A 72,089-nucleotide genomic window follows, 5' to 3' on the forward strand; every position below is an offset into this window, starting at 1 on the left:
GATGAAGCAGTTCATGACGGATCTTGGAGTGGTGCCAAGCGCACTTAATCCAATAACCTTGTTCTGTGACAACACGAGTGCCATTGCCTTAGCAAAGGAACCACGGTTTCACAAGAAGACCAGACACATCAAACGACGCTTCAACCTCATCCGCGACTACGTCGAAGGGGAGGACGTAAATATATGAAAAGTGCACACGGATCTGAATGTAGCAGAGCCGCTGACTAAACCTCTTCCACGAGCAAAGCATGATCAACACCAGAACTGTATGGGTGTTAGATTAATTACAATGTAATTCGCATGGTGATGTGAGGGCTAGATTATTGACTCTAGTGCAAGTGGGAGACTGTTGGAATTATGCCCTAGAGGCAATGATAAATAAGTTATTATCATAATTCCTGTGTCAAGATAATCGTTTATTATCCATGCTATAATTGTATTGAATGAAGACTTAGATACATGTGTGGATACATAGACAAAACACTGTCCCTAGCAAGCCTCTAGTTGGCTAGCTAGTTGATCAAGGATAGTTAGGGTCTTCTGACTATGTACAAGGTGTTGTTGCTTGATAACTGGATCACATCATTGGGAGAATCATGTGATGGACTAGACCCAAACTAATAGATGTAGCATGTTTATCGTGTCATTTTGTTGCTACTGTTTTCTGCGTGACAAGTATTTATTCCTATGACCATGAGATCATATAACTCACTGACACCGGAGGAATGCTTTGTGTGTATCAAACGTCACAACGTAACTGGGTGGCTATAAAGATGCTCTACAGGTATCTCCGAAGGTGTCCGTTGAGTTAGTATGGATCAAGACTGGGATTTGTCACTCCGTGTGATGGAGAGGTATCTCGGGGCCCACTCGGTAATACAACATCACACACAAGCCTTGCAAGCAATGTGACTTAGTGTAAGTTGCGGGATATTGTATTACGGAACGAGTAAAGAGACTTGCAAGTAAACGAGATTGAAATAGGTATGCGGATACTGACGATCGAATCTCGGGCAAGTAACATACCGAAGGACAAAGGGAATGACATATGGGATTATATGAATCCTTGGCAGTGAGGTTCAAATGATAAGATCTTCGTAGAATATGTAGGATCAAATATGGGCATCCAGGTCCCGCTATTGGATATTGACCGAGGAGTCCCTCGGGTCATGTCTACATAGTTCTCGAACCCGCAGGGTCTGCACACTTAAGGTTCGACGTTGTTTTGTGCGTATTTGAGTTATATGGTTGGTTACCGAATGTTGTTCGGAGTCCCGAATGATATCACGGACATCACGAGGGTTTCCGGAATGGTCCGGAGACGAATATTGATATATAGGATGACCTCATATGATTACCGGAAGGTTTTCGAAATTACCGGGAATGACGAATGGGTTCCGGATGTTCACCGGGGGGGGCAGCCCACCCCAGGGAAGCCCATAGGCCTTAGGGGTGCCACACCAGCCCTTAGTGGGCTTGTGGGCAAGCCCAGAGAGGCCCCTGCGCAGGGATATAGAAAATCAAAGGAGAAAGAAAAAAAAGGGAAGTGGGAAGGAAGGGAAGGACTCCACCTTCCAATCCTAGTTGGACTAGGATTGGAGGAGGACTCCTCCTCCCCCCCATCGGCCAAACCCCTTGGGGCTCCTTGAGCCCCAAGGCAAAGCCCCTCCCCTCCCCCCTATATATACGGAGGTTTTAGGGCTGATTTGAGACAACTTTTCCACGGCAGCCCGACCACATACCTCCACGGTTTTTCCTCTAGATCGCGTTTCTGCGGAGCTCGGGTGGAGCCCTGCTGAGACTAGATCACCACCAACCTCCGGAGCACCGTCACGCTGCCGGAGAACTCATCTACCTCTCCGTCTCTCTTGCTGGATCAAGAAGGCCGAGATCATCGTCGAGCTGTACGTGTGCTGAACGCGGAGGTGCCGTCCGTTCGGCACTAGATCGGAGCGGATCGTGGGACGGATCGCGGGACGGTTCGTGGGACGGTTCGCGGGGCCGATCGAGGGACGTGAGGACGTTCCACTACATCAACCGCGTTTATTAATGCTTCTCCTGTGCGATCTACAAGGGTACGTAGATCTGAAATCCCCCTCGTAGATGAACATCACCATGATAGGTTTTCGTGCGCGTAGGAAATTTTTTGTTTCCCATGCGATGTTCCCCAACACATAATTCTTTCAACAGCACGCCAATGAACATCGCCCGAGCTTGCAACAAACGGGCTAAGTTTGCTCACAACAAACACGATGTCAGGTCTCATTGCGCTAGCTAGGTACATAAGCGAACCGATAATTTGAGAGAATCTCAATCGATCTATAGTTGTGCCTTTGAACTTTTGAATCAACACACTAGGATCATATGGTGTTTGAGAAATTTTGCAGTCTGAATATTCAAAGCGACTCAAAATCTTCTCAACATAGTGGGATTGCAGAAGTGTAATCCCACCCTCATCATCTCTGAAGAGCTTGATGTTCAAGATAACATCAGCCATTCCAAGGTCCTTCATCTCAAAGGTTTGAGACAGAAAGGACTTAACCTCCTCAATCACCTTGAGGTTGGTTACAAATATCGGTATGTCACCAACATACAAGCACAATATAACTCCTTCGCCCCCACCATGGCGATAGCATACACATTTGTCAGCTTCATTAACAGCGAAGCCGACAGATGTCAGAGTTGTATTGAACTTATCATGCAATTGCTTAGGTGCTTGCTTCAGGCCATACAAAGATTTCAACAACTTACACACTCTTCCTTCCTGACCATCTATCACAAAGCCATCTGGTTGTTGCATATAGATTTCCTCGTCTAGCTCTCCATTCAGGAAAGCCTTCTTAACGTCCATTTGATGAACAAGAAGACCATGCGTAGCTGCCAACGAGAGTAGTACTCGAATGGTGGTCAGTCTAGCCACACGTGAGTAAGTATCAAAGAAATCTTCTTCTTCTTTCCGGGCATAGCCCTTGGCCACAAGCCTAGCCTTCTACTTTTCAATCGTACCATTGGCCCTAAGCTTCCTTTTGAACACCCACTTGCATCCCAATGGTTTGCAACCATAGGGACAATCAGTAATTTCCCATGTCCCATTAGCCATGAAGGAATCCATCTCGCTACGAACCGCAGCTTTCGAGTAATCAACATCTGGAGAAGCACACGCTTCTGAAATAGAAGTGGGATTATCATCCACGAGGTATACGAATAAATCATCACCAAAGGTCTCTGCAGTCCTTTGTCTCTTGTACCTACCAAGGATTTCCTCATCATCCTCCTTAGGATTATCATCATGTGTTTGTTCATAATATTCCATAGGAATGGCATGCTGAGGTGTTTCCTCAGATTCATGTCTAGAAGTGCTTTGCATATCTCTCATGGGAAAAATATCCTCAAAGAATGTAGCATCCCTCGACTCCATTATTGTACCGACCTTCACGTCAGGTACCTCAGATTTCACTACTAGAAATCTATAGCCTACGCTATTCTTAGCGTATCCCAAATTAACGCAATCCACAGTCTTTGGTCCAAGCTTACGCTTCTTGGGGATCGGCACATTGACTTTCGCCAAGCAGCCCCAAGTACGTAAGTACGAGAGCGTCGTCCTTCTCTTCGACCACTCCTCATAGGGAGTGACTTCATTATCTTTTGTAGGAACCTTATTCAAGACATGACACACATTCAATATAGCCTCCCCCACCATGCCTTGGATAAACCCGATGTATCTAACATGGCATTAACCAAATCAGTTAGAGTACGGTTTTTCGCTCGGCAACCCCGTTTGACTGGGTGAATAGGGAGGCATCCTCTCATGAATAATGCTATGTTCTGCACAAAAAGAATCAAACACGTTTGAGAAGTACTCTCCACCACGATCCGAGCGGACTCGTTTAATTTTCTTTTCAAGTTGATTCTCAACTTCCGTCTTATAGATTTTAAAGTAGTGTAGAGCCTCATCTTTAGTATTTAACAGATACACATAGCAATATCTAGTGGAATCATCTATCAATGTCATGAAATATTTCTTTCCACCTTTAGTCAACACACCATTCATCTCACAAAGATCAGAATGCATGAGTTCTAATGGTGCCAAGTGTCTCTCCTCTGCAGCCTTGTGAGGCTTGCGAGGTTGCTTTGCTTGCACACACGAATGGCACTTAGAACCTTTGGCTAAAGTGGAAGTCGGGATTAAATTCAGTTTTGCTAGCCGTGACATAACACCAAAACTTATGCGACAAAGACGTGAACGCCAAACTTCAGATTCATTAACACTCGAATGAATATTGTTCATGACTTTATTACAAAAATCTGCAAAGGAAAGTCAGAGACCTCCGCATTCATAACCTTTACCAACAAAAAGTCCATATTTCCTAACAATTACTTTATTAGACTCGAATACCAACTTAAACCATTCTCTACACAGAAGGGAGCCACTAACGAGGTTCTTCTTGATGACGGGGACATGTTGCACGTTCTTCAGCTGCACGATCCTTCCCGAAGTAAACTTCACATCGATCGTGCCAACATCAAGAACAGAAGCCCTCGCGCCATTTCCCGTCAATACGGACCCGCGACCTGTGGCCTGATAAGAAGAGAACAATGAGATGTCAGCACACACATGAATATTTGCACCCGTGTCCACCCACCAATCGGTGGACTAACAAACTAAAAATACAGTAAATAAATTACCGTAAATAGATGCACCACTTTCATTGTTGCCCACAATCATATTGGCAGACCTGGAGTCCTGCGCCGGCTTCTTGTACTTGTTTGGGCACTTGTTCGCCAAATGTTCATCCGAACCACAAGTAAAGCAGCCCTCTCCCTCCTTATTCTTCTTGAAGGTCTTCTTTCTCTTCTTCTTGAAGTCGGTATTCTGTTGAACATAATTATTTCCCTTGGGCTTGTGGGAATTGAAGTTCCTGTGATGTACCATATTGGCAACAGAAGAGCTTTCGACCGCTTTTCCATTGGAGTCCTTTGCTCTCGAGTTCTGCTCAACACTCAGATGGCCGATGATGTCCTCTACTGAGAACTCACGCCTCTGATGTTTCAGAGTAGTAGCAAAGTTCCTCCAGGAATTAGGGAGCTTAGCAAGTATACAACCAACGACAAACTTCCCGACAAATTGCACTTAAGAACCTCAAGTTCTTTAGCTATGCATATTATCTCATGAGCCTGTTCCAATACAGAACGGTTGTCAACCATTTTGTAATCGCGGAACTGCTCCATAACATACATATCACTCCCAGCATCAGTGGCCCCGAATTTAGATTCGAGCGCCTCCCACAGCTCTTTGATAACATGCATATGTAAATACGCTTCAACCAGCTTATCTTCGATCACGCTTATAACTGCTCCAAGGAATAGGACGATGGCTTCCGTGAACATCTTCTCTTGTTCAGAAGAGATCGTTCTCGTGGGAGTGACACCGGCTACCCAGAACACGTTCATAGCCGTGAGCCATAAGGCGGTTTTCGTTTGCCAACGCTTGAAATAAGTACCGGTAAACTTATTTGGTTTCAGTGCAGCACCAAAACCATTACTCGAAAAATTCCTACACAAATTAGGTTTTTGGATTGTTGAGTAAATAGGCAATTTTCCGAGTAAATTAATCCACGAGATAATCACTAGCATGTCATTGACTAGACTAATGACATACCGATCATGAACTAATCTAGCACATACTACGCGTATAGTTGATACATCTATGCATGCAAGTAGTACTGCTAGGATTGAAACAAAAAGGAGTGGGATAAACAGATTATACCCTCCGGTCGGCCACTTGGCCGTAGCAGCAGCGTTGGCGGCGACAACATCCTCTGCCGCCTTCTTGTCGGCTTCAAGGGCGAGACGATCGGCCTTGGATGGTTCAACCATGGCGATGACGAGGACGACGTGGACGTAGACGAAGCAGACGGACGGAGGTGAGCAGTTGCGTGATCGCTCCCCAAAAACCTAATCGCCCCTGTCCCGTACAGGAACCGGAGAGGCGGGGTTTCGGAGGCCTGCTCTCCCGTCGATCGTGTACGCGGTGAACGGGACAGAGTCGCCGGCGCCAGCAGCAGCAAAGGAACGAGCGCATGAGACAGAGGCGATCTGATCTCGTGACGGCTATGTTGGAATTATGCCCTAGAGGCAATAATAAATGTATAGTTATTATTATAATTCCTGTATCAAGATAATAGTTTATTATCCATGCTATAATTGTATTGAATGAAGACTCATTTACATGTGTGGATACATAGACAAAACACCGTCCCTAGCATGCCTCTAGTTGGCTAGCCAGTTGATCGATGATAATCAGTGTCTTCTGATTATAAACAAGGTGTTGTTGCTTGATAACTGGATCACGTCATTAGGAGAATCACGTGATGGACTAGACCCAAACTAATAGACGTAGCATGTTGATCGTGTCATTTTGTTGCTACTGTTTTCTGCGTGTCAAGTATTTATTCCTATGACCATGAGATCATATAACTCACTGACACCGGAGGAATGCTTTGTGTGTATCAAACGTCGCAACGTAACTGGGTGACTATAAAGATGCTCTACAGGTATCTCCGAAGGTGTTAGTTGAGTTAGTATGGATCAAGACTGGGATTTGTCACTCCGTGTGACGGAGAGGTATCTCGGGGCCCACTCGGTAATACAACATCACACACAAGCCTTGCAAGCAATGTAACTTAGTGTAAGTTACGGGATCTTGTATTACGGAACGAGTAAAGAGACTTGCCGGTAAACGAGATTGAAATAGGTATGCGGATACTGACGATCGAATCTCGGGCAAGTAACATACCGAAGGACAAAGGGAATGACATACGGGATTGTACGAATCCTTGGCACTGAGGTTCAAACGATAAGATCTTCGTAGAATATGTAGGATCCAATATGGGCATCCAGGTCCCGCTATTGGATATTGACCGAGGAGTCTCTCGGGTCATGTCTGCATAGTTCTCGAACCCGCAGGGTCTGCACACTTAAGGTTCGACGTTGTTTTATGCGTATTTGAGTTATATGGTTGGTTACCGAATGTTGTTCGGAGTCCCGGATGAGATCACGGACGTCACGAGGGTTTCTGGAATGGTCCGGAAACGAAGATTGATATATAGGATGACCTCATTTGATTACCGGAAGGTTTTCGGAGTTACCGGGAATGTACCGGGAATGACGAATTGGTTCCGGGAGTTCACCGGAGGGGGGCAACCCACTCCGGGGAAGCCCATAGGCATTTGGGGGGGTCACACCAGCCCTTAGTGGTCTGGTGGGACAGCCCACCAATCCCCTATGCGCCAAGAGAGAAAAAATCAAAGGAAAGGAAAAAAAAAGGAGAAGTGGGAAGGGGGAAGGACTCCCTCCCACCAAACCAAGTAGGACTCGGTTTGGGGGGAGAGTCCTCCCCCCTGGCTCGGCCGACCCCTTGGGGATCCCTTGGACCCCAAGGCAAGGTTCCCCTCCCTCCTCCTATATATATGGGGCTTTTAGGGCAGATTTGAGACGACTTTCTCACGGCTGCCCGACCACATACCTCCATAGTTTTTCCTCTAGATCGCGTTTCTGCGGAGCTCGGGCGGAGCCCTGCTGAGACGAGATCATCACCAACCTCCGGAGCGCCGTCATGCTGCCGGAGAACTCTTCTACCTCTCCGTATCTCTTGCTGGATCAAGAAGGCCGAGATCATCGTCGAGCTGTACGTGTGCTGAACGCGGAGGTGTCGTCCGTTCGGTACTAGATCGTGGGACTGATCGCGGGATTGTTCGCGGGGCGGATCGAGGGACGTGAGGACGTTCCACTACATCAACCGCGTTCTCTAACGCTTATGTTGTACGATCTACAAGGGTACGTAGATCACTCATCCCCTCTCGTAGATGGACATCACCATGATAGGTCTTCGTGCGCGTAGGAAAATTTTTGTTTCCCATGCGACGTTCCCCAACAGTGGCATCATGAGCTAGGTTCATGCGTAGATGACTTCTCGAGTAGAACACAAAAGGTTTTGTGGGCGGTGATGTGCGTTTTGCTGCCCTCCTTAGTATTTTCTTGATTCCGCGGTATTGTTGGATTGAAGCGGCTTGGACCGACATTATTCGTACGCTTACGAGAGACTGGTTTCATCGTTACGAGTAACCCCCTTTGCTCAAAGATGACCGGCAAGTGACGGTTTCTCCAACTTTAGTTGAATCGGATTTGACCGAGGAGGTCCTTGGATGAGGTTAAATAGCAACGCATATATCTCCGTTGTGGTGTTTGCGTAAGTAAGATGCGATCCTACTAGATACCCTTGGTCACCACGTAAAACTTGCAACAACAAAATTAGAGGACGTCTAACTTGTTTTTGCAGGGTATGATTGTGATGTGATATGGCCAATGATGTGATGTGATATATTGGATGTATGAGATGATCATGTTGTAATAGAAATATCGACTTGCACGTCGATGGTACGGCAACCGGCAGGAGCCATAGGGTTGTCTTTATACTAACATATTTGTGCTTGAAGATGCGTTTACTATTTTGCTAGGATGTAGCTTTAGTAGAAATAGCATAAGTAGCACGACAACCCCGATGGCAACACGTTGATGGATGATCATGGTGTGGCGCCGGTGACAACAAGATCGTGCCGGTGCTTTGGTGATGGAGATCAAGAAGCACGTGATAATGGCCATATCATGTCACTTATGAATTGCATGTGATGTTAATCCTTTTATGCACCTTATTTTGCTTAGAACGACGGTAGCATTATGAGGTGATCTCTCACTAAAATTTCAAGATGAAATTGTGTTCTTCCCGACTGTGCACCGTTGCTACAGTTCGTCGTTTCGAGACACCACGTGATGATCGGGTGTGATAGACTCAACGTTCACATACAACGGGTGCAAAACAGTTGCGCACGTGGAACACTCGGGTTAAGCTTGACGAGCCTAGCATGTGCAGACATGGCCTCGGAACACATGAGACCGAAAGGTCGATCATGAATCATATAGCTGATATGATTAGCATAGGGATGCTTACCACTGAAACTACTCTCGACTCACGTGATGATCGGACTTGGGATAGTGTAAGTGGATCATGAACCACTCAAATGACTAGAGAGATGTACTTTTTGAGTGGGAGTTTAGCATATAATTTGATTAAGTTGAACTCTAATTATCTTGAACATAGTCTAAGTCCACTTTGAATATATTTGTGTTGTAGATCATGGCTCACGCAAGTGTCATCCTCAATTTTAATACGTTCCTAGAGAAAGCTAAGTTGAAAGATGATGGAAGCAACTTTGTAGACTGGGCTCGTAATATTAAGCTAATCTTACAAGCTGGAAAGAAGGATTATGTCCTTAATGCTGCGCTAGGAGATGAACCACCTGCTACGGCTGATCAGGATGTTAAGAACGCTTGGTTAGCACGTAAGGAGGACTACTCAATAGTTCAATGTGCAGTCTTGTATGGCTTAGAACCGGGACTTCAACGTCGCTTTGAGCGTCATGGAGCATTTGAGATGTTCCAGGAGTTGAAGTTTATCTTTCAGAAGAACGCCCGGATCGAGAGATATGAGACCTCCGATAAATTCTATGCTTGCAAGATGGAGGAAAACTCGTCTGTCAGTGAACATGTGCTCAAAATGTCTGGGTACTCAAACCGTCTAGTTGAACTGGGGATTGAACTCCCGCAAGAAGCTATCACTGACAGAATCCTTCAATCACTGCCGCCAAGCTATAAAGGCTTTGTGTTGAACTACAACATGCAAGGGATGAACAAGTCTCCCGGCGAGTTGTTTGCGATGCTGAAAGTCGCAGAGTCTGAACTCCGTAAAGAGCATCAAGTGTTGATGGTGAGCAAGACCACTAGTTTCAAGAGAAACGGCAAAGGCAAGAAGGGAAATTCCAAGAAGAGTGGCAAGCCTGTTGCCAATCCACCGAAGAAGCCCAAGGCTGGACCTAAGCCTGAAACTGTTGGGGAACGTCGCATGGGAAACAAAAATTTTCCTACGCGCACGAAGACCTATCATGGTGATGTCCATCTACGAGAGGGGATGAGTGATCTACGTAACCTTGTAGATCGTACAGCAGAAGCGTTAGTGAATGCAGTTGATGTAGTGGAACGTCCTCACGTCCCTCGATCCGCCCCGCGAACTATCCCGCGAACAGTCCCACGATCTAGTGCCGAACGGACGGCACCTCCGCGTTCAGCACACGTACAGCTCGACGATGATCTCGGCCTTCTTGATCCAGCAAGAGAGACGGAGAGGTAGAAGAGTTCTCCGGCAGTGTGACGGCGCTCCGGAGGTTGGTGATGATCTTGTCTCAGCAGGGCTCCGCCCGAGCTCCGCAGAAACATGATCTAGAGGAAAAACTATGGAGGTATGTGGTCGGGCAGCCGTGAGAAAGTCGTCTCAAATCAGCCCTAAAACCTCCGTATATATAGGTGGGAGGGAGGGGAGGAGGCAGCCTCAAAACCTAAAGGTTTGGCCGAAATTGGAGGTGGAGGAGTCCTACTCCAATCCTACTTGGAGTAGGATTCCACCTTCCCACTTGGAAACTCTTTCCACCTTGTGTTTTTTCCTTCTCAAACCTTATGGGCCTAAGTGGGAACTTATTCCAGCCCACTAGGGGCTGGTTTATCTCTTCCCATAGCCCATGAGACCCCTTGGGGCGTGACACCCCTCTCGATGGTCCCCGGCACCCCTCCCGGCACTCCCGGTACACTACCGATGAGCCCGAAACTTTTCCGGTAATGCACGAAAACCTTCCGGTAACCAAATGAGGTCATCCTATATATCAATCTTCGTTTCCGGACCATTCCGGAAACCCTCGTGACGTCCGTGATCTCATCCGGGACTCCGAACAACATTCGGTAACCAACCATATAACTCAAATACGCATAAAACAACGTCGAACCTTAAGTGTGCAGACCCTGCGGGTTCGAGAACTATGTAGACATGACCCGAGAGACTCCTCGGTCAATATCCAATAGCGGGACCTGGATGCCCATATTGGATCCTACATATTCTACGAAGATCTTATCATTTGAACCTCAGTGCCAAGGATTCATATAATCCCGTATGTCATTCCCTTTGTCCTTTGGTATGTTACTTGCCCGAGATTCGATCGTTAGTATCCGCATACCTATTTCAATCTCGTTTACCGGCAAGTCTCTTTACTCGTTCCGTAATACAAGATCCCGCAACTTACACTAAGTCACATTGCTTGCAAGGCTTGTGTGTGATGTTGTATTACCGAGTGGGCCCCGAGATACCTCTCCGTCACACGGAGTGACAAATCCCAGTCTTGATCCATACTAACTCAACTAACACCTTCGGAGATACCTGTAGAGCATCTTTATAGTCACCCAGTTACGTTGCGACGTTTGATACACACAAAGCATTCCTCCGGTGTCAGTGAGTTATATGATCTCATGGTCATAGGAATAAATACTTGACACGCAGAAAACAGTAGCAACAAAATGACACGATCAACATGCTACGTCTATTAGTTTGGGTCTAGTCCATCACATGATTCTCCTAATGATGTGATCCCGTTATCAAGTGACAACACTTGCCTATGGCCAGGAAACCTTGACCATCTTTGATCAACGAGCCAGTCAACTAGAGGCTTACTAGGGACAGTGTTTTGTCTATGTATCCACACAAGTATTGTGTTTCCAATCAATACAATTATAGCATGGATAATAAACGATTATCATGAACAAAGAAATATAATAATAACTAATTTATTATTGCCTCTAGGGCATATTTCCAACAGTCTCCCACTTGCACTAGAGTCAATAATCTAGTTCACATCACCATGTGATTCCAACGAATCCAACACCCATATTGTTATGGGGTCTGATCACATCTTGCTCTTGAGAGAGGTTTTAGTCAACGGTTCTGAAACTTTCAGATCCGTGTGTTCTTTACAAATCTTTATGTCATCTTATAGATGCTGCTACTATGCGCTATTCGGAAATACTCCAAATATCTACTCTACTATACGAATCCGTTTCACTACTCATAGTTATTCGGATTAGTGTTAAAGCTTGCATCGACGTAACCCTTTACGACGAACTCTTTAAGCACCTCCATAATCGAGAAAAATTCCTTAGTCCATTAGTTACTAAGGATAAATTTTGACCGCTGCTAGTGATTCAATCATGGATCACTCTCTGTACCTCTCAACAAATTTTGAGTCAAGGCACACATCAGGTGCGGTACACAGCATGGCATACTTTAGATTCTACCGCTAAGGCATAGAAGACGACCTTCGTCTATTCTCTTTATTCTGCCATGGTCGGGTTTTGAGTCTTACTCAAATTCACACCTCACAACGCAACCAAGAACTCCTTCTTTGCTGATCTATTTTTGAACTCTTTCAAAAACTTGTCAAGGCATGCATCTTGTTGAAACTTCTATTAAGCGATTTTGATCTATCTCCATAGATCTTTGATGCTCAACGTTCAAGTAGCTCAATCCAGGTATTCCTTTGAAAACTCCTTTCAAACAACCTTGTATGCTTTACGGAAATTCTACATTACTTCTGATCCACAATATGTCAACCACATATACCTATCAGAAATTCTATAGTGCTCCCACTCACTTCTTTGGAAATACAAGTTTCTCATAAACCTTGTACAAACCCAAAATCTTTGATCATCTCATCAAAGTGTATATTCCAACTCCGAGATGCTTGCACCAGTCCATTGAAGGATCACTGGAGCTTGCATACTTGCTAGTATCTTTAGGATCGACAAAACCTTCTGGTTGTATCACATACAATGTTTGCTCAAGGAAACCGTCGAGAAAACAATGTTTTGACATCCTATGTGCAATATTTCATAAATAATGCATCAACAACTAATCAAAATTCTAACAGACCTTTAGCATCGCTACGAGTGAGAAAGACTCATCATAGTCAACAGTTTGATCTTGTCGAAAACATCTTTGCGACAAGTCGAGCTTTTCTTAATAGTGATTTATCACCATCATCGTCTGTCTTTCTTTTAAAGACCCATCTTTACTCAATAGTCCTCTGACCATCAAGTAGTTCTTCCAAAGTCTACACTTTGTTTTCATACATGGATCCTCTCTCGGATTTCATGGCTTCCAGCCATTTGTCGGAATCTGGGCCCACCATCGCTTTCTCCATAACTCGTAGGTTCACTGTTGCTCAACAACATGACCTCCAAGACATGGTTACCGTACCACTCTGTAGTAGTACGCGACCTTGTCAACCTACGAGGCTTGTAGTAACTTGATCCGATGCTTGATGATCACCATCATTAGCTTCCACTTCAATTGGTGTAGGTGCCACAGGAACAACTTCCTGCGCCCTGCTACACACTGGTTGAAGTTATGGTTCAATAACCTCATCAAGTTCTACCACTCTCCCACTCAATTCTTTTGAGAGAAACCTTTCCTCGAGAAAGGATCCGTTTCTAGAAACAAACACTTTGCTTTCGGATCTGAGATAGGAGATGTACCCAACTGTTTTGGATATCCTATGAAGATGCATTTATCCGCTTTGGGTTCGAGCTTATCAGACTGAAATTTTTCACATAAGTGTCGAAGCCCCAAACTTTCAAGAAACGACAGTTTAGATTTCTCTAAACCTCAGTCTATACTGTGTCATCTCAACGGAAATACGCGGTGCCCTATTTAAAGTGAGTGCGGTTGTCTCTAATGCATAACCCACAAACGATAGTGGTAATTCGATAAGAGACATCATAGTATGCACCATACCAAATAGTGCGTGGCTATGACGTTCAGACACATCATCACACTATGATGTTCCAGGTGGCATGAACTGCGAAACAATTTCCACATTGTCTTAACTGTGTACAAAAACTCGTAACTCAGATATTCATTTCTATGATCATATCGTAGACAGTTTATCCTCTTGTTACGACGAACTTCACTCCGAAACAGAATTGAACTTTTCAATATTTCAGACTTGTGATTCATTAAGTAAATACTCTAGTATCTACTCAAATCGTCAGTGAAGTAAGAACATAATGATATCCACTGCGTGCCTCAGCACCCATTGGACTGCATACATCAAAATGTATCACTTCCAACAAGTTACTATCTTATTTCATCTCAGTGAAAACAAGGCCTTGCTCATGTGGTATGATTTGCATGTCACTAGTGATTCGAAATCAGGTGAGTACAAAGATCCATCAGCATGGAGCCTCTCCATGCAATTTATACTAACATGACTCAAGCGGCAATGCCACAAGTAAGTGGTACTATCATCATCAACTCGTATCTTTTGGCACCAATATCATGAACATGTGTAACACTACGATCGAGATTCAATAAACCATTGAAGGTGATTATTCAAGAAAACAGAGTAACCATTATTCTCTTTAAATGAATAATCGTATTGCAATAAACACGATCCAATCATGTTCATGCTTAACGCAAGCACCAAATAACAATTATTTAGGTTTAATACCAATCCCGATGGTAGAGGGAGCGTGCGACGTTTGATCATATCAACCTTGGAAACACTTCCAACACGTATCGTCACCTCGCCTTTAGCTAGTCTCCGTTTATGCCGTAGCTTTCATTTCGTGTTACTAATCACTTAGCAACCAAACCGGTATCCAATACCCACATGCTACTAGGAGTACTAGTAAAGTACACATCAACATCATGTATATAAAATACACTTCTTTCGACTTTTGCCAGCCTTCTTATCTACCAAGTATCTAGAGTTGCTCCGCCTCAGTGACTGTTCCCCTCATTACAGAAGCACTTAGTCTCGGATTTGGGTTTAATCTTGGGTCTCTTCATTAGTGCAGCAACTGTTTTGCCGTTTCACGAAGTATCCCTTCTAGCCCTTGCCTTTCTTGAAACTTAGTGGTTTTACAAACCATCAACTATTGACGCTCCTTCTTGATTTCTACTTTCGCAGTGTCAAACATCACGAATCGCTCAAGGATCATTGTATCTATCCTTGATATGTTATAGTTCATCACGAAGCTCTCACAGCTTGGTGGCAGTGACTTTGGAGAACCATCACTATTTCATTTGGAAGATTAACTCCCACTTGATTCAAGTGATTGTCGTACTCATACAATCTGAGCACATGCTCAACGATTGAGCTTTTCTCCTTTACTTTGTGGACAAAGAATCTTGTTGGAGGTCTCGTACCTCTTAACAAGGGCACAAGCATGAAATCACAATTTCATCTCTTTAGAACATCACTTATGTTCCGTGACGTTTTAAAACGTTTTCGGCGCCTTGCTTCTAAGCCATTTAAGTATTTTGCACTGAACTATCGTGTAGTCATCAGAAACGTGTATGTCGGATGTTCACAGCATCCACAGACGACGCTCGAGGTGCAGCACACCGAGTGTTGCATTAAGGACATAAGCCTTCTGCGCAGCAATGAGGACAATCCTCGGTTTTACAGACTCAGTCTGCAAAGTTTGCTACTATCAACTTTCAACTAAATTTTCTCTAGGAACATATAAAAACAGTAGAGCTATAGCGCAAGCTACATCGTAATTCGCAAAGACCATTAGACTATGTTCATGACAATTAGTTCAATTAATCATATTACTTAAGAACTCCCACTCAAAAAGTACATCTCTCTAGTCATTTGAGTGGTACATGATCCAAATCCACTATCTCAAGTCCGATCATCACGTGAGTCGAGAATAGTTTCAGTGGTAAGCATCTCTATGCTAATCATATCAACTATACGATTCATGCTCGACCTTTCGGTCTCATGTGTTCCGAGGCCATGTCTGCACATGCTAGGCTCGTCAAGCTTAACCCGAGTGTTCCGCGTGCGCAACTGTTTTGCACCCGTTGTATGTGAACGTTGAGTCTATCACACCCGATCATCACGTGGTGTCTCGAAACGACGAACTGTAGCAACGGTGCACAGTCGGGGAGAACACAATTTCGTCTGGAAATTTTAGTGAGAGATCACCTCATAATGCTACCGTCATTCTAAGCAAAATAAGGTGCATAAAAGGATTAACATCACATGCAATTTATGAGTGACATGATATGGCCATCATCACGTGCTTCTTGATCTCCATCACCAAAGCACCGGCACGATCTTCTTGTCACCGGCGTCACACCATGATCTCCATCAACGTGTCGCCATCGGGGTTGTCGTGCTACTCATGCTATTACTACAAAAGCTACGTCCTAGAAAAATTGTAAACGCATCCGCAAGCACAAACGTTAGTTATAAAGACAACCCTATGGCTCCTGCCGGTTGCCGTACCATCGACGTGCAAGTCGATATTTCTATTACAACATGATCATCTCATACATCCAATATATCACATCACATCGTTGGCCATATCACATCACAATCATACCCTGCAAAAACAAGTTAGACGTCCTCTAATTTTGTTGTTGCATGTTTTACGTGGTGACCATGGGTATCTAGTAGGATCGCATCTTACTTACGCAAACACCACAACGGAGATATATGAGTTGCTATTTAACCTCATCCAAGGACCTCCTCGGTCAAATCCGATTCAACTAAAGTTGGAGAAACCGTCACTTGCCAGTCATCTTTGAGCAAAGGGGGTTACTCGTAACGATGAAACCAGTCTCTCGTAAGCGTACGAGTAATGTCGGTCCAAGCCGCTTCAATCCAACAATACCGCGGAATCAAGAAAAGACTAAGGAGGGCAGCAAAACGCACATCACCGCCTACAAAACCTTTTGTGTTCTACTCGAGAAGACATCTACGCATGAACCTAGCTCATGATGCCACTGTTGGGGAACGTCGCATGGGAAACAAAAATTTTCCTACGCGCACGAAGACCTATCATGGTGATGTCCATCAACGAGAGGGGATGAGTGATCTACGTACCCTTGTAGATCGTACAGCAGAAGCGTTAGTGAACGCGGTTGATGTAGTGGAACGTCCTCACGTCCCTCGATCCGCCCCGCGAACTATCCCGCGAACAGTCCCACGATCTAGTGCCGAACGGACGGCACCTCCGCGTTCAGCACACGTACAGCTCGACGATGATCTCGGCCTTCTTGATCCAGCAAGAGAGACGGAGAGGTAGAAGAGTTCTCCGGCAGCGTGACGGCGCTCCGGAGGTTGGTGATGATCTTGTCTCAGCAGGGCTCCGCCCGAGCTCCGCAGAAACACGATCTAGAGGAAAAACTATGGAGGTATGTGGTCGGGCAGCCGTGAGAAAGTCGTCTCAAATCAGCCCTAAAACCTCCGTATATATAGGTGGGAGGGAGGGGAGGAGGCAGCCTCAAAACCTAAAGGTTTGGCCGAAATTGGAGGTGGAGGAGTCCTACTCCAATCCTACTTGGAGTAGGATTCCACCTTCCCACTTGGAAATTCTTTCCACCTTGTGTTTTTTCCTTCTCAAACCTTATGGGCCTAAGTGGGAACTTATTCCAGCCCACTAGGGGCTGGTTTATCTCTTCCCATAGCCCATGAGACCCCTTGGGGCGTGACACCCCTCCCGATGGTCCCCGGCACCCCTCCCGGCACTCCCGGTACACTACCGATGAGCCCGAAACTTTTCCGGTAATGCACGAAAACCTTCCTGTAACCAAATGAGGTCATCCTATATATCAATCTTCATTTCCGGACCATTCCGGAAACCCTCGTGACGTCCGTGATCTCATTCGGGACTCCGTACAACATTCGGTAACCAACCATATAACTCAAATACGCATAAAACAACGTCGAACCTTAAGTGTGCAGACCCTGCGGGTTCGAGAACTATGTAGACATGACCCGAGAGACTCCTCGGTCAATATCCAATAGCGGGACCTGGATGCCCATATTGGATCCTACATATTCTACGAAGATCTTATCGTTTGAACCTCAGTGCCAAGGATTCATATAATCCCGTATGTCATTCCCTTTGTCCTTCGGTATGTTACTTGCCCGAGATTCGATCGTTAGTATCCGCATACCTATTTCAATCTCGTTTACCGGCAAGTCTCTTTACTCGTTCCGTAATACAAGATCCCGCAACTTACACTAAGTCACATTGCTTGCAAGGCTTGTGTGTGATGTTGTATTACCGAGTGGGCCCCGAGATACCTCTCCGTCACACGGAGTGACAAATCCCAGTCTTGATCCATACTAACTCAACTAACACCTTCGGAGATACCTGTAGAGCATCTTTATAGTCACCCAGTTACGTTGCGACGTTTGATACACACAAAGCATTCCTCCGGTGTCAGTGAGTTATATGATCTCATGGTCATAGGAATAAATACTTGACACGCAGAAAACAGTAGCAACAAAATGACACGATCAACATGCTACGTCTATTAGTTTGGGTCTAGTCCATCACATGATTCTCCTAATGATGTGATCCCGTTATCAAGTGACAACACTTGCCTATGGCCAGGAAACCTTGACCATCTTTGATCAACGAGCCAGTCAACTAGAGGCTTACTAGGGACAGTGTTTTGTCTATGTATCCACACAAGTATTGTGTTTCCAATCAATACAATTATAGCATGGATAATAAACGATTATCATGAACAAAGAAATATAATAATAACTAATTTATTATTGCCTCTAGGGCATATTTCCAACAGAAACAGAGTGCTTCTATTGCAAGGGTATGGGTCACTGGAAGCGCAATTGCCCCAAGTATCTCGCAGATAAGAAGGCGGGCAAAGAAAAATCAGGTATATTTGATATACATGTTATTGATGTGTACTTAACCGGCTCTCGTAGTAGTGCCTGGGTATTCGATACCGGTTCTGTTGCTCACATTTGCAACTCGAAGCAGGAACTGCGGAATAGACGAAGGCTGGCGAAAGACGAAGTAACGATGCGCGTAGGAAACGGTTCCAAGGTTGATGCAATCGCCGTCGGCACAGTGTCACTTCAACTACCATCGGGATTAGTGATGAACTTAAATCATTGTTATTTAGTGCCTGCGTTGAGCATGAACATTATATTTGGATCTTGTTTAATGCGAGACGGTTACTCTTTTAAGTCTGAGAATAATGGTTGTTCTATTTCTATGAGTAACATCTTTTATGGTCATGCACCGAATGTGAGAGGATTGTTCATATTGAATCTTGATAGAGATACGCATATACATAACATTGAGACCAAAAGAGTTAGAGTAAACAATGATAGCGCCATATTTTTGTGGCACTGCCGCTTGGGTCATATTGGTGTAAAGCGCATGAAGAAACTCCATGCTGATGGACTTTTGGAGTCACTTGACTTTGATTCACTTGACACGTGCGAACCATGCCTCATGGGCAAGATGACTAAGACTCCGTTCTCCGGAACAATGGAGCGTGCAAGTGACTTGTTGGAAATCATACATACCGATGTGTGTGGTCCAATGAGCGTGGAGGCACGCGGCGGATATCGTTACTTTCTCACCTTCACTGACGATTTAAGTAGATATGGTTATGTCTACTTGATGAAGCACAAGTCTGAAACATTTGAAAAGTTCAAGCAATTTCAGAGTGAAGTGGAAAATCATCGTAACAAGAAGATCAAGTTCCTACGGTCTGATCGTGGGGGTGAATATCTGAGTTTCGAGTTTGGTACTCACTTAAAACAATGTGGTATTGTTTCGCAGTTAACACCGCCTGGAACACCACAGCGTAATGGTGTGTCCGAACGTCGTAATCGTACTTTGTTAGAAATGGTGCGATCTATGATGTCTCTTACTGATTTGCCGTTATCGTTTTGGGGTTATGCATTAGAAACAGCTGCATTCACTTTAAATAGGGCACCATCGAAATCCGTTGAGACGACACCATATGAACTGTGGTATGGCAAAAGGCCAAAGTTGTCGTTCCTTAAAGTTTGGGGATGTGATGCTTATGTCAAAAAGCTTCAGCCTGAAAAGCTAGAACCCAAAGCGGAAAAGTGCGTCTTCATAGGTTACCCAAAAGAGACAGTTGGGTACACCTTCTATCTCAAATCCGAGGGCAAAGTGTTTGTTGCTAAGAACGGAACTTTTCTCGAGAAGGAGTTTCTCTCGAGAGAATTGAGTGGGAGGAAGATAGAACTTGACGAGGTTGTCGAACCTCTCATCCCTCTGGATGGTGGCGCGGGGCAAGGGGAAACCTCTGTCATTGCGACGCCGGTTGAGGAGGAAGTTAATGATGATGATCATGAAACTCCAGTTCAAGTTTCTGTTGAACCACGCAGGTCGACGAGATCACGCGCTGCTCCAGAGTGGTACGGTAATCCCGTCTTATCAATCATGTTGTTAGACAACAATGAACCTGCAAATTATGAAGAAGCAATGGTGGGCCCAGATTCCAACAAATGGCTAGAAGCCATGAAATCCGAGATAGGATCCATGTATGAGAACAAAGTGTGGACTTTGGAGATGCTGCCTGAAGGCCGCAAGGCTATTCAGAACAAATGGATCTTTAAGAAGAAGACGGACGCTGACGGTAATGTGACCGTTTATAAAGCTCGACTTGTGGCAAAGGGTTTTTCACAAGTTCCAGGAATTGACTACGATGAGACTTTCTCTCCCGTAGCGATGCTTAAGTCCGTCAGAATCATGTTAGCAATAGCTGCATTTTTCGATTATGAAATCTGGCAGATGGATGTCAAAACGGCGTTCCTTAACGGTTTCCTTAAGGAAGAGTTGTATATGATGCAACCCGAAGGTTTTGTCGATCCTAAAAATGCTGACAGGGTGTGCAAGCTCCAGCGATCCATTTATGGACTGGTGCAAGCATCTCGGAGTTGGAACAAACGCTTTGATGAGGTGATCAAAGCATTTGGGTTTATACAAGTGGTTGGAGAATCTTGTATTTACAAGAAAGTGAGTGGGAGCTCTGTGGCGTTTCTAATATTATATGTGGATGACATATTACTGATTGGGAACAACGTAGAGCTTTTGGAGAGCATAAAAGGTTACTTGAATAAAAGTTTCTCTATGAAGGACCTAGGAGAAGCTGCTTACATTCTAGGCATTAAGATCTATAGGGATAGATCAAAACGCCTGATAGGACTTTCACAAAGCACATACCTTGATAAAGTTTTGAAGAGGTTCAAAATGGAACAGTCCAAGAAAGGATTCTTGCCAGTGTTACAAGGTACGAGATTGAGTAAGACTCAGTGCCCAGCAACTGATGAAGATAGAGAGCATATGCGCTCCGTCCCCTATGCTTCAGCCATAGGCTCTATCATGTATGCAATGCTGTGCACTAGACCGGATGTTAGCCTGGCCATAAGCATGGCAGGTAGGTTCCAGAGTAATCCAGGAGTGGATCACTGGACGGCGGTCAAGAATATCCTGAAGTACCTGAAAAGGACTAAGGAGATGTTTCTCGTGTATGGAGGTGACGAAGAGCTCGCCGTAAAAGGTTACGTCGATGCAAGCTTTGACACAGATCCGGACGACTCTAAGTCGCAAACCGGATACGTATTTATTCTTAATGAGGGTGCAGTAAGCTGGTGCAGTTCCAAGCAAAGCGTCGTAGCAGATTCTACATGTGAAGCGGAGTACATGACTGCCTCGGAGGCGGCTAAGGAGGGTGTCTGGATGAAGCAGTTCATGACGGATCTTGGAGTGGTGCCAAGTGCACTGGATTCAATAACCTTGTTCTGTGACAACACTGGTGACATTGCCTTAGCAAAGGAACCAAGGTTTCACAAGAAGACCAGACACATCAAACGACGCTTCAACCTCATCCGCGACTACGTCGAGGAGGAGGACGTAAATATATGCAAAGTGCACACGGATATGAATGTAGCAGACCCGCTGACTAAACCTCTTCCACGGCCAAAACATGATCGACACCAGAACTGTATGGGTGTTAGGTTTATTACAATGTAATTCACATGGTGATGTGAGGGCTAGATTATTGACTCTAGTGCAAGTGGGAGACTGTTGGAATTATGCCCTAGAGGCAATAATAAATGTATAGTTATTATTATAATTCCTGTATCAAGATAATAGTTTATTATCCATGCTATAATTGTATTGAATGAAGACTCATTTACATGTGTGGATACATAGACAAAACACCGTCCCTAGCATGCCTCTAGTTGGCTAGCCAGTTGATCGATGATAATCAGTGTCTTCTGATTATAAACAAGGTGTTGTTGCTTGATAACTGGATCACGTCATTAGGAGAATCACGTGATGGACTAGACCCAAACTAATAGACGTAGCATGTTGATCGTGTCATTTTGTTGCTACTGTTTTCTGCGTGTCAAGTATTTATTCCTATGACCATGAGATCATATAACTCACTGACACCGGAGGAATGCTTTGTGTGTATCAAACGTCGCAACGTAACTGGGTGACTATAAAGATGCTCTACAGGTATCTCCGAAGGTGTTAGTTGAGTTAGTATGGATCAAGACTGGGATTTGTCACTCCGTGTGACGGAGAGGTATCTCGGGGCCCACTCGGTAATACAACATCACACACAAGCCTTGCAAGCAATGTAACTTAGTGTAAGTTACGGGATCTTGTATTACGGAACGAGTAAAGAGACTTGCCGGTAAACGAGATTGAAATAGGTATGCGGATACTGACGATCGAATCTCGGGCAAGTAACATACCGAAGGACAAAGGGAATGACATACGGGATTGTACGAATCCTTGGCACTGAGGTTCAAACGATAAGATCTTCGTAGAATATGTAGGATCCAATATGGGCATCCAGGTCCCGCTATTGGATATTGACCGAGGAGTCTCTCGGGTCATGTCTGCATAGTTCTCGAACCCGCAGGGTCTGCACACTTAAGGTTCGACGTTGTTTTATGCGTATTTGAGTTATATGGTTGGTTACCGAATGTTGTTCGGAGTCCCGGATGAGATCACGGACGTCACGAGGGTTTCCGGAATGGTCCGGAAACGAAGATTGATATATAGGATGACCTCATTTGATTACCGGAAGGTTTTCGGAGTTACCGGGAATGACGAATGGGTTCCGGGAGTTCACCGGAGGGGGGCAACCCACTCCGGGGAAGCCCATAGGCATTTGGGGGGGTCACACCAGCCCTTAGTGGGCTGGTGGGACAGCCCACCAATCCCCTATGCGCCAAGAGAGAAAAAATCAAAGGAAAGGAAAAAAAAGGAGAAGTGGGAAGGGGGAAGGACTCCCTCCCACCAAACCAAGTAGGACTCGGTTTGGGGGGGGGGGGGGGAGAGTCCTCCCCCCTGGCTCGGCCGACCCCTTGGGGATCCCTTGGACCCCAAGGCAAGGTTCCCCTCCCTCCTCCTATATATATGGGGCTTTTAGGGCAGATTTGAGACGACTTTCTCACGGCTGCCCGACCACATACCTCCATAGTTTTTCCTCTAGATCGCGTTTCTGCGGAGCTCGGGCGGAGCCCTGCTGAGACGAGATCATCACCAACCTCCGGAGCGCCGTCACGCTGCCGGAGAACTCTTCTACCTCTCCGTCTCTCTTGCTGGATCAAGAAGGCCGAGATCATCGTCGAGCTGTACGTGTGCTGAACGCGGAGGTGCCGTCCGTTCGGTACTAGATCGTGGGACTGATCGCGGGATTGTTCGCGGGGCGGATCGAGGGACGTGAGGACGTTCCACTACATCAACTGCGTTCTCTAACGCTTCTGCTGTACGATCTACAAGGGTACGTAGATCACTCATCCCCTCTCGTAGATGGACATCACCATGATAGGTCTTCGTGCGCGTAGGAAATTTTTTGTTTCCCATGCGACGTTCCCCAACAGGCTAGGGTTAGCGCATCCGTTACGTATTCTTCGATCCTGACCGGCAAAAATAAGCGCGTAGGTATGAGCTCGGCTCGGCTCATTCCCGCAACTCGCGGTATGACGAGGCGGGCGGCGGAGGAGGAGTGTGCGAGGGCCTCTTCTCTTCTCACTCTCCAATAACATGTAGAAGAGAGACCCTTATAAAGGGGTCCAACTTCTCCTCCACTAGCGTGGTGGGCTAAACTTTCCACCACCACTTTGTCATGCCACCACCTACATGGGCCCTTGGAGATTTCTGAAATTCTCTTATGGGCCTAAGGCCCATTACTAATTTCAACACGAACCACGACGTCGATGGCGAGCGTGGTGAGCAGGCTGACGATAGGGACGAGGACGACAAGCGTGCGGGAGCTCGCGGGGTTACCCGTAGACGGCGGCGCGTGCCATATGTAGGGAAGGCGGGGGGATCGGGATGTTGGTTGAGCTGCGTGAGAAGGACGAAGTAGCAAGGGGAGATCCAATGACGCAGAAGCCTCCAATCGTAGGGCTGTGCTACGACCGGCCGAGTTTTCGGGCTGGGACTACCCATATTTATTGGAGAGGCTCTTAATCCTCTTCGTGGTACTCCGTCCGTCTCGGTTTATAAGTCATCTTACGAAATCAAATAATCCCAAAACACTAAGGCACGATGCATTAACTTTCACCTCATTTTTTATTTTTTGACTTGAATAAAGGAATCAACCAATAAGAGACGTGTGGCGTGTATGTTTTTAATGACTTCAGACTAAGGCTGGTCATAGTGGGGAGTATCATATAATAGTATCATGCATATGATACTATTGTATGATATTAACTTTATAGTGCATAGTATCATAAAGTATTATCATAGATGACCTTATTTATTGACATGCATGACACATAGTAGCATAACATTTAACATGTTACGGTATCTACTACTCCATCCGTCACGGTTTAGAAGGCACGCTTGAAAATCTCTAGGACCAAGGTAGTCATCGATTGGTTGTGAGATGTAGCAGGTGTAAATGATAATGCGTCTAATCAACTGAGAAAATACTAATAGTAATGCGTGAGCAGCAAATTGGAAGGACGCATGCATGAGTAGTACTAGTACTAATTAATAAGAGTAATTGCTTTCGCGCCTTAAACCTTGTCTATTTTGAAAACGCACGCAAGTTTAACTGTGCCTTCTAAACCGTGACGGAGGGAGTATGTTACTCTAACCCTCTCTCTCTTTTTTATTTGTCTGTCACATCAACATGTTTGCTAGTCCCAAGCACATGATACTACCTTAGGCTGGTTGTAATGGAAAATATCATATACTAGTATCATGCATATTAGTGTATGATACTACACCCGTAATGCATACTATCATGTGCTAGTATCATAGAACAGTTCATTTATTACATGCATGACACATACTAGCAAAATATTTAATATGATACGGTATCATAATATGATACTCAACCCTCTCTTTCCTCATTTAATTTCATGTCACCTCATCAAATATGCCTAGATGACATGCATGATACTACTTATGATACTCTTATTACGATCAACCTTAGTTATTCCCACTATGACGAGCCTAACTAACACGACGCCAATTCATTACATGCGATGATATTAGTTAGCAAGTTAATATTAATTTTTCTTGTTTCTTTTTTCCTTTTGGTTGTGGTGTATAATCTAAGATTTTTTATAAATCGAGACGGAGGGAGTATTGATGTTTTGAGGTAGGCACCGGGGTAAGATACTTTCGCAGTTTCTTCATCGTGGCCCTCTCCATTAAAACACCATCTCGTCGCAAGTTGCAACGGAAAAGCCCATTCTCCTCTTGTCACTCTCACCGGCCCGAGCGCTCGAGCGAACCGTGAGCGAACCACCGCCTCCGTGCCACATGACGATATCGCTGCCGGCAACGGCGGTGGCTCTGTTCGTTGTCCTCGCCGCACTCTGCCTCCTCGTTGTCCCGTCCGCCGGATTCTACCTCCCCGGCGTCGCGCCCAACGACTTCGAAAAGGTACCCACCGTACTATCTTGCGGCGACTCTATTTCCTCCATACTTGCGTGGGTCCCTCCCGTGCAGGATCATTTCCTGGTCGGATCTGGCGGCAGCATACCCAGATCTGGGTTCGCGCGGCTGTGTTTCTCCGATATCTCCGTGTTTCATGGGGTTAGATTAATGTGGCCTCGCGCAATGTAGTTACTGCGCGGAGTGTACGCATTTCGAGAAGCCAAACTTAGAACTATGCTTTTCGCTCGAAATTGTGCGTTAGGACGAATGAAGATTGACGGCTGATTGGCAGCTCGTGCGCTGGCGGCAATGCGGATTTAGAAGATGATTTATGGTCGTCAATGCTTGTCATCAAGTCGTTGTATAAGTTGCCTAATTGATTTTCGAGGACGAGATAGTTTTTGGAATGCAGATTTGCTCGTTTATAAGATGTAAAATCTCAGGTGGGAAAAAAATTAGCCTTTAAAACTGGAGTTCGCTAGGATGTGTGGCCCTTCTCAACAGTGTTAGGCCCTCTTTGATTCAAAGGCTTTTCATAGGAATTGCATTTGTTTGTTGCTAACTCAAAGATCTGAATCTCCAACTAATAATTCATATCCAACTTACTAGCATACATTATGCACTAAGCGGGTAAATAGTTAACTGGGATCCACTTGTTCGCATGCAACTGCTAACTGAATCACTACGTTTCAATGCAGAAAGACCATCTCCCTGTGAAAGTCAATAAACTGACTTCAATTAAGACACAGCTTCCCTACTCCTTCTACTCTCTCCCATTCTGTAAGCCAGATACGATTGTTGACAGTGCTGAAAATCTGGGTGAAGTTCTCCGTGGGGATCGCATTGAGAACTCTCCATATGTGGTTTGTTCCTATTTATCCATTGTTTTCTTTGTCCGGTACTTTGCACAATTGGCCTTTAACTTTTCACGCCTATGTTTTCCAGTTTGAAATGAGGGTACCTCAGATGTGTCAAATAGTCTGCAAGATTTCAGTTGGGGAAAAAGAAGGAAAGGGTCTCAAGGAAAAGATTGAAGATGAGTACCGTGTGAACATGTATGTTAGTCATTTACTTTCTGTATTATCTAAGAGTACATTGATGTCTACGGTAGGTCTTACATAAATTCTCTACATCCAACAGGATTCTTGACAATCTACCTCTAGTTGTTCCTATTCAAAGAGTGGATCAAGAAGGTGCTTATTTCTATCAACATGGGTTCCATGTTGGAGCCAAAGGACAATACTCAGGGGTAAGTTAAACTATTATGTATTGATCAAATGCCATCTGGGGGCAAAGTTCTTATGGCGCGCACTTTACTTTTCTTGGTTGTTTGACAGAGTAAGGATGAAAAGTACTTCATCCACAATCATTTGTCCTTTACGGTGAAATATCACAGGGATGCACAGAGGGATGTTTCTAGGATAGTGGCCTTTGAAGTAAAACCCTACAGGTACATTTGAGCTTATAATCATTTGAAAATTTGGGTGTTAGTAATTTGAATCTGAAAAATAATGGCATATGCTGCAGTGTGAAGCACGAATATGGACAGTGGAATGACAAGAAGACTCATCTGACCACTTGCGATCCGCATGCGAAACGTATAATTACATCCTCTGATTCTCCTCAGGAGGTTGAAGTTGGCAAAGACATTGTCTTCACATACGATGTGGATTTCAAGGTGATATTAATGTGCAAACCTTTTAGGTTCAACACTATTGAAGCGATTGTATTTTTTTTGAAAGATCCAGCATCGCTGGCGTTCAATTGATTTAGCAGAAGGATTGACAAAATGCTGATCAAGTGATGGGTGGATGAAAGAAGATTACATCATTGCCAGGAAAGCTTTTTTTTCGGCACCTAGGGTCCTTTTCAGAAGCTAACTCCTCACGTCACGATCTCCCTGAAGGGGTGATCTATGCATTTTCCACCGGCCATCCTCCATTGCTCCATGTCTCTACGGCATGCCTCGATTATGTGGCGTCCATTTGCCTGCTTTCCTCTGAACACACATGCATTTCTCGCCAGCCAAATGTGCCAGCCAATGAGTGCTACCATTGTCCTTGTGCCCTTCCTGACGTTTGTGGCTGCGACGGAAGCAATAAGTTTGACGCGGTCGGTTGTCGAGTCTCCCATATGCGTTGCGCGACTAGACACTCCCATAGCAAGTGAATGGAGGTCTCCAGGTTTGTGAGGCAGAGAGGACATAAGTATCCATTTTCCCAACCCCTCCTTTGCAACCGGTCATTGCACCAAAGCCTGTCTTGGTGGAGCACCTAGAGAAACATCTTGATCTTACCCGGCGCCCAAACCTTCCAGATGAGCTCTCTGTAGTTGCTTGGTTGGCAGTTTGCAAACTGGGCCATGTAGGCCGTTCGCGCGGAGTATTGCCCAGAGCTGCACAACGTCCATTTGACGGAGTCAGGTGATCCTTGCTCCATCGCGATGCCCGCTTGTCTGATCTCCCTTGCTAGCTGAATGACTTGGCGCACGATGCCTCTGTAGTTTCCATGTCGTAGATCCAAAATCCAGCGATCATTCTGCAGAGCCTCTCTTACTGTTCTGTTTTCCTGATGGACATGGCGAAGACCGTTGGATATGCCAGACATAGCTGTCTGCCCCCAAGCCACGAGCAGAACCAGAACGAGGCCGTTCCCCATCGCTGATAGGCACGCTGGTGGAGGCCACAAACAAAGCCCGATCAGCACTGTCACAGGGCGTGCCAGTGCCGACCCAAGGTCTATGCAGCTGCAACTAGCTGAGCCAGAGCCACCATAGCTGCAGCGCGCGCGAAACTTTGGAAGGTCGTGGATGCCAGGCGAGGTGACCTTCTCCCATCGAACCTTGCACTCCTCCCCCCGAGATCTCTTCATCCTACGCCCAGAGAAACGTTGCCGCGATTTGTCGATGTCCTAGAAGAGAACTTCTTGGGCGCACGCGGTGCCGTTATCGCGAAGGTTGGCAGGGCTGATAGGACGTGGCATACAAGGACGCGTCGACCTGCCATTGGCATGAGCCTGCACTTCCAACTCGCAAGCCTAGCTCTAATTCTGTCGAGGATGAATTGGAGGTGAACTAATCTAAGTCTCCTTATCGAAATATGTAATCCTAAGTATGTGGTTGGGAGCGCCGCCGTTCTACCTCCGAAGTTTTGCAGGATGTTACATAGGTCGATGTCGTTGCATCTGATGGGGATCGCCGATGATTTAGCGAGGTTGACGCGCAGGCCAGTGGCGTCGCCGAAGCGCTCGAGAAGATCTAACAGCATGTCCATTTCCTCGCGCACAGGGTTGATGAAGATTACTGCGACATTGATGTACAAGTTCGTGCGCATTCTAGCCGAGACACCTGGCATGGTCGAGAGCCGGCTAGTCCTAATGGCTGCCTCTAGCACCCTATGAAGTGGGTCGATGCACAAAATGAAGAGCAGCGGGGAGAGAGGATCTCCTTGCCGAAGCCCTCGCTGGTGCCCGATTCGATGGCCCGGAGCATCGTTGACGAGGCAGGACGACGAGGACGTTGTTAAAAACAGCGCAATCCAGTTCCTCCATCGCGGAGGAAAACCCAGGTTTTGAAGCAGCTCCATGATGTATTCCCAAGACACACTATTGAAGGCCTTGGCGATGTCAAGTTTGAGCAGGAGCGCTGGAGTTTTGCCTCGGTGCAAAGCTCTGACAGTGTTCCGCACATACAAAAAACTGTCATGGATGCACTTTTTCCTCTGGAACGCCGTCTAGGCAGGGCTGATAATCTTGTCAATGACTGCAGCAAGGCGCATAGATAGCACTTTCTAGATCAGCTTTGCAATAGAGTGGATGAGGCTTATTGGTCTCGAATCACTCATTTTCCGTGCCCCATCTTTCTTGGGGATCAGGGCAATGACCGTATTCAGATCAACAAAGTTCCCACCAACCAACCGATAGAAATGTTCGAAAACCGCCATCACATTATCTTTTATTGTGCCCCAGCAGCTGCGGAAAAATGATCCCGAAAATCCGTCAGGTCCGGGAGCACGCTCGGCCGGAGATGCCATGACGAGAGCTGCCCAGACCTCTGGCTCAGAGAATGGGTTATCAAGTCCCTCATTTGGGATAGTTGGCATGTCAATGCAATCCCAGTTAGTTGAGCAGCCCCTTGTCTTCTTTGCACCGAGCAGGCTTGTGAAGTGGCTGTGGGCAGCAGCGGCTTTGTTCTCGTGTGCGGTAACCGTTGTTGTGTCAGTATAGAGGGAGTGAATGATAATTTTCCTCCTTGAGATGATCTTTGCTTGGAAAAAGGCGGTCCTCGCATCACCCGCCTTAAGCGAGGTGATCCTTGAAGCTTGCCGCTTACGAGCGTGCTCGACAGCCGTGAGACCCAATATTCTCTGTTTAAGCTGCTTGCGGAGGAGGAATTCACTGTGAGACTGGCTTCTCTTTTCCTGTGCGACATCCAATCTTAGAACAACCTCGCAGGCCAGATGGAGCTGTATTTTTGCATCGCTGAAGAGGGACTTGGCCCAAATCTTCAAATCTGCAGCAGTTCGGCACATCTTAGCACTGAGCCTGATCAGAGGACACATGTGATGTATAGGGCGTTGCCATGCACGGGCGACCGTCTCCTGGAAACGTGGAAAGGGTGGCGGAAAGCGTGGCCAGAAGGGTTCAAATTTGGAAGTGTGGTAGGAGCTAGGGCTCTACCAGGCCTCTGCCTTAGGTTATAAGGATAGGAGGGGGTTCGGAGGAGACGAGGGCGCCGCAGCCGGCGCGACGGCGCCGTCTCGGCGCAGGGAGGAGGCGGCGGCTAGGGTTAGGGTTCCGGCTCCTCTGGGAGCCGGGCAATAGAATTGTCTTATTGCTTGATTTCAAAAGGTGTCTTACAACCTGTATCTATAAGCTCTAAGGTAATAGAAATAAGGTAACTTGGGCTAAGCCCCTAACTTAACTAAGATAACTTGGGCTAAGCCCCTAACTAAACGGGCCCATTGGACCTCCTCTGGCTATATGTTATGCCGGTCATAACAAAGTGGCTCTCCCTGGTGGCGCTGCAGTGTCTGAGAGAAGTCAGAAGCAAGGGGCAGTGGTCCGAACAAGCCGTTGCAGCAGCCATTGCCATGTAGGAGGGGAATAGGGCTTCCCATTCCAGGTTGCAAAACACTTTGTCAATACTGACCATTGTTGGATCTTCGCGCTCATTTGACCAGGTATATCTTCTGTTTTTACATTTGATCTCCCGCAGCCCGACGCTATCAATTGCCGCTCGAAACCTACCCATGATCAGCTTGTTCAGATTCAGGTTGTTCTTGTCGCGAGCCTCATAAATGATGTTGAAATCATCGTTTATCAGCCACGGCTCTCCATGAGGTGGCACGGCATGCGCAAGCTCAGCCAGAAAATCATTTGTGCGCGCGTCGTCCACCGGTCCGTATACCGTGGTCAACCAGAAGAAGGAATTATCCTGCAGTGCTGAGAACCTGCCAGTATCGAGAAGCAGCCGACTTCGTGTATGGCAAACAACAATTTGCTCTTGTCCCAAAGGATAGCCGCACTGCCGCGAGTAACCCATGGCTGGCAGCATAACACGACCCTCCAGTTTACAGCCTCCAATGTCTCTCACAATGGATGGAGTCCATGCCTCAAGCTTTGTTTCCTGGAGGCACAGTATGCTTGCCCGGTGTGCCTCAGCAACCTCGCGCACAACAATTCTTGCTGGTGAGTTGAGACCCCTAACATTCCAGCTCAAGATTGCATATGGTGTGTTACTCATATGGCACAGGAAGTTTCTCCGACAGTAACAAAGCTCTATTAATAAGGAGGCACAGGTACACCAGGCGCGAAATAGGGTTGCGCCGAAGACCACCCATAGGCCCCAAATCCTCCAGCGCAATGCAGTCCAGCTACTCCTTTTTTTTTTGACTGGTGCAGTCCAGCTACTCCTAGCAACAACACTAAGATGCACTAACATATTTCCTAACTCAAATTGGCTGAAGGCCAATCCCTGCAGGAGACTAATACTAGTAGCTATTAGGAGAACTAACATAACTAACTAGGTCGTGGCATCCGCATCAGCATCAGGGCCCACGAGCCCGTTTGCAATGCGCATGGCCTCGGGGTTGAGGCGCGTGAGCTTGGCGATGACATTGATGTCCTCCTCAGTCAGCGGCTCGTGAAACGACGGATCAGAGCTTCAGCCGCCTTTGCCGTCATCTTGTCTTTTGGCCCAAGCAAGCCCAGATGCTTGACCAGCAGCAGGGAGGCACGTTGGCAACTGACACGGAGGTTTTCATTGCCATCTGCCGTGCACTCTGCCGAACAGCGGCAGGGGTTGCTCTGCCTTCGGTGGTGCAGAACACCTGCGTGTAGGCGCCGCCGAGATGAGCGGGGTCGGAGACGTGGTTGTGCTTCTTCGGGTGCACCGGTACCCAGCTGCAGCTGCAGCACACCCTGCATCACAACGCCCACCTGCAGGTTGGTGTTGGCTTCAGCGGGCGAGGCGCGGGAAGCCGAAACCGACGTCTCATCAGCGAACTGGAGAGGGCTAGCGAGAGCGGTGGCAATAGACTCATCAAGCTCCAGCTGAGCAGCATCGATGGCGGGCGGAGGGAGATCGTTGGCAGTAGAGTCGAAGAAGTCCGTGACAGGGTTGGCCGCAGCAGGCACTGGAGGCACATCCCGTAGGCGCGGAACGAGTGGCATGGGCGGCATGGCCTTCAGGACAACTGATGCCGAGAGCCTGGCCCCATCCCGTCGGCGGCTGATGGGGGTCCGGCTCCGCTGACGGCTGGAGGCAGCGAAACCGGCCCCGTCTGCTTGCATCCCATCAGAGTATCCTTCCAAGAGCGCCTGCGGCCCTTGTCATGGTCGTGGTCGTCCTTGACACGACGTTCATCGAGGCGTAGACTTCTGCAGCCCCTAGGGGCCGCAAGGTCGGGGTGCCGCTGCCCATGGCCCTGGCCGTCCTTGACGTGCATAACCCATGCGCCGGGACGGAGCGGCCGTCATCGGATCTCGAGGACGACAAGCCGCTCAGCACCGAATGAGACGAGCGTGAGGAGAGGGGACCAGTCCTTCACACGATCAACGTGGATGAGCATGTCGTGGCGCTTGACGCGAGGAGGCGGCGCCACCTCCTGGCTCGGCGGGGAGAAACCCAGCATGGCCTCAACACGCCCAGCGCCCTGCGCCGCCCTCTAGATAGTTTGCGTGGTTGGGATGAAGGCCACATCCCAAACCCAGACCCAACATGCGAAGGTTCTCGTGTGGCCGCGCTCATGCGTCCGGCTGTCGCGGCTGTCGAAACGGTCGATGATGCACTTGCCGCCGAGGATCTTAGTCGCCCCCTCCAGGGACCAGAGGTGCATCGGCACCTTCTCGATGACGACGCGGACGTGGAGCATGAAGTCTTGGCGGACAGCGTGATCATCTTCATGCCACGACTTGATGGTGAAGTTGACTTCGTCGACGTTGATGGTGCCAAGGCGCACGTCGTTGTCCCGGTGCGCTGGAAGCTCAAAGTGGACGAGGAAGTCCTCCGGGTTATGGCTCGTGACCCGCAGCAGCAGGTGGGCGGGCGTGTGAAGCTGCGCGTCAAAAGCCCGACCGACCAACATGGGGCTCGCCCCGTGCCTATCCTCCATGGAGACGAGCAGCATGGCGTGGCGGCGCATGAGGAACATCTGGTGTTCCATGGCCGGCGACTCGATCACCACCTTGTGGCTGGTCCTGGGGCGCCGCGATGGATCGATGTGGTAGGCCATCATCCTTGTAGGGGTAGGCGGTGGAGGCGGCGGCGTGGGATACCGGAGGCGCTCCTTGACCGGGCGACTCCCCACACGGGGACCCAACCTCTCCTTCACCCTTTTGTTTCTAGGATTTTGTGGGCATTCCTTGCTGAAATGGTCGGGGACCTTGCACACAATGCAGTGAACTGGATCCCTACAATCTACCCGACGGTGCTTGGAACTCACACATCGGAGGCAGAGACCCCGGAAGCGCCTTAAGAAGGTCTCCCGGCCGGCGTCCGCATTGAAGGAGGGCAGGTGACCTCGGTGAAGCTGCGGAGCCTGGTCAGAGTCGACTTGAATGCGCCTGCTGGCACGGCGATACTTGCGGGACTCGACCTTTATCCATCCATCGCCATTGCCCGAAGTAGACCGGCCCGGACTGCGGAAGGGGCGGACGACGATGGACTTAAGGGCGTTGCTGCCCTAAAAGGGAGGGGATCCAGCGAAGGGACTGGGGTGGAGAAGGCAGGCGTGATGTGGGAGCACTCCCCCCGAAGCAGGATTCGCGGTGGGGAGCCGGAGAGGGCCGCAGACGGACAAGCGGGCTGCAGAGGGTCCGACACCTCCGACGGACCGATGGATTCAACCGGATCCGGGACAGAGGCTGGCTTGCCCATCTTCCGCTGTCCCGTGAGCTAGAGCGCGCAGATCCGAGGGAGCCTATAGAGCGGGAGCGGCCCATGGCCAGGCCGCACAGGCGTTGCACAGCCCGCCCAGCAGCGCCGGAGATAGGTGGCCGCTGCGGCCGAAGTGGCCCGCGGCGCGTGAGGGGTGGAGGCGCAAGAGAGGCGTAAGAGGCTGTTGTTGTTCCACTATCGGTCGAAGCGACTGTATTTGCTATAGTATTGCCCCGCGAGCTGGAGCGCGCAGATCCGAGGGAGCGGGAGCGGCCCATGGCCAGGCCGCGCAGGCGTTGCGCAGCCCGCCCAGCAGCGCCGGAGATAGGTGGCCGCTGCGGCCGGAGTAGCCCGCGGCGCGTGAGGGGTGGAGGCGCAAGAGAGGCGCAAGAGGCCGTTGTTGTTCCACTATCGGTCGAAGCGATTGTATTTGCTATAGTATTGTTCAGTGTGTACTAGGTGGAGCTTGAATATTATTTACTAATTCTTTCAACTACTCATATCATCTTGCAGGAGAGTGATATCAAGTGGGCATCTCGCTGGGATAGTTATCTGCTGATGACAGATGATCAAATCCATTGGTTCTCCATTGTAAATTCTCTCATGATCGTTCTCTTCCTTTCCGGAATGGTTGCAATGATCATGCTCCGGACCCTTTATCGGGATATCTCCAAGTATAACCAGCTTGAGACTCAGGAGGAAGCCCAAGAAGAAACTGGATGGAAGCTTGTTCATGGTGATGTTTTCAGGCCGCCTGCCAACTCTGATTGGCTCTGTGTTTATGTTGGTACAGGTGTCCAGTTTTTCGGCATGATGCTTGTCACGATGGTCTTTGCAGTCCTTGGCTTCCTTTCTCCATCCAACAGAGGTGGGCTGATGACAGCTATGCTCTTGCTTTGGGTTTTCATGGGTTTGCTTGCTGGTTACTCTTCTTCACGTCTCTACAAGTTGTTCAAGGGTTCAGAATGGAAGAACATTGCCTTGAGGACAGCATTCACCTTCCCTGGCAGCGTGTTCACTGTTTTCTTCTTCTTGAATATTCTTATCTGGGGGCAGAAGTCCTCTGGTGCAGTTCCATTCACCACAATGTTTGCCCTTGTCCTCCTTTGGTTCGGTATCTCGGTGCCTCTAGTGTTTGTTGGGAGTTACCTTGGTTTCAAGAAACCTGCCATTGAAGACCCTGTGAAAACAAACAAGATACCCAGGCAGGTACCTGAGCAAGCCTGGTACATGAACTCAATCTTTTCGATTCTAATTGGAGGAATCCTTCCATTTGGAGCTGTGTTCATTGAGCTCTTCTTTATCCTGACCTCCATCTGGCTGCACCAATTCTACTACATCTTTGGGTTCCTCTTCCTCGTCTTCCTGATTCTGATCGTCACATGTGCCGAGATATCGATTGTGCTCTGCTACTTCCAGCTATGCAGTGAGGATTACCTATGGTGGTGGCGATCATACCTGACATCAGGATCTTCTGCCCTGTACCTCTTCCTTTATGCGACTTTCTACTTCTTCACAAAGCTGGAGATCACAAAGTTTGTGTCAGCCATCCTTTACTTCGGCTACATGCTCATCGCCTCATATGCATTCTTTGCCTTGACGGGTACAATTGGATTCTATGCCTGTTTAATGTTCACCAGGCTGATTTACTCGTCTGTGAAGATTGAGTAACACAGCGTGCTTCTCCCTGATTCTGTTGACACGCTGAAGGTCGATGTTGTTGCCAGTGAATGCCGTCCTCCGAACGTCAGTTCTGAGTTCTGAAAGCTGGTTGTTAAGATGAAGTGGTGATGTGTTATCCATGGTTAAACTATTATAGCTAGCCCGGTCAGTTTTGTTCTCCTTTTTTTTTGGCTTTAGCATCTGGTCACGAGGATGCCTGTCAAATGCCTGTTGCAGCGTGAATTGTATATGGATGCTGATAAATCTCAATTCCTTCTTCATGTCGTAATGTAATGTACTCTCTCCTTAAATTAATATAAGAGCGTTTACAACACTACTTAATAATCCAAATGCTTTTATATTAGTTTACAAAGGGAGTAATTGTTAAGGTACATTGAGCCTTTTATTTAATATTGCCCATATGTTACAACGGATGGAAAAAACTATGTTGATATTTGTTCTCTTTCCTCACCATGGGTGCCCGAAGGCAACAAGACGTTTGATGGGCCAGTTTGCCGTTCTGTACAACGTCTCGTTGGAGGGGCGAGTTTATCTCAATGGAAAAAACAAGTCTTGAAGGTGTTAACATTGAAGATAAACTCTTTTCACCGTGACTTAACATTGAAGATAAACTCTTTTCACCCTTTTCTCCATAATTGGTTCGTCAACCAATACCGATTTCTCTTGGTAGATACTTGAGGCGATCTCCTAAACTTTACAAACTTCTTCAAGAACCACATTTACTCTTGGTTTGTGAAGACTTTGACACCTAAGCGTCTAGAGAGTTGGCAGCTCTCAAGAGTATTAGGTGGAGCATACTAGACTTAGATTCGAATGATGCTAAACCACTATCTAATTTTTTTAGATGTGACTTAACATTGAAGATAAACTCTTTTCACCCTTTTCTCCATAATTGGTTCGTCAACCAATGCCGATTTCTCTTGGTAGATACTTGAGGCGATCTCCTAAACTTTACAAACTTCTTCAAGAACCACATTTACTCTTGGTTTGTGAAGACTTTGACACCTAACCGTCTAGAGAGTTGGCAGCTCTCAAGAGTATTAGGTGGAGCATACTAGACTTAGATTCGAGTGATGCTAAACCACTATCTAATTTTTTGGCTCTGGGTTTTCTTTTAGTGAATTTTAAACTCAAATCACTTAGGAGAGAGGGTAGCTCATAAATATCTCAGAAGCAAACACAACAGCCACAGACAAAACTGGTGCGGGGTGGCTATTTATGGCCTAAGCCTTTCTTGAAGGGAAATGACCATTTTGGACACGCGATTTAGCCCAATCGACACGTTCCCAACGGTCGAATTTAAGAGCAACAATAACATTACTTGAGGAACAAGTAATGCTAACCCCTTAGTTTGAGACAGATCTCTTGAAGTGAAGAGGAACACAGTCTCTTGCTGTCGACTATTTTCTCGGAACACAAAGAGATCTCTCTCTCAACTCATATAGGATTGGATTTAGCATCACTGAACAAAGCTTTCAATCACTATACCCCTCTTAGTAGCACGGTGATCCTATGACTCAACGAAAGAGAAAAAGAACAACGAAACAAATGCTACGTCTTCACTTCGTCTTCATCTTCTTAGCTCCAGTCATATCCTTCAGACAGACACCTAACGAATTGCTTAGCATCAACAATTTTTAGGGGTCTTATGAGAACAATCTTTGGCGATAATACTCGCTGCAACGCAGGAGATTATCTTTGGAGTTTGACCAAACTCCCCGAGATTCCAGGGACCTGTTACTCTGTGTACACTAGCAAACACATAAGTCCCTAACTGTTTATGTCAACAAGCTCCAAAACATAAGGAGGCAGATTATTGCACCAACAATCTCCCCCCTTTTGGATGGTTGTCGACAAAATAGATAATCATCGAAGAAGAGATAGATAATGGAAGGTATTCTGAACAAGTGTTACTTTTCTCGATGATGAAATAAACTCCCCTTAAATGTATGCATGTATACAATTTTGTGATAAGCTTTCCTACAAATGTCTGTTTGTGAGGAGGAAATTTCAATCAGTTGAGATGCTATAATTGCACTTATAAGATAAGTTTCATCGAGAGCAAAGTGCAATCATTCGTAATTTCTGGTAATAAGTCCACCTGTAAAATAGATGCTTCGAGAGAAAATTAGTAGCAGGAGGGGTTATTAATTACATCACAAAAGTTAATGAGAGTTTGACAACGAAATCTACAAACATTGAAACTCAGTTGCAAACTCGAGAGAAAACGAATCCAGAAGAACGTTGAAAGACAAATCTATTTACAACTTGATGTAGTCCTCCCCCTTTTTGTCAACGAGTGTCAAAGGTGAAGATGCATGGGGCATGAAGCACTTGATGTAGATCACTCCGAGACATTTTCAGAAGAGCTGGGTGAAGATTCTTCATATGTAGAGGTGATTGGCATTGAAGCAGCTTCTTTGGTGTCTGCAATAGTAGGTTCTTCTTAGGTTGTTCTTCATGCTGAACAGACAAGCCTGGTATGAGAGGATTAACTTTAGGCAGAGCACGAGTGAGAGCTTGGCCTTCAGATGGCTTTTCAGTACGTGAAGTGGCTTTTGATTCGTCGAGCAACTGGTGAATCTTGAGATGAATAAGATGAGTAGTAGGCTCACGAGCAGGTAGAGGTGGTACACTGCGATCTTGAAAATCTTCGATAGAGAATCCCTTCTCAATATAGTTAGAGTTTTTGAAGATTCACATTCAATAGTTTCTTTAGTGTGAAGAATTTGCAAAGCAATTTCCAAAGCCTCTTCTTATTCTCATTAGCTATCAAATGCATGATGCGAATGCGGTTGTTGATAGAATTGAGCTCAGAAGCGAAGTGTTCTTTCTCATGGCGATCGTCCTCCAAATGTTTCACGAGAAGTTGCTAGGTGCGCAAGCGAACTTCAAGTTGAGAATATGACAGAGGGGAAGATATCTTTTCGCATTGAGGTAGACGAGGGCCAACAAAGTGGCGATGGTAATCTTAGCTTGACGCAGGAGATTTCCTCGAAGTAAAATCTTCCATGACTTGTAATGTATCCCACACGGGAGGACTCAAGCTTTTGTGAGAGGCCTTGGCAAGATAGACAATCTTCATGGGGTGATCAATGACTTTCTTGATCCATGGCGCATACACTTTGATTCAAAGAGGATGTTCAGTCGAATCCTTGAGAATGCGCAGAAACATATCTTGAACATCAAAGATGTAACCTTCGAAGATAGCATAGATGGTATTTCAAAGAATATCACAAATGGAATTTTTTTGATTCATGCCAGCCAAGCGAGAAATGGTGTAAGTGAGCAAGTGGTAAAGCGTATCGTTCTCGAAGGATAAGCGTTCAGGACAAGGAGAGCCAACATAGCCCCGAATCTTTTCTACATCCATTGTGCATCAAGGGTGTGTTTGGTTTCAGGATGAGGTGGAATCGGACGGGTTGGTTCCATCCCTAGCAGCCGTTCTCGTGTTTAGTTGGGTTAGGAATCAGAATTGGGTCATCCGCATGCAGGGAATATTCCCTCCAGATGCTTCACCAAGTGATTCCGCCGATTTTGGAGGAACCGACTCATTATTCGTCCATGAAAGCAAGAAAAAAAAAGAAATAACCAAGCAATTCTCACCGCGCTCACCCTCGCACCCGAGCAAAAGTTTTCGTGGTTGTTTTTTTGGTTATTTTTTGGTGGTTATTTTTTTCATTTTTGTGATTATATTTTTCGTGGTTATTTTTTCATTTTCGTAATTATTTTTTGTAAATATTTGGTATGTACTCATGATTATATTTTTTTATTTGCATGTGTTGAAAATAGAATGAAAATGTTGCTGAAAATTTAAATTATAGGCTTATCAAATGCAAAGAACTTCTATTTGTTCAGAGAAGTAACCTCACCATTTACAGATTCTTCTCATTTCATCTCTCCAACTAAACACCGGGACGGAACCAACCCATGACATTTTTATCATCAACTGAACACAAGGGTGAAACCAACCCATGACTTTGAAATGGAACCATGACATTCCATGACTTTTGGTCCTCAAACCAAACACACCCCAAAACTCTTCATGGGAAACAACATTAATGTTATGGAACCAAATGTTTTATTTGCCATGCTCAAAACGAGGAAAGTGAAAGTGTGACACGAAGTTAGTTGATGTGCACTTGATGCGTATTCCTTCGGTCATCCATTCCATGATCCATTTGGAGCTGTCATCCTCTTCTCTAGTAATGTACAGAGTGGCATAAACTTGGAGCACAATTTCGTGATTCCACGGATGCTCAAATGTAAATACTTTGGTGAGGTACAAGTCATTGAAGTCTTGAAGCAATTTAGTAAAGCATCCAATCTCTCGCATAACGACGTTATTTGAATATTCATGAGGGAGCATCTTTCGGATTTCATATATCACTCAAGAGTAATAGATTGCTTGTTCTAGAGTCGATAAGCGTGGAAAAGGCGAAGTGCGAGGGCAATAATATGGACAGTTCCGAAAGAACTTAGGATGTGCCAAGCGATTGAAAATGGTCCTTTGGCACCTGCACCCGTTGAGAACAGAGGCGATTATTCTCGTGGATTCGGATATTTCAATTCTTCTTTGGGAGTCAGAAATACAAAACCATATACCACTCAGTCAAGATTTCGAACATAATCAGATTTCTTTTCAGAAAGGTCAGTTGCTACTTGTAAACTGCATTTGGTTTTTCCAAAAGAGGAGGGGAGATGCAGAATCGTAGAGATAAGCATTTTTCTTAGTGAGAACCAAGGTTATCGAACCAATATGAGAATCAAGCAAACCCCCTTCAACAACACCTGCACACACCGAACCAAACACTTACACCCAATGCGGACAAGAGGGTTGTCAAGCCCTTTGAACTCGTTACTTGGAAGGATTAAATACTGATAGATACATATTATAAACATAAAAGTAAATAAAAGTTAGATAAATCACAACAAGGTAAATAAGGTTTTAGTAAATATATTTAAGTAGACCCGGGGGCCATAGTTTTTGCTAGAGCCTTCTCTTTTGAACATAGCATATGGCGGGTCAACAAATTGGGCAATTGACGGAATAGCGCATAGTTATGACATGTTATTCATGACAATGATCATTTATATAGACATCATGTTCATAAACAAGTAGGCAGACTCCTGCCTGCATCTACTACAATTACTCCACTCACCGATCGCTATCCAGCATGCATCTAGAGTATTAAGTATGAAATAAAGTAATGCATGGAGCAAGATGACATGATGTAGACAAAGTAAGACAAGAAATACGTTCAGACACCGTTGTTATTGTTGGGGAACGTTGCATGGGAAACAAAAAATTTCCTACCCACACCCAAGATCTATTTATGGAGATGAACAACTACGAGAGGGGGAGTGTATCTACATACCTTTGTAGATCGCTAAGCGGAAGCATTAAGAAACATAGTTGATGTAGTCGTACGTCTTCTCCGTCCCGATCTAGCGGCGAACGGACGTCGCCTCCAGGTTTAACACACATGTAACAACTCGGATCCGACGCTCCAGAAGATTTCCGTCTTATTTCGTTATCGTTGTGTGTTCTATTTGTTTGTTGCATTCATCATCACATCATACGCATCATGCACATTGCATCGACACTCCGTTGTCATCATTTTTCAAAACTTGCATCCGTTATTAGTTGCCGATTCTCTCCGTTTTGTCCTTGACCATTTCGAGACCAACCATACATGCATGCGCCCGCAGCATTATTAAAAATATTGTTTTTAAAAGTGTGTATAAAACATTCTCGGATTGGGTTGAAAGTTAGCGTGTGGTCTTAATATAGCGTAGGCGGACCGCTTGCCAAATTTTGCCGTATTCGGAGGTCGTTTGATGCCCGAACGGATAAACCTATAGTGACACTATATTCGGTTTATTCGTCGAACGTTTTTCGATTTTATAAACTCCGTGACGGGCCGTAAAAACTTTCCTCTCATCCCCACCTATCCCATTTACACACCCCACTAGCCCAGCCTAGCCCCTTCCGTTCGTGGACATTGGATCGTGATCAGACGATGAGATCCAACCCATCGTAGTCCATTCCCTATATGAAACCACCCCATGGAGAGAGAGCCCTCACCCTCATTGCCAAAATTGCAGCCACCCCCCTGAAAATCCCCACCTTCTAGCTCCCCATCCTCCAAATCTCGCAACTCTAGCCACCCCTCAGATTTGGACCCTTAGATCTTGATCTAGGGGCTCAAAATTACCCAAAACCCCACCCCGGGCAATGTCCGCGACCAACCCGGACAAGTTCGGACGACCGCAAGGCAACAACCGCTCGGGCCTGATCCTCCCGCGCTCCCGTGCGCCGCTGTGACATCCCCGGATTTGTGCTACAACAAACTCTGTAATCAAGCTACAGTAATCCGAAGATCATGCTAATCCATGTGTGATCACTGTTGGGATCAAACTCTCGTTCGAATCCCTATGCAATTCAAATTATCTGAAATGTGAAATTAATTTTATCCATTGGTTTTTTTGCTTAGGTTGCAAATATTCCCTAAGCTATTCTAAAGTTGGAACCAACATTTTATCCATTGGTTTAGTGCCTCCAAGACATTTATAAGAAGGCCAAAACAATTATTAGATGCCCTTTTGAATTATAAAGTTTCAGGTAATTTCAATAAGCCTTTGAACATTTTGTGTCTCTACCTTTTAGTGTAATATAAATTTTGGACCAAATGCCGTATTGTTACAAAAGATCATTAATACAAAATGAATAAAACAATATTAATTAGAGCAAAACCTATAAAAAAAGAAAACAAAAAAGGAAAACCCCCACCCCAACTAGACCAACGGGCCCACCTAATCTAGCCCAACCAGCCCACTAACTTTGGGGGGGGGGGTATAAAACCCCCACCTAAACCCTAACCCTCTGAGCCCCATTCACACTCTCCTAGCCGCCAACCACGAACCCACCAAACCCACGATCCACCAGCCCCCCACCAACCCACACGAGGGGCTGGATCCCCTCTTTACCCCCACCCCACGAGCCCCTCGCTCCCCCATCACCGAGCGCCCCTCGCTTCCCTCGCTCGTTCTCCCACCGAGCGCCTCCCCAGCACACCCCACGATTGAACCCCCTCTCCCTCTCGTTCCCCTGCGCCTCCCACCGAGCAGCCCTACACCGACCCCCCAGCCACCCGAGCCCACCACCGGCCTCCTCCGCCTCCCCTCCGGGTCTCCCTTCGCCTCCTCCGACCGGCCCCCACCTCGCATCGATCGAGCTCCCCCATGCAGCCACCTCCCTGACCTCCTCCAGCGCCACCCCGCCACACCCCGGGGCTCCTCCGTCCGACCTTGCCCCCGTCCTCCCCGTGCAGCCTCACCGGCCGACCATCTTCACCGGACCTCGCCACTAGTCTGCCACCACACCACACCGCCCCCTCTTCTGACCAACGCGGGTGAGCGGCCACCCCTGTACCCCTCACCTCCCTTCCCCCTCTCCGACCGCTGCACTCCGGCCATCGCGCGCCCCCAGGCCGCGCCCCTGGCTGTTGTGCTCCGGCTGATGCCACTAGACATGCCCCGGCCACCCCACCGCGGCTCTAGTCGTCGCATTCCCCACGCTGCCGCTCGCCCCCCCCTGTGCAGCTCGGCCACCCGCACTCGTCGGCCCCGTCGACCGCGCCAGTGCGCCGCCGTCCGCCCCGCGCCGGCCACAAGGCCGTTGCCCATGCCCCGACTGCCCCCGGTCCTTTCCCTGTAAAACTAGGGGGGTTAATCCCTCATGTGTCTAGATATTTTGGGGGCCAATTGCCCCGTGAGAATTACATTACAGTGGGGTCACAGCCCTTTTAGAACGTATTAATAATAATAAGTATTATTAAATAGTTAATTATTTAAGTAGTTGATTAATTAATTAGATTAATTAAGTCATTAAAGTAATCATGCCTAAAATTAATTATAGTAATTAGTTTGGGTAATTGATTAAGTTAATTAACCTAAACTAAGTAGTTTAGAATCTCTTAATTAATTATATTTAAGCGATGTATGGCAGGTGGGTCCCACACCCATAATTAATTTATTTTAAGTAATTTTAAACCTAATTAATCCTGTGTCAATGACATATGGGACCCGCTGGTCAGAGTTGACCAATCAAACCTGCGTGTTAACTGCTGATGTCAGCATGACATCATGCTGATGTCATTATTAAAATTTTTGAATTTAGTTTACTCTGTTTAGTTTTAGGTTATTAATAAAACTTAAAAAATTAATATAAAATAAACCGTAAGTCAGATGAATTTTTTTGAACATGAAAGTTCATCTACAAAACGAGACGAACCCGGTTACGCTATCCGTTCGTTTGTCTCGCGCCCCTAGCATAGAAAACGTGGAACTTCTTCACTATTTTCGTCTGATCGGTAGTAGCCAGAGACCCGGGCAATATCATCCGATATTTTCCCGATCCGTCTATGACGGATAGCACTGCGTTAGCTCATGCCTAACCCTGCTTTGACACGTCATGCTTAGTGTTTGCATCGGTGTTTATTTATTGTTTCTCCCCCCTCTTCTTACCGGTAGGCCCTGAGACTGACGCTGCTGCCGGGTACGACTACCCTCCCGACGACTAGCCCTTTGCCGCAGAGCAACAAGGCAAGCAAACCCCCTTGATCATTCCTAATCGCCCATTTCTTTCTCTCTCATGGTTGCATTAGAATTTTGCTACTATTGTAGTTAGCTCCTATATCTGATGCATAGCCCAATTTTTTATGAACTGCTACTTTCAGTACTGCACCTTAAAACTGTTTAGTATAGGTGGAGCAGTCATCCCCTCCGACCCTTAGTCTAGTTGCCCCGCATTATCGTCAAGTCTCGATCCCTGATCGACGAGCCAAGCCCCGACACAGCACTTACACCCCCTTAGTTGTACGACGCTGCAGAGCTACTATCGGGTATCGAGGGTGACACCTCGCAAAGTACTCATGATGATATCTCTGTAGTGCAGCTAGTCAGTCGTGGTTATCGAGGGTGATTCCTCCTTCACCACTCCCGACGACGACTCTGTCGTGCAACCCCTCAAGTGTGAGACCCTCGAGAGTGATTACTCTAACTCCACCTTGACGGTTACATCATTCGAAATCCAATGAGGGTGATACCTCGGATCCCCCTGATGTTACAATCACATATTTACTTGACCATGATACTGGGAACATTAATAAATAATGTTTGGCGGGTGGATTCCTGCATGGTTGTGTCGTTTAGTTAATTAAAATGTTAATGGGTTTGGGTATTTGGTCTTGGTTGGTTGAAGGACTTATTACACACTAACCGTCTACATGGGAAGAATTATGGGTACTCGACGTTGTGGTATCAACCAAACCTCTTCAGACGCCGGCAATGGAGCGGCGCGCGCCCGAGTGGTCCGGATATGCATCACGCTTGTAATAATGGGTGCTAGGACTGACCTCGGCCGCCCACGCATTCTGCAGGAGTGCAAAGGGTGATGGGCCCATGACCCCTGCGCGCTTAGGATTTAGACCGGCGGGCTGGCCTCTCTGTTGAGTCTAGGTGGGGTTGCGGCGTGTCGATATTCAGAGGCCGGGCATGACCCAGAAAAGTGTGTCCGGCCAGAGTGTTATCGAGCGTGACAGGGAATATGTTGTGCACCCCTACAGGGAGGAACTTATCTATTCGAATAGCCGTGTCCACGGTTACAGGACGATTTGGAGTTGTGCCCTAATCTTATACAACTACAATTGTTACTTAACTGGAATGTTGCTCCGGGATTGCTTCCTTGCAGGGAGTCGAGGGAGAATCTGTGGGCATGACCTCATATTAATATTGCTGCAACAATATGACTATTAATTGTGTTACCTGTTCTACTCTCATCTATTGCTGCAAGACCCCTAAAGATGCTAGTCTTCGATAAGACTAGGACTTTACCTCTCTTTCTCGCATTGCTATAGTCAGTACACATATAAACCCCTTCCTTTGATACTGATGCATACTTAGCATAGTTTTGATGTCAGTCTTGCGAGTACTTTGGATGAGTACTCACCGTTGCTTTGCTCCCCCTTTGTCCCCGCAATTCGTTGCTGCGACCAGATGATGGAGCCCAGGAGATCGAGTATCCTGCCGACGACGACTGCTACCCCCGACGGTGCCTACTACTACGTGGAGGCCGCTGAAGACCAGGAGTAGTTAGGAGGCTCCCAGGCAGGAGGCCTCACCTCGTTCGATCATTGTATCTTTTGTGCTAGCCTTCTCTAAGGCACCTCTTGTTTAATGTGTGTACTCAGATATTTGCTGCTTCCGCTGACTCGTGTGTTTATCGAGATTCTGTATTCTAGCCCTCGAGGCCCGTGGCTTGTAATATGAAGCTTGTATGTTTGATTTGTATCTAGAGTTGTGTTGTGATATCTTCCCGTGATTCCTTGAGCTTGGTCGTACGCATTTGCGTGTATGTTTAGCGTATGATCAAATCGAGGACGTCACAAGTTGGTATCAGAGCCGACTGCCTGTAGGTAGCCCCCTTTCCAACTCCTTGGCCGAAGTTGAGTCTAGTACTTAAAAAACTTACTAACTTTGATGCTGTGGCTTACGGGCCCACATCTCAATTGGTGGTATTAGTATCTTTTTACTCCTTCTCTATACTCCGGATTCTACTCTCTCTTCTCTTCCGGGTTAAAGAATTTACTAAGTCTAACTTTAGGTTCTCGTAAATATTTTCTCCCGGAGAGCCCCGCATTCCAGCTGGTAGCTTGATTCATTAGAACACTCTGAGGATACTCTCTGATGTTCTCTCGAGAACTTGTGCTCCTCGCTTTTGCGATTTTCCTTCCTCCGTCGACCCCTATGGATGGCTACATACAAATATCATCCGTACCTTATTTTCCAATTGCTCTTGTTTTTACGAGATGCAACGAATTATCTTATCGGGGATTCGTCCATCATCAGTTGTCATGGGTTTCGAAAGTTCTTCGAATTGCTATTCGATCTTTTGGAATCCCCAGTAGCTGTTGGGGAACGTTGCATGGGAAACAAAATTTTTCCTACGCAGATGAAGACCTATCATGGTGATGTCCATCTTCGAGGGGGGATTAGATCTACGTACCCTTGTAGATCGCTAAGCGGGAAGCGTTAAGAAACACGGTTGATGTAGTGGTATAGCTTCGTGATTCAAATCACCGTCGTCCCACGATCCGTTCCGATCTAGCGCCAAACAGACGACACCTCCGCATTCAGCACACGTACAGCTCGATGACGATCTCGGCCTTCTTGATCCAGCAAGAGAGACGGAGAAGTAGATGAGTTCTCCGGCAGAATGACGGTGCTCCGATGGTGGTGATGATCTACTCGTGCAGGGCTCCGCCCGAGCTCCGCAGAAATCCGATCTAGAGGTAAAACTACGTGGTATAGGTTTGAGTTGCACGTGGCAAAGTTGTGTCTCAAAAGACCTAAAACCACCAGTATATATAGGAGGAGGGGAGTGGCTAGCCTTGGGGCTCAAGGAGCCCCAAGGTGCACCGGCCGAAGAGAGGAGGTGGACTCCCACCCCAATTCGGTTTGGGGGAAGGGGTCCACTCCTTACTTCCCACCTCCCTCTTTCCTTTTTTTCTTTCCTTTGGTATTTTCCCCTTGTGGCGCCATGGCTCTATTGGGCTGGCCTCACCAGCCCACTAAGGGCTGGTGCGCCACCCTAGGGCCACTAGGCTCACTTCCGGGTGGGTGGGCCCCTCCCGGTGAATGCCCGGAACCCATTCGTCACTCCCGGTACACTGCCAGAAATGCCCGAAACATTCCGGTGACCAAATAAAACCATCCTATATATCAATCTTCGTTTTCGGACCATTCCGGAAACCCTCGTGACGTTCGTGATCTCATCCGGGACTCTGAACAACATTCGGTAACCACACATATAACTCAACTATACTAAAACATCATCGAACCTTAAGTGTGCAGACCCTGCGGGTTCAAGAACTATGTAGACATGACCCGAGACACTCCTCTGTCAATATCCAATAGCGGGATCTGGATGCCCATATTGGATCCTACATATTCTCCGAAGATCTTATTGGTTGAACCTCAGTGCCAAGGATTCATATAATCCCGTATGTCATTCCCTTTGTCCTTCGGTATGTTACTTGCCTGAGATTCGATCGTCGGTATCCGTATACCTATTTCAATCTCGTTACCGGCAAGTCTCTTTACTCGTTCTGTAATACAAGATCCCGTGACTTACACTTAGTCACATTGCTTGCAAGGCTTGATTGTGATGTTGTATTACCGAGTGGGCCCCGAGATACCTCTCCGTCACACGAGTGACAAATCCCTGTCTTGATCCATACTAACTCAACGGACACCTTTGGAGATACCTGTAGAGCACCTTTATAGTCACCCAGTTACATTGCGACGTTTGATACATAAAAGGTATTCCTTCGGTGTCAGTGAGTTATATGATCTCATGGTCATAGGAATAAATACTTGACACGCAGAAAACAATAACAACAAAATGACACGATCACATGCTACGTTTATAGTTTGGGTCTAGTCCATCACATGATTCTCCTAATGATGTGATCCAGTTATCAAGTGACAACACTTGCATATGGTCAGAAAACCTTGACCATCCTTGATCAACTAGCTATCCAACTAGAGGCTTGCTAGGGACATTATTTTGTCTATGTATCCAAACATGTATCTATGTTTTCATTCAATACAATTATAGCATGGATAATAAACGATTATCTTAAAACAGGAAATATAATAGTAACTATTTTATCATTGCCTCTAGGGCATATTTCCAACAGTCTCCCACTTGCACTAGAGTCAATAATCTAGTCCTCACATCGCCATGCGATTTACATTGTAATAAATCTAACACCTATACGATTCTGGTGTTGATCATGTTTTGCCCGTGGAAGAGGTTTAGTCAGCGGATCTGCTACATTCAGATCCGTGTGCACTTTGCAAATATTTACGTCCTCTCCTTCGATGTAGTCGCGGATGAGGTTGAAGCTCGTTTAATGTGCCTGGTCTTCTTGTGAAACCTTGGTTCCTTTACTAAAGCAATGGCACGAGTGTTGTCACAGAACAGAGTTATTGGATTTAGTACGCTCGGCACAACTCCAAGATCCGGCATGAACTGCTTCATCCAGACACCGTCCTTAGCTGCCTCCAAGACAACTATGTACTCCGCTTCACATGTAGAATCTGCTACGACGCTTTGCTTGGAACTGCACCAGCTTACTGCACCCCCATTAAGAATAAACACGTATCCGGTTTGAGACTTAGAGTCATCCGGATCAGTGTCAAAGCTTGCATCGTCGTAACCCTTTATGACGAGCTCTTCGCACCTCCATAAACGAGAAACATTTCCTTAGTCCTTTTCAGATACTTTAGAATATTTTTCACCGCCATCCAGTGATCCACTCCTGGATTACTTTGAAACCCACCTTCCATACTTATGGCCAAGCTGACGTCCAGTCTAGTGCACAACATTGCATACATGATAGAACCTATGGCCGAAGCATAGGGGACGGAACTCATTTGTTCGCTATCTTTCGCAGTTGCTGGGCACTGAGTCTTACTCAATTTTATACCTTGTAACACTGGCAAGAACCCCTTCTTGGACTGTTCCATTTTGAAATTATTCAAAACTTTATCAAGGTATGTGCTTTGTGAAAGTCCTATCAGGCGTCTCGATCTATCCCTATAGATCTTAATGCCTAGAATGTAAGCAACTTCTCCTAGGTCCTTCATAGAGAAACTTTTATTCAAGTAATCCTTTACACTCTCCAAAAACTCCACTTTGTTTCGAATCAGCAATATGTCATCCACATATAATATTAGAAACGCAACAGAGCTCCCACTCACTTTCTTGTAAATACAAGATTCTCCAACCACTTGTATAAACCCAAATGCTTTGATCACCTCATCAAAGCGCTTATTCCAACTCCGAGATGCTTGCACCAGTCCATAAATGGATCGTTGGAGCTTGCATAATTTGTTAGCATTCTTTGGATCGACAAAACCTTCGGGTTGCATCATATACAACTCTTCCTTAAGAAAACCGTTAAGGAACGCCGTTTTGACATCCATCTGCCAGATTTCATAATCGAAAAATGCAGCTATTGCTAACATGATTCGGACAGACTTAAGCATCGCTATCGGTGAGAACGTCTCATCGTAGTCAACTCCTTGAACTTGTGAAAAACCCTTTGCCATAAGTCGAGCTTTAGAAACGGTCACATTACCGTCTACGTCCGTCTTCTTCTTAAAGATCCATTTGTTCTGAATAGCCTTGCGGCCTTCAGGCAATACTTCCAAAGTCCACAGTTTGTTTTCATACATAGATCCTATCTCGGACTTCATGGCCTTCAACCATTTGTTGGAATCCGGGCCCACCATTGCTTCTTCATAATTCGCAGGTTCATTGTTGTCTAACAACATGATTGATAAGACAGGATTCCCGTACCAGTCAGGAGTAGTACGTGATCTTGTCGACCTGCGCGGTCCGATAGGAACTTGGTCCGAAATTTCATGATCATCATCATTAACTTCCTCCTCAACCGGCGTCACTTCGACAGAGGTTCCCCCTACCCCGCGCCACCAACTAGAGGGATTATAGGTTCGACAACCTCATCAAGTTCCATCTTCCTCCCACTCAATTCTTTCGAGAGAAACTCCCTTCTCAAGAAAAGCCCCGTTATTAGCAACAAACACTTTGCCCTCGGATTTGAGATAGAAGGTGCACCCAACTGTCTCCTTTGGGTAACCTATGAAGACGCACTTTTCCACTTTGGGTTCTAGCTTTCGACGCTAAAGCTTTTTGACATAAGCATCACATCCCCAAACTTTAAGAAACGACAACTTCGGTCTTTTGCCATACCACAACTCGTATGGTGTCGTCTCAACGGATTTTGATGGTGCCCTATTTAAAGTGAATGCAGCTGTCTCTAATGCATAACCCCAAAACGATAACGACAAAACGGTAAGAGACATCATAGATCGCACCATTTCTAACAAAGTACGATTACAACGTTCGGACACACCATTACGCTGTGGTGTTCCAGGCGGTGTCAACTGTGAAACAATTCCACATTGTCTTAAGTGAGCACCAAACTCGAAACTCAGATATTCACCCCCACGATCAGAACGTAGGAACTTGATCTTCTTGTTACGATGATTTTCAACTTCACTCTGAAATTGCTTGAACTTCTCAAACGTTTCAGAGTTGTGCTTCATCAAGTAGATATATCCATACCTACTTAAATCGTCAGTGAAGGTGAGAAAATAACGATATCCGCCGCGCGCCTCCACACTCATCGGACCGCACACATCGGTATGTATGATTTCCAAGAAGTCACTTGCACGCTCCATTGTTCCGGAGAACGGAGTCTTAGTCATCTTGCCCATGAGGCATGGTTCGCTCGTGTCAAGTGATTCAAAATCAAGTGACTCCAAAAGTCCATCGGAATGGAGTTTCTTCATGCGATTTACACCAATATGACCTAAGCGGCAGTGCCACAAAAACATGGTGCTATCATTGTTAACTGTACATCTTTTGGTCTCAATGTTATGTATATGTGTATCATCGCTATCAAGATTCAATATGAACAATCCTCTCACATTGGGTGCATGACAATAAAAGATATTACTCATAGAAATAGAACAACCATTATTTTCTGACTTAAATGAGTAATCGTCTCGCAATAAAAAAGATCCATATATAATGTTCATGCTTAACACATGCACTAAATAACAATAATTTAAGTTCATAACTAATCCCGATGGTAACTGAAGTGAGACTGTGCCGACGGCGATTGCATCAACCTTGGAACCATTTCCCACGCGCATCGTCACTTCATCCTTCGCCAGCCTTCGTTTATTCCGCAGTTCCTACTTCGAGTTGCAAATATGAGCAACACAACCGGTATCAAATACCCAGGCACTACTACGAAAGTTGGTTAAGTACACATCAATAACATGTATATCAAATATACCTGATTTTTCCTTGGTCGCCTTCTTATCACCCAGATACTTGGGGCAGTTGCGCTTCCAGTGACCCATTCCCTTGCAATAATAACACTCTGTTTCAGGCTTAGGTCCAACCTTGGGTTTCTTCGTCGGATTGGCAACAGGCTTGCCGCTCTTCTTGGAGTTACCCTTCTTGCCTTTACCATTTCTCTTGAAACCAGTGGTCTTATTGACCATCAACACTTGATGCTCTTTCCGGAGTTCTGACTCTGCGACTTTGAGCATCGCGAATAACTCGCCGGGTGACTTGTTCATCCCTTGCATGTTATAGTTCAACACAAAGCTCTTATAGCTAGGTGGCAGTGATTGAAGAATTCCGTCAGTGATAGCCTCTTGTGGGAGTTCAATCCCGAGCTCAGCTAGATGGTTTGAGTACCCAGACATTTTGAGCACATGTTCACTAACACACGAATTCTCCTCCATCTTGCAAGCATAGAATTTATCGGAGGTCTCATACCTCTCGATCCGGGTGTTCTTTTGAAAGATAAACTTCAACTCCTGGAACATCTCATATGCTCCATGACTCTCAAAGCGACGTTGAAGTCCCGGTTCCAAGACATATAAGACTGCACATTGAAATACTGAGTAGTCCTCCTTATGTGTTAACCAGGCATTCAAAACATCTTGGCTAGACGTAGCGGGTGGTTCATCTCCTAGCGCAGCATTAAGGACATAATCCTTCTTCCCAGCTTGCAGGAGCAGCTTTAGATTACGAGTCCAGTCTACAAAGTTGCTTCCATCATCTTTCAACTTAGCTTTCTCTAGGAACGTATTAAAATTCAGGGTTGCTACTGCGTGAGCCATTGATCTACAACACAAATATTGCAAAGTGGACTTAGACTATGTCTAAGATAATTAGAGTTTAACTAATCAAATTACTAATAAACTCCCACTCAAAAAGTACACCTCTCTAGTCATTTGAGTGGTACATGATCCAAATCCACTAACTCAAGTCCGATCATCAATGATGATTTCGATGAAAGGACTTAAAGATGGAGCCATGGCAGATGTCCTCGTGAAAGGACTTAAAGATGGAGCCATCACACCTTGGTGGCGACTCAAAGGGGGTGAGCGAAAGCGAGACTCAGATTTACCCAGGTTCGGCCCCTCGTGTGGAGGTAAAAGCCTACGTCTTGCTTTGTGTAGATTCATGATGATTTCGATTACAAGGAGGGCGTAACTCGCCTGACCCAGCTCTCGATGATTTCTAACCCACCCTACCTTCCCCAGGGACTCGCCTTTATATACAGGTCGAGGCCCTAGGGTTTAGAAGAGTCCTGGCTATGCTAAAAATCGTAGTTTTCCCTATCTCGAAGTCGTTGTGCTTTCCAAGACAGGAAACCTTCTTGGCGGTCTATCCTCTGTATAGCTCCTGAACCGCCATCCAACTCCTGGGCCCAGGCCTGTATTACCAATAAATGAGTCGCCCCTTAGTGACCCGGCCCAGTTAGGGCGGGTTACACCGCAGGTAACATCCCCAACATTAGGCCCCAGATTGTCTTGAATTTATTCACGCCAATAAACCTTTATTCATTTTGGGGCGACTTGTACCACCCTTGCTTTTTGACGGACGATAAGCCGCCATCCATCATGAATTGTTTGACCCGCCATGCAGTCTTTGATGACATCACCTTATCCCTCTAATTCCGAGGTTTTAATGCCGTAACCACCCAACGGATCTTTTGCACCACCATTTACTTATCCCGAAAATCTAGGCGCTATCATCGCAATTTTTCAGTTTGTCGCCTCTATTCCCGTGCCATCCGCCTCGATCCTAGCACCAGTTCTTTAAATAGCCGTAGGGGGAGTGGGGGCACCGTCACCTACCCACACTTCGGCTTCCTCGCGACCTCCGTCTTCCGCGCGCCCTTCGTCTTCCTCGCGCCAGCGCCTTAGCCTCCTCATCAAGAAGCTCCATCGCCAGTTGATGACCCACAAGTGTAGGGGATCTATCGTAGTCCTTTAGATAAGTAAGAGTGTCGAACCCAACAGGAGCAGAAGGAACTGACAAGTGGTTTCCAGCAAGGTATTCTGTGCACACACTGAAATTATCGGTAACAGATAGTTGTGAGATAAGATAATACATAGCGAGTAGCAAGTAACAATAGTAACAAAGGTGCAGCAAGATGGCCCAATCCCTTTTGTAGCAAGGGACAAGCCTGGGCGAACTCTTATATGAGGTAAAGCGCTCCCGAGGACACATAGGAATTTTTGTCAAGCTAGTTTTCATCATGTTCATATGATTCGCGTTCGCTACTTTGATATTTTGATATGTGGGTGGACCGGTGCTTGGGTGCTGTCCTTACTTGGAAAAACATACCAGTTATGATTAACCCCTCTCGCAATTATCGGCAACTACGAAAGAAGATTAATACAAAGTCTAACCATAGCATTAAACTAGTGGATCCAAATCAGCCCCTTACGAAGCAACACATAAACTAGGGTTTAAGCTTCTATCACTCTAGCAACCCATCATCTACTTATTACTTCCCAATGCCTTCCTCTAGGCCCAAATAATGGTGAAGTGTCATGTAGTCGATGTTCACATAAAACCACCAGAGGAAAGACAACATACATCGCATCAAAATATCGAACGAATACCAAATTCACATGACTACTTATAGCAAGACTTATCCCATGTCCTCAGGAACAAAAGTGACTACTCACAAAGCATAATTATGTTCATGACCAGAGAGGTATTGAATAGCATTAAGGATCTGAACATATGATCTTCCATCGATTAATCCAACTAGCATCAACTACAAAGAGTAATTAACACTACTAGCAACCTTACAAGTACCAATCGGAGTCGCGAGACGGAGATTGGTTACAAGATATGAACTAGGGTTTGGAGATGAGATGGTGCTGATGAAGATGTTGATGGTGATGAGTCCCCTCCGATGAGAGGATTGTTGGTGATGACGATGGCGACGATTTCCCCCTCCGGGAGGGAAGTTTCCCCGGCAGGACGGCCCTGCCAGAGCTCTAGATTGGTTCTCCTCAAGTTCCGCCTCGTGGCGGCGGCGATTCCTCCCGAAAGCCTCCTCTTGATTTTTTCTGGGACGAAACACTCCTTATAGGAGAAGATGGGAGCCGGAGAGGCAACAGGGGGCCCACAAGCCACCCACGCGCGGCCAGGGGGGTAGGCCGCGCCTGGTAGGCTTGTGGCCTCCTGGTGGCTCCCCTCCGGTACTTCTTCCACCCAGTATTTTTTTATAAAATCCAAAATAATTCCTCGTTGATTTTCACGGCTTTTGGAGTTGCGCAAAATAGGTATCTCAAACTTTCTCCTTTTTCAGACCAGAATTCCAGCTGCCGGCATTCTCCCTCTTCGTGTAAACCTTATAAAATAAGAGAGAAAAGGCATAAGTATTGTACCGTAAAGTGTAATAACAGCCCATAAAGCGGTAAATATCAACATAAAAGCATGATGTAAAATGAACGTATCAACTCCCCAAGCTTAGACCTCGCTTGTCCTCAAGCGGAAGCCGAGATCAATAAATATGCCCACATGTTTAGAGATAGAGGTGTCGATAAAACAAAATACGGACATGCAGGCATCATGATCATAATTAGAACAACAATATCGTGATATAATCTCTTATGCTAAAGTGACAGTTCCTTCACAAAGTAAAGTATGGATCAAGAACCCTATTGAGAATTAACAACCAATAGCCTTTAGTCATTGAAGCAATTGCAATTTATCATAACATCGGAAAGAGTCAAATAAGAGCTTGTAAAGCAAATCCACATACTCAATCATCCTTTCGTCTTCTACAATTGCTAAAACTCACGTGGTACTCATGAGAACAAAGTTTCAGTTGGACGCAGAGAAAGATAGGGGCTTATAGTTTCGCCTCCCAACTACTTACCTCAAGGGTAATGTCAACAATAATAATTCATGAATACTTACTTCCAAGTTGACATATGAATATAGATCTTTCCCTAGCACATGACATTAGCCAAGATAAAGGTGAAATAAGGAATTGGTGTCAATCACCATGACTCTTTTAAGGACAAAAAGTAGAGGTACAAGATAGGCCCTTCGCAGAGGGAAGCAGAGATTGTCATGCGCTTTTGAGGTTTGGATGTGTGACCTCTTAGTGTGAAGGAACGTCACTTTATATTGCCTCCTATGATAAAGAACTTTATTATGCAGTCTGTCGCTTTTATGTCTTCCTCATCACAAGTTCGTACAAAGCTTATTTTCCACACACTAATAGATCATACATGTTTAGGGAGCAATTTTTATTGCTTGCACCGATGACAACTTACTTGACGGATCTTCTTCAATCGATAGGTAGGTATGGTGGACTCTCATGGCAAAACTGGGTTGAAGGTTTATGGATGCACAAGTAGTATCTCTATTTAGTGCCGAAGTTTTGGCTGAGATGAGGTGGAAGCAAGTGTCACATGCTAAGGGATCTCTAGTCATATAACATGGTTCAGAACCAAGCAAACATAATTCATTATGTTGTCTTCCTTGTCCAACATCTACTTCTAAGCATGTAATAGTTTAATGAGTGTTCACAATCATAGACGGTGTCAAACATGATATATTTATATGTGAACCTCTCTTTCTTTATTACTTCCTATTAATTGCAACAATGACCAAGGTCTACGTTTGTCCACCCACAACAAGTTTCAATCAACATTCTTTTTATAGGTGAAGCCATCACTTCCCATAAGATCATTACATGATCTTTCATGCTTTTGTTCTTTTATTATTCTTTTCTTTAGATCATGGCATGAAGCAAGGCCCTTAACTAAAACACTCTTTATTATATGACTCATGAACTCGAATACATTGGGGGTAACACAAAGCAAAACTCAAGCCTAGATCATACTAAGAATTTTATTCTACTAGAGAAAGATAAAACCAAAAAGGATTAAACTAAGAAAAAGGTAAAGGCAAAAGATGTGATGGTGATACGATACCGGGGCCACTCCCCCAAGCTTAGCACAAGCCAAGAGGAGTGCCCATACCCGTGCATAGTTGTCTTCCGTCGAAGGTGATGGTGGTGGAGTTGTCCTGTCTTTTGATTCCAAGAGGGCCATCAATCTTCGATTTATACTTTGGAGCTCTGTGATATGTTTCTCCAGCAAAACAACTTTACGGGTGAGATAAGTATTACGAACACGAGTTATTTCACATAACCTCAAGAGTTCGATCAAGGATGGAGGTAAAAGGTGGAGGTAGGGTTGAAGAAAATCCTCTTCCTCAGCTTCTTCCTTGTTGGGCACAGATTGCCCTTCGTCCGACGCCGGATTCTCCTCCTTAGTTTTGCCCTTAGTTTCTTCCAGCAGCCCTTCCTTGGCCTCCATGACCTCCATTCTTTTCAGATCAACATTTACTTCTGCATAGACTTGAGGGAAATCGTTCTCCCCGACAGATTCCCGAGACGACATCCTTGCCCTACATCTGCTGCTGAAACAGGCTCAAAACGAAAACATAGGATATTTGCATGATACGAGGGTCAGACCTTTCGGGAGAATATATAATGAATTTTCCCGACCAGAAGGAGTACTCCGCAAGAAAACGGAGTCCGGGAGGCACACGAGGTGCTCACAAGCCCCCCAGGCGCGGCCGGGGGTAGGTCGCGCCTGGCAGGCTTGTCGCCTCCTCGTGCGCTTTCCAGACTACTTTAAATTTTCTATTTTTCTAAAAAAACCAAAACGGAGAAAAATGCTACTGGAAAAGTTTTGGAGTCGGTTTACTTACCGAATCACATACCTCTTCGTTTTTGGAGTTTGAAGCAGGCTGATAAATATCCCTTATGTACTCCTCCGGAGTTATGGTATTAATAATATTGCTTTCAACATTTATGGGAGTACCTGAGATATAATGCTTGATTCTTTGCCCATTTACAACTCTCGGAAAATTCCCTTCCGCGTTGTTGATCTTTATGGCACCGGAACGATATACTTCCTCAACAATGTAAGGACCTTCCCATTTAGAGAGAAACTCGCGTGCAAAAATCTTAAACGAAAATTTTATAGCAAGACATAATCACCTACATTGAACTCACGTTTTTGTATCCTTTTATCATGCCACCTCTTAACTTTTTCTTTAAAAAACTTGGTATTTTCATATGCCTGAGTTCTCCATTCATCAAGTGAGCTAATATCAAATAACCTCTTCTCACCAGCAAGTTTGAAATCAGAGTTGAGTTCTTTGATTTCCCAATAAGCCTTATGCTCTAGCTCAAGAGGTAAATGACATGCTTTACCGTAAACCATTTTGTACGGAGACATGCCCATGGGATTCTTATAAGCAGTTCTATAAGCCCACAGTGCATAATCAAGCTTCTTAGACCAATTCTTTCTAGACCTATTAACAGTCTTTTGCAGAATTAGTTTAATTTCTCTATTACTTAGCTCTACTTGACCACTGGACTGAGGATGATAAGGAGATGCAATTCTATGGTTGACATCATACTTAGCAAGCGTTTTACGAAAAGCACCATGAATAAAATGTGAACCACCATCAGTCATTAAATATCTAGGGACTCCAAATCTAGGGAAAATAACTTCTTTAAGCATCCTAATAGAGGTGTTGTGATCAACACTACTAGGTGGGATAGCTTCTACCCACTTAGTAACGTAATCAACAACAACTAGAATATGAGTATACCCGTTAGATTTTGGAAAAGGTCCCATATAATCAAAACCCCAAACATCAAATGGTTCAATGACAAGTGAATAATTCATAGGCATTTCCTAACGTTTACCGATGTTACCTATTCTTTGACATTCATCACAAGACAAGACAAACTTACGAGCATCCTTGAAGAGAGTAGGCCAATAAAATCCGGATTGCAATACCTTGTGTGCAGTTCTATCTCCCGCATGGTGTCCTAGGTAAGCCTCAGAGTGACACTTCTATAGGATCTGTCCCTGTTCATGCTCATGTACACATTGTCTAATAACACCATCTACTCCTTATTTATAAAGGTGAGGATCATCCCAAAAGTAATGTCTCAAATCAAAGATGAATTTCTTCTTTTGTTGGTATGTGAAACTAGGTGGTATAAATTTGGCAACAATATAATTTGCATAATCAGCATACCAAGGTGTACTACGTGAAGCATTGATGACATTCAATTGTTCATCAGGAAAGCTATCATCAATAGGTTGTGGGCCATCAAGAACATTCTCCAACCTAGACAAGTTATCTGCTACGGGGTTCTCAGCACCCTTCCTATCAACAACATGCAAATCAAATTCTTGTAGCAAGAGAACCCATCTGATAAGTCTAGGTTTAGCATCTTTCTTTTCCATGAGATACTTAATAGCAGCATGATCAGTGTGAATAGTAACCTTGGAATCAACAATATAAGATCTGAACTTTTCACACGCAAACACGACTGCTAAAAATTCCTTTTCAGTAGTAGCATAATTTCTTTGGGCACTGTCTAGAGTTTTACTAGCATAATGAATAACATTCAATTTCTTATCAACTCTTTGTCCTAGAACAACACCAACAACATAATCACTTGCATCACACATAATTTCAAAAGGTAAGTTCCAATCAGGTGGTTGAACAATAGGTGCAGTTATCAAGACCTTCTTAAGTATTTCAAATGCTTTCTCACAATCATCGTAAAAAAAGGAATATCCTTTTGCAAGAGATTGGTAAGAGGCCTAGAAATCTTAGAGAAGTCTTTAATGAACCTTCTATAGAAACCAGCATGACCAAGGAAACTTCTTATACCTTTGATGTCTGTAGGGCATGGCATTTTCTCGATCGCATCAACTTTAGCCTTATCGACTTCAATACCTCTTTCAGAAATTTTATGTCCTAAGACGATGCCTTCATTAACCATAAAGTGGAACTTCTCCCAATTGAAGACAAGGTTGGTATCTTTACATCTCTGCAAAACTCGATCAAGGTTGCTGAAGCAATCATCAAAGGAAGACCCGTAAACGGAGAAGTCATCCATGAAAACCTCAACAATCTTTTCACAAAAGTCAGAGAATATAGCCATCATACATCTTTGAAAGGTAGCAGGTGCATTACATAAGCCAAAAGGCATACGTCTATAAGCAAAGGCACTGAAAGGGCAGGTAAAAGTTGTTTTCTCCTGATCAGATTGTGCAACTAGTATTTGGGAGAAACCAGAATAACCATCTAGAAAGCAGAAGTGTGTGTGTTTAGACAATCTTTCTAGCATTTGGTCAATAAAAGGCAAAGGGTAATGATCTTTCCTAGTGGCTTTATTCAATTTCCTAAAATCAATTACCATCCTATAGCCAGTAACAATCCTCTGTGGGATCAATTCATCTTTATCATTAGGGACAACGGTAATACCTCCCTTCTTAGGGACGCAATGCACCGGACTTACCCAATCACTATGAGCAACATGATAGATAATACCTGCTTCCAGGAGCTTTAGTATTTCTTTTCTTACTACCTCTTTCATCTTAGGATTTAATCTCTGTTGATGATCAACAACTGGTTTGGAATCAGGGCCGGTTTTAATTTTATGCTGGCATAAAGTGGTACTAATGCCCTTAAGATCATCAAGAGTATATCCAATAGCAGCACGATGCTTCCTTAGAGTTTTCAATAATTTCTTTTCTTCATCTCTGAAAGGCTAGCAATAATAATAACAGGATATATCTCTTTTTCATCAAGATAAGCATACTTAAGAGTATCAGGTAACTGTTTAAGCTCAAACACAGGATCACCCTTTGGTGGGGGTGGATCTCCAAGTAGTTCAACATGCAAATTATTCTTAAGGATGTGATGTTGTTCAAAGATAACTCTATCTATCTTATTCCTTTCATCCATATGCATATCATTTTCATGCTCAAGCAAGTATTGCTCTAAAGGATCAGTAGGAGGCACATCAATAGAAGCTAGAGCAATAATTTCATCCTTACTAGACAATTCTTTTTCATGAGGTTGTCTACCAAACTTGGAGAAATTGAGTTCATGTGACACACCTTCAAAGCCAACAGTGACAGTTTGCTTCTCACAGTCAATGTGAGCATTAATAGTATTGAGGAAAGGTCTGCCAAATATGATGGGACAAAAGCTATCTTGTGTGGTATCAAGAACGAGAAAATCAGCAGGATACTTAGTTTTACCACACAAGACTTCAACATCTCTAACAATTCCCAAAGGGGAGATAGTATCTCTATTGGCAAGCTGAATAGTAACATCAATAGATTCCATCTCGAGAGGTGCAATCTCGTCTTTAATTTCATCATATAAAGATTGAGGTATTGCACTAACACTAGCACCCACGTCACATAAACCATCATAACAATGATCTCCTATCTTAACAGAAACAACATGCGTGCTAACAACATGCCTATGTTTGTCTCTAGCATGAGGTTTAGCAATTCTAGCAGCATCTTCACAGAAGTGAATATCATGCCCATCAACATTGTCGGACATGATATCTTTGATAATAGCAATGCTAGGTTCAACTTTAATTTGCTCAGGGGGTGTAGGTGTTCTAATGTAGCACCTACGTATCACAGTTGAAGCTTTAGCATGATCCTTTATTCTAACAGGGAAAGGTGGTTTGTCAATGTAAGCACGAGGAACAATAGGATCATTATAAGCAATGACTCTCTCTTCAACTGGATTGGGTTTAACTACATTGACTTCTATGGGAGGATGATATTTAAACCACTTCTCTTTAGGGAGATTAATATGAGCAGCAAATGATTCACATAATGAAGCTACTATCTCAGAGTCAAGTTCATGTTTAGCGCTAAAATCACAAAAAGTATTTGTTTCAACGAAGGATTTAACGCAATCGAACTTAAGATTCATACCTGACTCCTTACCTTCATCAAACTCCCAATCTTCAGAGTTGCGTTTAATTCTTTCCAATAAATTCCATTTGAAGTCAATATCTCTCTTCATAAAAGAACCGATACAAGAAGTGTCAAGCATGGTGCGATTATCATGAGAAAGCCGAGCATAAAAGTTCCGAATAATAATTTCTCTCAAGAGCTCATGGTTGGGGCATATAACATTGACTTAAGCCTCCCCCAAGCTTGAGCGATACTTTCTCTATCACGAGGCCAAAAATTATAAATATAATTCCGATCACGATGTACTAGATGCATAGGATAACACTTTTGATGAAATTTCAATTTCAGTCGGTTGTAGTTCCATGATCCAGTATCATCACATAGCCTATACCATGTCAATGCTTTATCCCTCAAAGATAAGGGAAAGACCTTCTTCTTGACCTCATCCTCGCACGAACCTGCAAGCTTAAATAAACCACAAACTTCATCTACATAGATTAGATGCAAGTCGGTATGTGATGTTCCATCTCCTATAAAAGGATTAGCCAACAGTTTCTCTAGCATACCCGAAGGAATTTCATAATAAATATTTTCAGTAGGTGCAGTAGGTTGAGGAGCAACTCCTTGTGCTTCCGTTCGAGGTGAAGATACCCCGAACAAGCTCCTCAAAGGATTAGTTTCCATAGTGACAAGTGATAATAAATTTCAGCACACTATATAAATGTTTCCTTACCAAATTCCACTTACCAAAGGCGCTTCACTCCCCGGCAACGGCGCCAGAAAAGAGTCTTGATGACCCACAAGTGTAGGGAATCTGTCGTAGTCCTTTAGATAAGTAAGAGTGTCGAACCCAACGAGGAGCAGAATGAACTAACAAGTGGTTTCCAGCAAGGTATTCTCTGCAGGCACTGAAATTATCGGTAACAGATAGTTGTGTGATAAGATAATTCGTAGCGAGTAGCAAGTAACAATAGTAACAAAGGTGCAGAAAGATGGCCCAATCCCTTTTGTAGCAAGGGACAAGCCTGGACGAACTCTTATATGAGGTAAAGCGCTCCCGAGGACACATAGGAATTTCTGTCAAGCTAGTTTTCATCATGTTCATATGATTCGCGTTCGCTACTTTGATATTTTGATATGTGCGTGGACCGGTGCTTGGGTGCTGTCCTTACTTGGAAAAACATCCCACTTATGATTAACCCCTCTCGCAAGCATCGGCAACTACGAAAGAAGAATTAAGACAAAGTCTAACCATAGCATTAAACTAGTGGATCCAAATCAGCCCCTTACGAAGCAACGCATAAACTAGGGTTTAAGCTTCTGCCACTCTAGCAACCCATCATCTACTTATTACTTCCCAATGCCTTCCTCTAGGCCCAAATAATGGTGAAGTGTCATGTAGTCGACGTTCACATAAAACCACTAGAGGAAAGACAACATACATTCCATCAAAATATTGAACGAATACCAATTTCACATGACTACTTATAGCAAGACTTATCCCATGTCCTCAGGAACAAAAGTGACTACTCACAAAGCATAATTATGTGCATGACCAGAGAGGTATTGAATAGCATTAAGGATCTGAACATATGATCTTCCACCGAGTAATCGAACTAGCATCAACTACAAAGAGTAATTAACACTACTAGCAACCTTACAAGTACCAACCGGAGTCGCGAGACGGAGATTGGTTACAAGAGATGAACTAGGGTTTGGAGATGAGATGGTGCTAATGAAGATGTTGATTGTGATGAGTCCCCTACGATGAGAGGAGTGTTGGTGATGACGATGGCGATGATTTCCCCCTCCGGGAGGGAAGTTTCCCCGGCAGGACGGCCCCGCCGGAGCTCTAGATTGTTTCTGCTCAAGTTCCGCCTCGTGGCGGCGGCGATTCCTCCCGAAAGCCTCCTCTTGATTTTTTCTGGGATGAAACCCTCCTTATAGCAGAAGATGGGAGCCGGAGGGGCAACAGGGGGCCCACAAGCCACCCAGGCGCGACCAGGGGGTAGGCCGCGCCTGGCAGGCTTCTGGCCTCCTGGTGGCTCCCCTCCGGTACTTCTTGCGCCCAATATTTTTTATAAAATCCAAAATAATTACTCGTTGATTTTCACGGCTTTTGGAGTTGCGCAGAATAGGTATCTCAAACTTGCTCCTTTTTCAGACCAGAATTCCAGCTGCCGACATTCTCCCTCTTCATGTAAATCTTATAAAATAAGAGAGAAAAGGCATAAGTATTTTGCTGTAAAGTGTAATAACAGGCCATAAAGTGATAAATATCAACATAAAAGCATGATGCAAAGTGGACGTATCACGAGTCACTGCGTCTTGGGCATCTCCGGGCCAATCGAAGGCGTGAAGCTCTTCGCGTCCATTTCTCGCGCCGTCCTCCTCTTTCAGGTAAATGTCTTTCTCCATTAGGGTTTGACCAAGTTCTCCATTGTTCTTGCAAGCTAGCTTCGGAACACGACGAACCTCTTTCTTTACTCTGGATCCGTTTAATATTCTTGCGGTAGATCCCCGGTAATAGCAAACCCCGGTAGTCTCATCGCATCTCTCGGCGATTAGAGGCTTTGCTACGTAGATCCTGATGATAACACTACCACATTCTTGCGTTCATAACTTTCACAATTTTGCCAATCATTTATCTTTTACATTCGATCCACCCATAGATCCGTAGTTCACTGCTTGTTTTGAGGAATGTGTTTATCCTTGGTCCCGGGAATATCCCTAAGGAAAAAAATCCTTTGAGAGCCGCGCTCACTTTCTTCCACCATGGCGAGTTAGATTATCACCATAGCTACGCCTTATTTCCGGTCGAGGGGCGAGTCATAATACCTTCATAGACATTCCATAAATCTCCCGGCTGGCGAGTCAGGATGCCTTCATATCCATACTTTGTTACCTAATGGCGAGTCATAAGGTCTTTTACAGACACATCGTAGATCTCCAACTGACGAGTTACCATATTTCATGGTCCCTACCGAGCCGCCTTGTTTCCTCTTTTTGTAGTCATGGTCGTTGTTTCGAAATGCGATTTGTTACCAACCAAGATTGACGACGCCATTATCGAGAAATTTGTTAAGTCGGGTCATCTCGACAGCAAGGAAGTTATCGGTTGGCGAACCGCCCCAGGCGAGTTGATCCCCAACCCTGTCGCAGGAGAAGTAGTCATTTTCACTGATTATCTTGAATGAGGCTTCAAACCGCCCGGGTCAAAGTTTTTCAGAGACACCCTGCATTTCCTTAACGTCCATCCTCAAGACCCGGAACTCAATTCCATAAGCAATCTGTGCCAGTTTCAAGTATTTTGCGAGGTATACCTGCAAAGAGAGCCCATAGTTCCATTATTCTGGAACTTCTTCCATCTGAATCGCTAGACTGAATTCTCCAACGGACCCAATCATGAACTCGGAGGAGTCAACATCCAGAGACGTCGTGAACGTGGGTTTCCATCAGTCCTTCTGCCCAGCCACCCCAAAGGCTGGGCCGAGTCTTGGTTTTACTGTCGTGACACTTCTCCTCCTGGTGAGAATCCACTTCCGGGTTATAGAGAAGATCGCCTGCCCATGGACTTCAAGCTGCCCGAGAAGCTCAGAGAAGAGGAAGAATCAGAATTCATCCCTATCTTCTCCGAGTTACGGTCCTTGACCAATAACGGGCTCATTGGGATTGATCTGTTCCGTTGCTGGGTGGAATGGAACATTCTTCTATTGAGCCGCCGGAACGGACTGATGTGTGAATATGATGGTAGCGTGAACCATCGCAATGCTTTCACCATAAAAAACTCTAAGAGAAGGACATTGTTGGGATAATCAAGAAGCTAACCGGCGAGTCTTTGGAAGACTGTGCCAATATCGGGCTCAAGCCCTTCTGTCGCTCCAACCCGCCTCCACGAGTAAGAAACTAAGCCGCCTTCCTTTACCTTGTAACTATATGTGCCAACGCTCTGGGTTTGAAATTTTATTCTATCCATCATAAAGGTGATCGTTTTTGGTGAAGGGGACCAAAAGTGACAGCCCAAAAAACAACCAAACCGCCACCGAAGAAGAAGAAAAAAGCAAGCAAAGGCAAAACCACCAAGGATTCAGCCGTCGTTGGCGAGTCACAAGCCGTCGAAGAACAGTCAGAGGTAAAAACTTCCCCTTTACATATCATCCTTATGTTCCGACTCATGCTTATACCCTGTATCCTTATGCGTAGGGCGATGATTACGAGAGCCAAGATGACGCGGTTGAGGTAATTTCTATTTCTTCTGACTCAACTTCCTCTTCACCGAGGCCAGCCAGGTGGATCTGTGGGAAAGTTCCCATGTCTCACCCAGATGCTTATATGGACCCTGATTTCCTTTTGAAGAAGGCGAAATATACTCCCAAGCGCAAAACCCGGAGCCGCTCCGGCGACTTAATCTCCGGGTTGCGTGAAAAGACAACCGACCGGAAGCGCACAAGTGAGGTATACTCTTGTTAACCATAATCTTTCCCTTGTAGAAAATGTGATTCACAACTCTTTGAACTTTTATTCTATCCATCAGACTTCTCCTCCTTCATCTGGCGACTCAGCGATGTCGGCTCTTCCGCCAATGATTCGTGTACAAGGGTGAGTTCTTTTATTAACCCTTTCTCTTCCCCATAATGATATTTTCCCTAACTTTTGATGTCTTCATCTCAGAGCACAAGCGAAGAAGAGAAAAACTGGCGACTCGTCTTCCGTTCCTAAGACGACTGAGGTATTAGGCACGAGCACCTCTGCCCTAGAGCTTGACGAGGGCCGAGTGGCGGCTCATGATGCTCCTGCGGATGACATCCCTGACGTCCGAGACGACTCGCCAGACACCTTAAAGGAAACTGTTGAGAATGTTAACCTGCTGAGCTCTCCAAGGGCAACTGAGGATCCAGATGCTGTCATAATCACCGGTACTGGCTACTCCAAACCTGCGGCGGCGGTGTTATCTAAACACACCTCAAAGGAATCCCATCCTTCCATCGAACAAGATGTGAGTAAGTTGAAACTTCCCCAGTATGAGAAGCTAGAATTTGCTCAACTTTGCTCTGGCTTCGCGAGTCGCCTGGAGACGAGTTATGAAATGAACAAAAGCTTGATCCACATGATGAGAGTAAAACATGAGGTACGTTCTTTATTACGTATTCTCTTCCACCCATTAGCCTTCCAATAGACTAGTCTTGCTTGATGAAATAATTCTTGTTGCAATGTCTGTTAGACCCGTATATGTCCATAGCCCCCAAGGACCGGGTCATTTTTTGAAAGATGAGCCGGATCTTGTATATAGTTTAAAATCTTCAACCTGTAGCCCCCAAGGGCCGGGTCATCTTTTGAAAGATGAGCCGGGTCTTGTATTTAGAGAAAAAACTTCAACCTGTAGCCTCGAAGGGCCGGGTCATCTTTTGAAAGATGAGCCGGGTCTTGTTTTTAGAGAAAAAACTTCAACCTGTAGCCCCCAAGGGCCGGGTCATCTTTTGAAAGATGAGCCGGGTCTTGTATTTAGAGAAAAAACTTCAACCTGTAGCCCCCAAGGTCCGGGTCATCTTTTGAAAGATAGCCGAATCATGAATTTTGTATGACTTCGAATAGAATCATACATTAGCCCCCAAGTGTCAGGAATATTGCTTGCAATAGTTTTGAAACTTGTCTCCCCAAATTTTGCTTTGCAGGAATATGTGACCCAGACCGAGTCATCTCTAGCTGAATTAAGGAAAATTTATCCGAATAGCAGAATGCTTGGTCTGAGTCTGAGAAGAAGTATCAGGTGGTTCTGGCTGAACTAGAAAGAATGAAGGCTCATCACCAAAAGTTTGAAAAGAAAGCCAAAGCTGATCAAGCTGCCATCCCGAAGAGAGCTGAGCAAGCCGAGGAGAAACTAGAAGCCACCCAACAAGAGCTCTCCGGCTTGAAAACACATCTCCAACATGACTCTAGCCATGTTTGGTAAGGATTAACGCCCTCCATTGAAAAATGAGTCTAGTTTCTCAAGACTAACAAACATGGATGTTTCCTTTGTAGGTCCACGAGCCGCCAACCTCCAAGATGACTGCATGCTAAAACTAAAGGTGATGTATACCTTCACCGAGCAGTTGTATACAGGGAGCATGCTGACGATTAAAGCAGTGATGGGCAACAAAGAGCCAGTTAAGTCCATCAAGAGCATGCTCGGCTACCTGTCCACATTGCCTCCTCAAGTGGAGGAGCTGAAGAGATCAGCTGCCCGGAAGGGAGCCCTGAATACCCTAAGCCGATGTTTGGCCTATGCTCCCGAGCTGAAACCAGAGGAGGTAGCTGCTGGCTATCCTGAACTGAAAGACGACGGGTCGGAGTTCACCGAGGACGACTACCACCGAGTAATCAAGGAATCCCGCTTTGCGGTGACTCAACTGGCAGCCGGCTTGGATTTAAACAAATAGCAAGCCGCGTATGATGATAGTAACAAGAAGGTGACTCCTCCGTCATACGAAATTACTAGCTTGGCTCCTCGTCGGCCCAAGAATCCCTTTGACCTTGATGCAGATCTGTCCATCTTCCTTAATGATGAAGATGAGTTCGTCGCCTTATCCAAGTGTAACTGGAAGCTGGGCGACTTCAAATTGAAGGTGGAGAGAGCTCGAGGCAAGTTGACCCGGAGGCGGCTTGAGTCTTCTCAAGATGTAATCATTGCCTTAAAAGACAATCTGATCTCTTCTTTATCGGGAGATGATGCCCGACTTGGCCGTGTGAGCCATGTAATAGTTTGTTAGATTTGTAGGGAAACAGTCTGTCGTACATGCCTTTTGCTTGACATTCCTGAATAATTTATCCCTTTAATGTATCATGAATCACCTTTTACAATCCTTCGGCTTGATAAGCGAGGAAGTGTCATAGTTTGACATAAAAGCCTTCAACCTGTGTGTCAGAAAAAACATAAGCCGACTCAGTGAGTTATGGCAGAAGATAAACCAGTCCCCTGGGTCATGGCAAATAGTAGTTAAAAACCGGCCCGATGAGTCACAGCGAGTTATGAACAAAAGCTGGCTTAATGAGTCTCGGCAAGTTATACAAGGATTTTATGAAACCTTGTGGTCATGCCATCAAGATATCAAATTCGTCGGCTCAATGAGCTGTGACAGGATAAGACGAGTTTGCAAAACTCTAGCGTTACCCCAAGAAGGCTTTTGCAACAGCCCATATTGTTTAGACCGGCTGATCAGGCGCGAGTCAAGCTTCAGGGAAGCAGGTACAATGAACCAATGGTTTCTCTATTTTCCTTGTGTGGCTCCGGCCGGTACCTTATATGTTTTAACCAAGGCGAGTTCAGGGTCCAAATAACGGATTGACTCGCTCAGAGTACATAGGTCCATGTGGCGACTTGTCCAACACATAGTCCAGTATAATCATTTATAATGCGGTAATTTTTCGCTAGCCAAGAGGGTATTCAGGCTGAACTCAGTGAGTGGAAGCCCCCAAGTGACCTATGATTAGGGAAAAGTCAGACATAGGATTGCAGAAGCGTGTGCGCTTTTACAGCAAAACGACTTGGGAACTTGTAGCCCCCAAGTAAGCCGACTTAATTTTCAAAATCATATAAGTCGCCCATGTTTGAAGCGACCGGTCCTCTTTGGCTTATCAGTACCTAGTTTTGAAATAAGTGCAGCATGTCGACTTATGCTCTTTGGTACTGATAGCGTCCATGTTTGAAAGACTCATAGAACAATAAAGACTCATGCTTTCCAGAAGCTAAAACGGCAAAGGACCCCGAAGTTCGTGGGTGCCGGCTTTATTGCTTTATAAATAAAAGATTACAAGTTCTGAGATCTGTAAAAAAGAAAGGAGCCCATGGCTCTAGGTGTAGTAAGGCCGCATGTGGGTTATATTCCAAGGGCGAGTTGTCTCAACCTCTGTAGTTGGCCTATCTGGGCGGAGATCCACCAAGTAATATGAGCCGTTCCGAAGATTCTTGCTGATGACAAATGGTCCTTCCCATGGAGGTGATAACTTATGCATACCAGTGTGATCTTGAATCAACCGGAGCACTAAGTTGCCTTCTTGAAAAGTACGGCTCTTGACACGGCGGCTGTGGTAGCGTCGCAAGTCTTGTTGATAAATCGCCGATCACGACGCAGCCAAGTCTCGCTCTTCCTCCAAAGCGTCCAACGAATCTTGTCATGTCAACTCGTTGTCCTGCTCCACATAGGCGGCGACTCACGATGAATAGTGTCGAATGTCACTTGGCAACACCACTTCTGCCCCATAGACTAGAAAGAAAGGAGTAAAACCGATAGAGCGGTTGGGGGTGGTCGTGATGCTCCATAATAGTGTGGGAAACTCTTCTACCCAACATCCTGGAGTACGCTCCAAAGGCACCATAAGCCGGGGCTTGATTCCCCATAGTATTTCCTGATTCGCCCTTTCCGCCTGCCCATTAGACTAGGGATGTGCAACTGCAGAAACATCAAGCCGGATATGCTCTCGACTACAAAACTCTTGCATTGCGCCCTTCGATAGATATAACCATTGTCAGTAATGATACTATGAGGGTATCCAAACCGGAAAATCAAAATTTTCAAGAATTTGACAGCCGTATCTGCGTCACAGCTACTAACGGGCTCTACCTCGACCCACTTAGTAAACTTGTCAACTGCCACCAATAGGTGAGTCTTTTTATTGGACGACATCTTGAAAGGGCCAACCATGTCTAACCCCCAGACTGCAAACGGCCAAGTGATTGGGATCATCCGCAACTCCTGAGCCGGTACGTGCTTCTGACGTCCAAATTTCTGACAACCATCACATCAGCGAACTATCTCTTCCGCGTCTGCATGAGCCGTCAACCAGTAAAACCCATGTCGAAAAGCCTTAGAGACCAAGGATCGTGACCTGGCATGATGACCACAGTCGCCTGCATGAATTTCATTGAGGATCATACATCCTTCTTTAGAAGAAACACACCTTTGAAATACTCCTGAGGTGCTTCGCTTGTGTAACTCGCCGTTGTGTATGACCATGGATTTGCACCGACGGACGATTTGGCGAGCCAATAACTCATCCGCGGGTAACTTGCCTCGTGTGAGATACGCCATATAGGGAATCGCCCAATCCGGAGTGGCACGAAGAGCCGCCACAAGTTGAGACTCGGGGTCTGGCACCGCCAAGTCTTCCTCTGAAGGTAGCCTCACCGAAGGGTTATATAATACATCCAAGAAGACATTGGGAGGAACCGGCTTACGTTGTGAGCCAATACGGGAAAGAGCGTCCGCTGCTTCATTGAGCCTTCGGTCGATGTGATCCACTTGATAACCATGAAAGTGACCCACTACATCCGACACAACTCGCGTGTAAGCCGCCATCAAGGGATCTCTAGAATCCCAGGTGCCAGAAACCTGCTGTGCCACCAAATCTGAGTCGTCCAAACATCTGAATTGCGTGAGATTCATCTCTTTGGCGAGTCACAATCCACGGAGCAAGGCTTCATATTCTGCTGCGTTGTTGGTACATGTAAACAAGAGCCGGAGGACATAGCAAAATTTGTCACCTTGAGGTGAGGTTATCACCACACTAGCCCCCGAGCCTTCCAAGTGCCTGGATCCGTCAAAATAGATGGTCCAATAGGTGTGATCGGGCCTATCCTCAGGAATTTGCAACTCGGTCCAATCGTTGATGAAATCCACTAGTGCTTGAGACATAATGGCCGTACGAGGAGTATATCGCACGTGATGAGGCCCCAACTCAATGGCCTACTTAGCAATCCGTCCTGTTGCTTCTCGATTTTGTATAATGTCACCAAGGGGCGCATAACTGACTACCATGATGGGGTGCTCTTGGAAGTAGTGCTTCAGCTTCCGACTCGCCATAAACACCCCAAAGACCAGCTTCTGCCAATGCGGGTAGCGTTGTTTGGAGAGGGCTAGGACTTCGCTGATAAAATATACTGGTCACTAAAGTGGGTATTCCTTCCCTTCTTCCTTCCGCTCTACAACCACCGCCACACTCACTGCTTTGGAATTGGCCGTGATGTACAAAAGCATAGGCTCCTTGTCCGTCGAAGCCGCCAGAACTGGCGGCTTAACCAATTGCCGCTTCAAGGCTTCGTTAGCTTCGTCCGTCCATACGAATTGATCAGTTTTCTTGAGCAACTGATAAAGGGGGATGGCCTTCTCCCCAAGGCGACTTATAAAACGACTTAGAGCCGCGATATGACCCGCCATGCGCTGGACCTGGTTAATATTAGCCGACTTTCCTAGCGAAGTAATCGCTTTGATTTTGTCCGGGTTAGCTTCAATGCCGCGTTCTGATACCAGAAAACCTAATAACTTTCCTGTAGGAACACCAAACACACACTTGGTGGGGTTAAGCCTCATCTAGTATACACGCAAATTGTCGAAAGTCTCCTTGAGATCCTCCAAGAGAGACTCCTTCTTCTAAGATCTGACTACGATGTCGTCCACATAAGCGTGGACATTGCAACAGATCTGGTTATGCAAACAATTTTGGATGCAACGCTGATAAGTCGCCCCTGCACTCTTGAGCCCCAATGGCATAGACACGTAACAAAAGGCTCCGAAGGGGGTTATAAAGGATGTTTTCTCCTGGTCTGCCACCGCCATCTTGAT

The 72,089-nt window shown here is 45.6% G+C and overlaps 1 protein-coding gene across 1 annotated transcript; it reads left to right on the plus strand.

Moving 5' to 3' along the window:
• Positions 1 to 25,440: 25,440 nt before the first annotated feature.
• LOC123413170 (transmembrane 9 superfamily member 9-like) lies at positions 25,441 to 36,040 on the plus strand. The gene is made up of 7 exons (XM_045106118.1): positions 25,441 to 25,671; positions 26,364 to 26,528; positions 26,611 to 26,720; positions 26,806 to 26,914; positions 27,003 to 27,115; positions 27,193 to 27,343; positions 34,555 to 36,040. The coding sequence occupies exons 1-7, from the start codon at positions 25,549 to 25,551 to the stop codon at positions 35,710 to 35,712; spliced, it is 1,929 nt and encodes a 642-aa protein (XP_044962053.1). The 5' UTR covers positions 25,441 to 25,548; the 3' UTR covers positions 35,713 to 36,040.
• The last annotated feature ends 36,049 nt before the right edge of the window (positions 36,041 to 72,089 follow it).

The sequence above is a fragment of the Hordeum vulgare genome, chromosome 7H (assembly GCF_904849725.1).
Source record: "Hordeum vulgare subsp. vulgare chromosome 7H, MorexV3_pseudomolecules_assembly, whole genome shotgun sequence".
Taxonomy (NCBI): Eukaryota; Viridiplantae; Streptophyta; class Magnoliopsida; order Poales; family Poaceae; genus Hordeum; species Hordeum vulgare.

What these genes read in the sequence shown, in the direction of transcription:
- LOC123413170 (XM_045106118.1), top strand. Translation starts at nt 25,549, where the DNA reads ATGACGATATCGCTGCCGGCAACGGCGGTGGCTCTGTTCGTTGTCCTC. An exon ending in CGCCCAACGACTTCGAAAAG is followed by an intron (nt 25,672 to 26,363) that starts GTACCCACCGTA and finishes GTTTCAATGCAG; the next exon opens with AAAGACCATCTCCCTGTGAA. An exon ending in TTTGAAGTAAAACCCTACAG is followed by an intron (nt 27,116 to 27,192) that starts GTACATTTGAGC and finishes CATATGCTGCAG; the next exon opens with TGTGAAGCACGAATATGGAC.